At 42.2% G+C, this 72089-nt stretch overlaps 5 protein-coding genes across 5 annotated transcripts; 4 read left to right on the plus strand and 1 right to left on the minus strand.

Annotated features, from left to right (window-relative positions):
• Positions 1 to 680: 680 nt before the first annotated feature.
• Positions 681 to 1631, plus strand: LOC311584780 (olfactory receptor 10H28; the record flags this gene model as incomplete). The annotated part of the gene is made up of 1 exon (XM_084759416.1): positions 681 to 1631. The coding sequence occupies one exon, from the start codon at positions 681 to 683 to the stop codon at positions 1629 to 1631; it is 951 nt and encodes a 316-aa protein (XP_084615542.1).
• Positions 1632 to 10427: 8796 nt separating this feature from the next.
• Positions 10428 to 11375, plus strand: LOC311584783 (olfactory receptor 10H1-like; the record flags this gene model as incomplete). The annotated part of the gene is made up of 1 exon (XM_084759419.1): positions 10428 to 11375. The coding sequence occupies one exon, from the start codon at positions 10428 to 10430 to the stop codon at positions 11373 to 11375; it is 948 nt and encodes a 315-aa protein (XP_084615545.1).
• Positions 11376 to 32955: 21580 nt separating this feature from the next.
• Positions 32956 to 33912, minus strand: LOC311584779 (olfactory receptor 10H1; the record flags this gene model as incomplete). The annotated part of the gene is made up of 1 exon (XM_084759415.1): positions 32956 to 33912. One exon carries the CDS (start codon positions 33910 to 33912, stop codon positions 32956 to 32958), a length of 957 nt encoding a protein of 318 aa, XP_084615541.1.
• Positions 33913 to 45054: 11142 nt separating this feature from the next.
• LOC311584202 (glyceraldehyde-3-phosphate dehydrogenase-like) lies at positions 45055 to 45672 on the plus strand (the record flags this gene model as incomplete). The annotated part of the gene is made up of 1 exon (XM_084758303.1): positions 45055 to 45672. The coding sequence occupies one exon, from the start codon at positions 45055 to 45057 to the stop codon at positions 45670 to 45672; it is 618 nt and encodes a 205-aa protein (XP_084614429.1).
• Positions 45673 to 64635: 18963 nt separating this feature from the next.
• LOC311584014 (ATPase MORC2B-like) lies at positions 64636 to 68657 on the plus strand. Its single transcript, XM_084758035.1, has one exon. The coding sequence runs from the start codon at positions 65447 to 65449 to the stop codon at positions 68516 to 68518; it is 3072 nt and encodes a 1023-aa protein (XP_084614161.1). The 5' UTR covers positions 64636 to 65446; the 3' UTR covers positions 68519 to 68657.
• Positions 68658 to 72089: the final 3432 nt, after the last annotated feature.

The raw sequence follows: 72089 nt of genomic DNA on the forward strand, positions 1-72089 counted from the left end.
ACTTTTTTCTTTACATAACCATTATTTATTTATTATTATTTATTATTTTAAATTTCGCTCTCAGGGTGTGTGTGTGTGTGTGTGTGTGTGTGTGTGTGTGTGTGTGTATGCAGGTACCTATCATGACCAGAGAGCATGTCAGATTCCTGGATTTGCATGCCGTTGTGAGCTGCCAATGCAGATGCTTAGAAGTCAACTCTGATCCTCTGTAAGAGCAGTGTGTGATCTTAACTTCCCAGCTCACTCTCTTTTGTTTACTGCTTGGTTAGTTTGGTTTGGTTTTCTGAAACAGGGTTCCTCTGTATAGACTTGGCTGTTCTGGAACCTACTCTGTAGACCCGGTGGGCCTCTAGCTCAGAGGTCCACCTGCTTTTGTCTCCTGAGTGCTGGGATTAAACCCAGGCATTCTTACCTGGGTTTAAATGAACCTTTAGTTAGTATGCTAAAATGATGTAGGATGTTTTCTCACCTTTTTATACTTTTGAATAATACTAAGTGATTGATTTTTCAAATATTAGAACTATTCATCGGTAAGCTCACTGGGCTCACAATTTTAGTGGGAAATGAGACCCAGAAACGTTCAGTAAGATTTCCTAACACGAAGCTTTTAAATTGCTTTTGCTCTGTGCCAGAGCTGTGTTTTTCATTGATGTATTTCTGATCCCATCAGCTCAGAAGCCATGCCTGCTCAGAACCACAGCATCATGTCTGAATTTATCCTCTTTGGCTTCTCAGCATTCCCACACCAGATGCTGCCTGCTCTCTTTCTGCTGTACCTGCTGATGTATCTGTTCACACTCCTGGGGAACTTGCTTATCATGGCTGCTATCTGGACGGAACGCAGACTCCACACACCCATGTACCTCTTCCTGTGCGCCCTCTCCATCTCTGAGATTCTCTTCACTGTGGTCATCACCCCCCGCATGTTGGCTGACCTGCTGTCTACCCGTCGATCCATCACATTTATAGCTTGTGCTAACCAGTTGTTTTTCTCCTTCACATTTGGCTACACTCACTCCTTCTTGCTCATGGTCATGGGTTATGACCGCTATGTGGCCATCTGCCGCCCCCTGCATTACCACGTGCTTATGAGCCTCCGAGGCTGCGCTCGTCTTGTGGCCTGGTCTTGGGCCGGTGGTTCCCTCATTGGGATTACAGTGACGTCCATAATTTTCCGGCTCGCCTTCTGCGACTCTAATGTGATCCATCACTTTCTCTGTCACGTGTTTTCCCTCTTGAAGTTGACCTGTGGAGAAAGCACCGCTTTTGCCTCTATTGTTGTGATACTGGTGTGTGTCACACCCCTCATAGGGTGCCTGGTCCTCATTGTCCTCTCCTATATATTCATTGTGGCCGCCATCTTGAGAATCACCTCCACTGAGGGCCGGCACAAGACATTCTCCACGTGCGTGTCCCATCTCACTGTGGTGATTGTGCACTATGGCTTTGCCTCCATAATTTACCTCAAGGCCAGGGGACCCCATTCTCTGTACGTCGACACCCTCATGTCCACCACATATACGGTCTTTACCCCCTTCCTTAGTCCCATTATTTTCAGCCTCAGGAATAAAGAGCTGAAGAATGCTATCAACAAAAGCTTCTCCAGGAATTTCTGTCAGCAAAGTTCCTAAGGGTCAGTTCTGTCGCTGTGAAATAAGATAGAAGGGTGCAGATTTCCCTAGAACTCTTGATGTGATTAACTCGTGTAAGGCTGTGTTTGGTTCATGCTTGTGATTTATTTTCCACACTTATTCCTTAGTCTCAGGAAGCTGTGGTCCCTTGTTTGTGATCTGGTGTGATCATATCCTCTGCCTTCATCCATGGTATTGCCATGCGTGCATGTTGTTTTTAAAAAATACTTTTATGTCATTTTTGATATATTGTGCAGTTCTAGTTACTTAATTTTTAGCAGATATTTTTCAAAGTGCAATATACCCACCCCTCTGTGTCTGTGGCCCTGAATTCGAAATTCTTTAATTACAAGTAAAGATATATTTTTATATTATACTTCAGGTAAACAAACTGGCAATGGCGAATGAATAGCAGTTCTTGTGGGAGGGACTTCTATCTGATACTTAAGCCAGTGATATATAAATTTACAGAGACAAGGAAATATGACCTCCATACATGTGGTCATGTACGTGGTTCAGATTAAACGAACAAATGAAAATATAATTTATGGCTGCCCCAGTAACATAGCAATAGTAGAAACAGACTTCAAAGCTCCCATATTAGTTCTTCCCAGCTCTCATAATAGAAACATAGTAAAGTAGGTAGCGTTTGATTTTAGTTGAAATGGTTAGCACATGAAAGACTATAAAGACAGCTGATTAAAGAGGACTTTCTTGGTTTATACCCAGTGCCTTCTCGTTCTGCCCTCGCTTTAAAAAGCAGGTAAATAATCTTTCTTTCACTTGTTGAAATTTATTTGTGTGTGCACATGATGTGCGGAGGGGTCCATATGCCAAAGCACTCTTGTGGATAAAAACTGTGTAGGGTAAGTTTTTCCTTCGACTTTGGCATGCAATCCAACAAACAGAATAAAACCATCTGGCTTGTTCAGCAAGCTCCTTTACCTGCTCCTCTTAATCACCAGGCCAGTTTTCCTAAATGATAAATAAATAAATAAATAAATAAATAAATAAATTTATTAGCTAAGTTTGTTTTTTTTTGACATTTTCATATATGTATAAAATGTGTTTTAATTACTCATAACTCAAACCTCTGTAAATTCCACCTGCTTCCTATAAATCCTTTTCCCACGTGTATGTCTTTGCTTTCTGACCCACTGAGTTTAACCAAGGCCATCTGTGTTACCACAGGTTTGGAAGCATTCACTGGAGCTTGGTGGGTTTACTAGTGAGTGCACAACTAAAAAGAAAAAGTGATTCTTCCTTTCCCAGAATCGTCCAGTAGCTGATAGTTGATCAGGAAGGAATAAGGTCCCATAAACCCCTCCCCAATTCACCAAGCCAACCTTGTGCAGGCCCAGTGTTGCTGCAGTGGCTGTGTCATGCCATTATTAGTTTGCAGATAACATTAAAAAAGATGAGCCTTAGAGAGAATACATGTTTGACAATATCAAAATACTATATATATATTTTCAGATTTATCAGTCATGTCCACACTCAGGAGGCAGGAAATTGAGCATTGTCCCTATTGTCTTGGTTATATAATGAGACATTTTCTTAAAAGAAAAAGAAAAAAAAAAGAAGTTCCTTGATTTCAACACTGCACGAAGACTGTATGTATCAAAACACCACTTTTTGGCTGGTAAACTGCCTCAGTAGGTAAAAATGCTTGCCACCTAACCCAATGTCCTGAGTTTTGTCCCTGGTAGTACCTAGTGAAAAGAAAGGATTCCTTCTTGCTAGAGGTTCTATGGTAAACATGCTCGCTCCCTCCCTCCCTCCTCTCTGTCTCTGTCTCTGTCTCTGTCTCTGTCTCTGTCTCTGTCTCTGTTTCTCTGTCTCTGTCTCTCTCTGTCTCTCTGTCTGTCTCTCTGTCTCTCTGTCTCTCTCTCTGTCTCTCTCTCTGTCTCTCTCTCTCTCTCTCTCTCTCTCTCTCTCTCTCTCTCTCTCACACACACACACACACACACACACACACACACGCATGGAAAATTCTAAAATATCATACTATACTCCTAAAAGCAGACAATTGCAATATAGCCAACAAGATTCATGAAAAAATGAATAAAAGGGAAACCACAAAACATCCAACTACCCATGGAACTTGTATTATTGTCAAGAACTTGCTCAGAGGCTAGAGAGACTGCTCAGTGGTTACGAGCATTTGCTGCTCTTGCAGAGGACCCAGGTTGGATTCCAGCTGGTCTACAGCTTCAGGGTATCCAATGCCCTCTGTGGACTTTCTCAGGCAACCTCACATGTGTGGCATACACTCACACAGACTCACTAGCCACCCCCCAAAGGTATAAGAAATAAAAATGCATCTTAAAATAAAGAAAATCACAAAGGCAGGTATTGGAATGATTTGGATGAAACATCTGATTCAAATCTCTAAACATCCAATTTCTCAAAGTGCTTAGATGGTAAAAGGTTTAGTCTATCCTGGATACCCAGGACAGATGGGATGAGGTAAGGAAATGCTATAGGAGTTTTTGTTTTCTTTCTTTCTGTGTGAGCACATGAGTGTGTGAATGCAAGTGTGTATGCATGCATATGCACAAGCATGTGTGTGTGTGTGTGTGTGTGTGTGTGTGTGTGTGTGTGTGTGTGTGCTATAGATGTGTTTGTGTGGGTGCACTACAGAATGACTTTGGGTATCCTATCTAATCCTTTATTTAACAAACCAAGTTCAATTAAACACCCTGGCACAAAAGAATAACTGAACCTGGCATTATGCCTGTGGCCTGTGTGCCTCCTCAATTTTCATGTCTCTGCTCCTTATAATTCTGGGACCACCGGCATGCACAACTACATCCATATTTTTATGTGGGGACAGGGTATTTGAACTCAGGTCATCGTAATCACATGGCCATGTTCTTTTCCACTGAGTCATCTCTCTAGGTTTCTGATAAGATTTTCTTGAAAGATGGAAATCCAAGTTGAGATCTAAAGGAAGAACTGACAAAGAAAGATTAGAAGAAGTGTGGGAAGAAGAGGTGTCCCAAATAAAATAAGGAGAGAGGAGACAAGGAAAGGGGGGCTAAAGTATGCAAAAAAGAGGAAAGGAGACAGGTATATAGAAAGGGAGAAGAAAAGAAAATAATAGTTATTAATAGGTAGAGAAGATAGATAGATAGATAGATAGATAGATAGATAGATAGATAGAAAGAAAGAAAGAAAAATAATCTATGCATAGGAAGGAGGGTGGTGCATTTCAAGCTCCCTAGGACTCTGGACTTATGGGACCATGAATCCCTCATCACCAGGCAGGTTCAGTGGAGAGGCACATCTGGGAACCTGCCACTGGGGAAGGCACCTGCACAGATAAAGCTCTTGTCCTCCGTTACAGCTCTAGTGTTCTATAAACTGGTCTCTGCATGCTGCACTATAGACCACACCCAAACGTCTCCACTAAGGTAAGTAGAGCCTTTTCTTTCCAGGATAAATTAGCCAAGTGCTGTGAGGACTGGAAAGGAGAAGACAAAGTAAATAGAGCACAGAGAGGGCTTGAATTCCGGGACAGAAAAGGAAGGCAGAAGAATGTAAAGTGTAAAGAAACACAGGAGCCTGTTTCTACCGTCAGGGCCTGTTCTGGTTCTCAGTGGCCCACTGAATCTATTTGTTTTCCAGAACTTCCCCTTCCTATAGTAGTCACAGCTTCCAGGGCCCATTCTGTGATGAGGAATATCTTTATGCTGGGTGGAAGAGAGAACATTTCTGAGCCAGGGCAATAAAAAGTATCTGTCCTATATGCTGTGTCACCTGTGCTGTATGCATGTATGCATGTATGTATGTATGTATGTATGTATGCATGCATGCATGCATGCACATAGGTATGTGTGTGTTGGACCTGTATTAGAATAGCATCAATGCCATAGCAAATTATTACAAACAAGAGAAATTAAGTCTCATAGCTCTGAAGACTAGCAGCCTAATACAAACGTGTCAACAGGGCCACCCATCTTCTGAAGGCACTGTGAGAGACCCTTTCCTTGTGTTCTGTAGCTTCTAGGGGCAGCATCATTCCAATCTTTGCCTTTATCTTCACAGCTTCTTTCTACTTGACTTCTACTATTTAAAAAAAATTTTTTAAAGCTATTCATGTATTTACTGTGATTGTATGAATGCAGGCACGCAGGTACCATAGTGCGCAGAAGTCACAGGACACCGCGAGAGTCAGTTCTTTCCTACCTTGTGGGCACTAGGGGTCAAACTCAGACCATCAAGTAGGCAGTCAGCACATTTATCTACTGAGATATCTTCCTGGCGCCTACTTTTCTTATAAGGATGCCAGTATCTGTGTAGAGATCATGTTGTGATCTAAGATGCGCTTGTGGTTAAAATCCACAAAGATCTTATTTCAAAATAAGGTCACAGTGAAGGTTACAGGTAGACACCCACCTCCGGAAGACCTAGTTCAAGAACAACAACATCAACATCAAAACTCCCAAACCCTTGGATGTGTTGCTGCTGTTCGTCCCTAGTTTACTGAGCTCTCAGATAAGCACCAGGTGCCTGGTAAGTTCTCAGTGGGCGTGTCCAGGGTGGATGGATGATTGTCTCCACTTGTGCCTGTCTGCGGGGTATAACCAACAGTGTACCATTCAGAAGCAGGGTGTGCTCGACTGCTTTACTTTTCCTGCTTTGTACCACATGTTCACAGTTTTAGGTCGCTAACACAAATATGTAGGCAGACAGAGCTACATAGGTTTTGTGATGTTTCTCTTGAAAAGGGAGGGCACTGGGACAGGATTGGGGGGCTTTGCCTAGGTTTTGTGTCTGTGAAATGCCCTTTCTATTCTCACAGATCCAGTTTTCTGTAGGTGACTTGATGAGCTCTCTTGGAGAGTTTTGCAAAGAAGGTGCTCTGAGAATTTGTAGAATGGAGCTTATAGCGGAAAGAAAGGGATCCGGGAGAGCCTGTTCATATTTTCAGTAACATTTGTACATTTAGGAGAAGGGCTCCTAGAGCTTGTGAGTGCTGAGGGTTCAGACGTAGGCAGAAACGGGAGTAATTATCCTGGAGTGCAGCTGAGATCCTGGAATGACATGTGCCCTTATGGATCAGCTGGCATGTGGATGACAGTCAGCTTATAGACATCAGTTGGGGGCTACGTAATGGTGAGTCTAACAGTGACAGCTGGTGGGCTTTATGCTGAGTAGCTGGCAAGGCATATCCTCAGCGGTTCAATGAATTCAGGTAGTTGGTTATCAAACTAATTAAAACCTGTGACTGGAACCATAGATCTGCAGGATTCCACATCCTATAATCAACTCAGAGAATTACCTCTACTGTGAGAAAAGACAGGGAAGAAAAGTAGAGAAAATCGAAAGGTACGGTGGGTCAACAGATGGGGTGCAAGGCCAATGCTGAGGCGCGGTCCATGCAGGTAGTGAGGTTCAGAAATGGTGGCTAGCAGATGGGAAGGATAGAGAAGCAAAAGTTGTCTCTAGTGCTAGGTATGAGCTCAGCTTGCAGGGTTTCCTGTAGCCTATAAGCGCTTCTTTCATGTGTGGCATGACCCTTCCTTGAGGAAAGCTAAACTGTTCATTTTCTAGTATTCTAATTTTGCCACAGACATCACAGTTAGCAAAAGTCCTCTGCCTGGTAAAGTCAAGTTTGTAATATTGGAGTGAGTCTCATTGCATAGTGAGCATTTGGAAATTTGTTTCCAAAACAGTAGCTTAATTAGCCAATGACAGAGATACACAGGTACATGCATGAAAATATCTACACGCAAAATCTTGTGAAACTCAAAATGCAGGCTTTTGAGTTCATTGTATTCTACCATATGACATTAAAAAACTTTTCTAAGTTTGTGTGTGTGTGTGTGTGTGTGTGTGTGTGTGTGTGTGTGTGTGTGTGTCCGGGTGTGTGCCTGTCTGTGTGTGCACACATGAACCAGTGTGTTATCTGCATGTGTGGGTGTGCAGCCACAAGTGTGCAAATGCATGTGCCTGTACATGTGTGCAGGAGTATGTGGAGGTCAGAGAACAACTTGCAAACATCAGTTCTCTCCTTTTACCAGGATCAAACACAGGTTGGAAGGCTCAGGGGCACCATGACCACATGGGCTTCTGTTTTCCAATGTATAGCTTTAAAAGAAATCTTTTTTTATATATATCAAACATGAAGATCACCCAATATTTCTTTGAGTAGCTATGCTTTTATCTTTCACATTGACATTTAAAGTTTTATTACATTTATTTATTTATATTCTGTGTGTGTGTGTGTGTGCGTGCGCGCGTGCATGTGTGTGTTTTGTTCAAATGTGCCAGGGCGTGCATTTGGACAGCAGAGGACAACTTGTGAGAGTTGGTTCCCTTCTTCTACCTTGTAGGTTCTCAGGGACTGAACTCAAATCCTAAGTCTTGGAAGCAAATACCTTTACCTACCAAGCCATCTTGATAGCTCTTTCAATGTTTCCGTTCTCCTTTGATTGTGATCTCACATGGAGGCCGGCTTTGGCATCATCTCTATAGAAAGATACTTTCATCAGCAGCATCCCCTAAACAATTCCTTATTGGTCTCTGAGTTTGTGCTGTAAGAAAAGCCATCTTTGTACTTCTCTGTAGCTGATGCCTCATTCTGAAGGGTCGGTCTTTTTGGTCTTGCTCCAAATCTTTGTGCTTTATTTGAAACATTTACTCACATGGATCAGTGTCCTAGAGGGGACTTTCTGCTTGCCCCTTCTCTTCATGATTTTCAAGGTTAACTTAGTTATTTGTGGATCTCTGCTCTGTTGTGTTTTTTTTTTTTTGTTTTTTTTTTTGGTGTTCTTGTTAATTTTCACTTTGTTAAAAAAAAATCCAACTGTAGATTTGAGAGCATTTTTTTTTTTTTTTTAGCTCACTTTAGCCAGAATTAACATCTTTCTACTATTGTATTTCAATTTCATCAGTTTATTTAAATTACCTGTTCTCTGCTCCTGGGAGGTGTAATTGATTTCCATGGAGGACTTTTATTACCCTGGTTAAACTAATCCTTATGTATTTGATCAATTTTTCTGCTACTTTGAATAGAGACTGATTTTAGATTTTTGTTTGTTTGTTTGTTTTGTTTTGTTTTTTCGAGACAGGGTTTCTCTGTGTAGCCTTTGCTGTCCTGCACTTGGTAGACCATGCTGGCCTCGAACTCACAGCGATCTGCCTGCCTCTGCCTCTGGAGTACTGGTATTGAAGGCATGCGCCACCACATCCATGTTGGGTGGCCCACAATTGCTTATGACTCTAGTTCTACGATCCCCACTGGATTCCTCAGACACTTGCATGTGTATATACATGTACGTGTTCGTGTTCGTGTGTGTGTGTGTGTGTGTGTGTGTGTGTGTGTGTGTGTGTGTGTGTGTGTGTTTCTCCTCTTGATTTGCTTGCTTGGCTTAGATTTTTCATTCACTGTGTTTTCTCAGGAGTGGGTATCGTCTTTACGTTAGAGTTTTCCTTCTAGTGTCTTCTGTAGGGCTGGATTTGCAGATAAATAGTGCTTAAGCTTTGTTTTATCATGGTATGTGTGTTTTCTCCATCTATTGTGATTGAAAGTTTTACTTGGTGTAGAAACACAGATGTGTGCACGTGGGCACACACACACCAATATGCACTCATGTTTACACAAATATTTTAAATAGTCATTTTATTTATGTGCCCATGTATGTGTTTGAGTGTGTATATGTGTACTATATGTATGCAGGCACTTATGGAGGTCAGAGAAAGTGTCACGTGCCCTGGAACTGGCATCATGGACACCTTGGGCCACCCAATATGAATGCTAGGAACCAAACACAATTCTTATGCAAAAGTAGCAGTTGCTTTTCATGGATAAGCCTTTCTCCAGGCCCCAAATAAATCATTCAGGAAACAATGGTAATAATACTTGTGGGTTATTTTCTAAAAATAAATATTACTATTTAGTGAGTTCTAATTCCCATGCACTTAGCATATACATGGTTTTGTTTGACCATGAAAATGTTATTACAGTCTGTCTTCAGTATCCATGAGTTTTATTTGTGCCCAAAATGTAGTTATGTAGTTAGGCCTGGAATTTATGTATTTGCTTTGAAATTAAACTACCTTTTTTTCTTTTCAATATTTGTGTGTGTGTGTGTGTGTGTGTGTGTGTTTGTGTGTGTGTTTATGTTTCTGTGCTTGCACATCATTCTTCAGATAACATCCACTTTATTTTATGAGACAGGGTCTGGGCTTGACTGAAGCTTACTGACATGGTTATACTACATGACTAGTGATACCCAGGAATCGTCCTTTCTCTATCTTTGCAGTGCTTATCCCAGACATTGTAAGTGTAACCCATCACACAGCTCTTTAAAAATGGGCTATGGAAATAAACTCAGATCCATATGCTATAGCACCAGCCCCTTGTCATTCATTGAATAATTCAGTATAACAACTACTTATGTGAGATACACGTTGTATTATATATTCTAAGTTATATAGATACGATTCAAAGTCTGGAGAGAATCTGCAAAGACTATGAAATTATAACCTCATTTTACATAATGCTGATGAGTAGGCAAAAGTTTTGGTGCATGGTAGGGAGTCTGGGAAATCCTTCCCTGTGAATGCCAATGGCCAACTGTATTTTTACCTATTTTCCAAGAAGGTATACTAATCATGTTTTGGACATATAAAGAAGCTTCTTAGATATTTTTAAGAAGAGTGTACACACACACACACACACACACACACACACACACACGCGCGCGCGCACACACACACACACACACACACACACCAGTGATATTAATTGCTTCATCATCTTCACCCCTTTCAGGTGTGGCTGCCATGTTGGAACTAAATTACACCTTTGTGTCAGAGTTCATCCTTATCGGCTTCTCTACCTTCCCTCATCTTCAGCTGATGTTCTTCCTGCTGGTCCTGCTCATGTACCTCTTCACACTGCTGGGAAACCTGCTCATCATGGCCACCATCTGGAGCGAACACAGTCTCCACACACCCATGTACCTCTTCCTGTGTGCTCTCTCCATCTCTGAGATTTTCTACACCTTCGCCATCATCCCACGCATGCTGGCTGACCTGCTCTCCACCCTTCACTCCATCGCCTTCCTGGCCTGTGCCAGCCAGATGTTCTTCTCCTTCACGTTCGGCTTCACCCACTCTTTTCTACTCACAGTCATGGGCTATGACCGCTACGTGGCCATCTGTCACCCACTGCGCTACAATGTGCTCATGAGCCCCCGTGGCTGTGCCTGCTTGGTTGCCTGGTCCTGGGTTGGTGGTTCATTCATGGGGACAGTGGTGACTACAGCCATTTTCAGTCTCACATTCTGTGGACCCAATGAGATCCACCATTTCTTTTGCCATGTTCCACCTCTATTGAAGTTGGCATGTGGAGAGAATGTGCTTGTGGTAGCCAGAGGTGTGGGGATGGTGTGCATCACAGCCCTCCTGGGATGCTTCCTCCTCATCCTCCTCTCATATGCCTTCATCGTGGCTGCCATCTTGAAGATACCATCCGCTGAAGGTCGGCACAAGGCTTTCTCCACCTGTGCGTCCCACCTCACAGTGGTGATTGTGCACTATGGCTTTGCTTCTGTCATCTACCTCAAGCCCAAGGGCCCCAAGTCTCTGGAAGGGGATACTCTGATGGGTATCACCTACACAGTCCTCACCCCCTTCCTTAGCCCCATCATCTTCAGTCTCAGGAACAAGGAGCTGAAAGTATCTATGAAAAAAGCTTTCCTCAACAAGTTATCTCTTCAGAACTCCTGAAGACACTGGCTTTCTTGTGGGAATGTGGTAGGGGAAAAATCTCCTGTCTTCCCTCTGTCCTTGCATATTCTCTCTCTCTCTCTCTCTCTCTCTCTCTCTCTCTCTCTCTCTCTCTCTCTCTCTCTCTCTCTCCCTCCCTCCCCTCCTCACTCCCCTTCTCCTCTTCTTCCATCTTCCTTCTTAATAACCCTGAGTTATATGTGTCTCCCTTCCAAACTTAACATGCAACATAATTTACCATTTAAACCTTTATGCAATCAGTATCTGCCACTTTACAACCTTTAAAAACCTTATCTAGGAGGCCGGAGAGATGGCTCAGTGGTTAAGGGCACTGACTACTTTCCCGGAGGTCCCAGGTTCAAATCCCAGCATCCACATGGCAGCTCACAACTGTCTGTAACTCCAAGATCTGACCCATTCACACAGACATGCATACAGGCAAAACACCAAGGCACATAAAATAAAAAAATTCCTCATCTAACCCCTCTTCTGAGTTCTAGCTGGGTTCAGTGTTGTGCAAACGTGATCTCAGTACTTGGCTATAGAAGGATATTAAGAACAAAACCAGCCTGAATTATGCTGTGAGTTAAAGGCATGCCTGGTCTACATGGGGGATGGGCAGAAGTTGTTAGTGTTTCCGTATGTGCTGGTGTGCATGTATGTATAAAGACAGAGGACAACCTCAGGTGTTATGAGAAACACTATCTACTTTTCTTTTTCTTTTTTTGGTTTTTTGAGACAGGATTTCTCTGTGTAATCCTGGCTGTCCTGGAACTCACTCTGTGAACCAGGCTATCCTCGAGTTCAGAGATCTGTCTGCCTCTGCCAGCAGAGTCCTAGCACTAGAAGAGTGTGCCACCATTACTTGGCATAACTGTCTACTTTTCATTTTTAATACATGGTTTGTCATGGGACCTGGGACTCTCCATGTAGGGTAGGCTGGCTGGCCAGCAAGCTCCAGGGATTCTCCTGCCTCTGCCTCACCAAGGTTAGAATTACAAGTCATGATGAATACGGCGGATCAAACTCAGTCTTCAGATTTGTGAGGCTGAACCACTTCTCCAACCTGGAAGAAACCCTTAAACATCAACCACTAGTCTCTTTTCCTCAGTCTATCCTAAGCACTAATATACTGCATGTGGATTTGTTTCTTCAGGTGTGTTAAATAGATAAAACCACACAATATGGAAAACATGATGGATCTTTCTACACAGCATCATGTCCTCAAGAAACATCCACATTGGAGTCTGGAATGTATTGCTTTTCATGGGTGCATGCTGTTACTCCATTGACTGGGCAGTCTACATCCACCCAACAATTGATGGACACTTGCATTAGCATCACCTTTCGGGATAATATGAATTGTGCTGCTATAAATGTTTATGTACAGGTTTTTGTGTGGATGTATACCTTCATAATTTTTACTATATATATTAGGATGAAATTTATGGGTGATAAAGTAAACTTATCCTTAATTATTTTAGGAACTGCCATAATGTTTTCTAAAATAACTACCTCATTTCATATTTCTGCTACCTGAGTATGAGGCTTCATATTTTTCTACACCCCTGACATTATTTCCTGACTGTCTGATTATACTTATTCTGGCATATCCTAATGGATTTTATTTTATTAAAAAGTTTTAATTTTCTGTTACTTATTATGTGTATGTATATAGATGCACTGTGGAGTTAAGGTCAGAGGAAAACTTGGTAGAGTCAGTTGTCTCTTCCACTTTCTTGTGTTCAAACTTAAGAGTCTCCTTTACTTGCATGGCTAGCACCTTTACCCATTGAGACCTTGTGCTGGCACCTTTATTTTAATTAAAAATTGCAATGCTGGTACTCAAATCAAGAGGACAGTGTATGCTAGGCAGGTATTCTACTACTGAGCAAAATCCCTTATTGGGGGCTTTGATTTCTATTTCCCTGAAAAGTAATGAGATGTCTTAAGTTTAAAAAAGTATATATATAATGTTTTTTTTCACTTCACCCTTCACAGAGGAGGTGGGGCAACTGGTCCAGTTTTGAAGATGAGGAAACTAAGGTATAAAAACTCAGTTAGCTAAAGTCCTGCCCTGTAAGCTGCAAAACCAAACTGGAACTTACTCTTAGAGCAAGCATGTTTTACATGGGCTCTGGTTCCGAGAAGCTAGTCTTTTCTAGAATGGGATAGAAAGTTCATGGGGAACAAGGGACAACATCTGGAGAGCATCAACCAAACAAGTCAAAAGTGAGGGCACATACTCGTATTGTGGGTTGGAAAGAGACATTCAGTGTGCAAGACTTGGGAGAAGGTACATTGTAAATTCAGACAAACTGGCTATCATATTTTAAGGGGAAGGTTGTGGATGCATTAATATAGAAAAGGACATCACAAACAAATATAGGAAAATTTTCCATTATTTAAAATGTCTAGAACAGCAGTGCTTAAAGCCATTTTTTAAGATCTTAGCGTATGCCCATATATATATCTTGGGTATAGGCTCCAAATGTAGACTCAAAGTTTATTTATATTTCATAAGCATCATGTGAACAAGTTTAACACAACTTCCTGCAATAGTTTAGTGTAACTGCATTTGGTCTGTGTGATCCACCACACACAAATGAGAAATTTTCTACTTATGGAATTACGGGGCATTTCAGATTTTGAACTTTCAAATTGGAGATGCTTAAGCTGTACCAAATTATTTATCCTAAATTGGCCATGCTCTCTTCTGAAGGAAGATTTGTGGCCAGTGACATGGATTAGAAGTAAAATGTCCTTTGGCTACTGAGCCTATTTTGTCCTCACATGGAAGCAGAAGAGAACCTACTGCCACAAACTGTTCTCCGACCTCCACATGTGTATCATGGCATGTGTGCACATACGCACCTCTCCTCACCCTCTGACCATTAAAATAGTAAGCACATGCTTTTAAAACTAAGGGCAAGTTCTTTGGTTATATTAGAAATTGTAGGGTTGTAAGTCACTATACTGGGAGGGGGCTTTTTTTTGCTTCCTATAAAGCATGAAGGTGTTCAGGTGCTAAGCTCTCCCACTCAGCAATGCCTGGAATTGTCACAGATGAGGAAAGTCCTCAAGTACAGTTAATATTCTTCTGTAGCAACAAAAAGGGCTTATTAGTTTTACCTTAGAATTTTTTTTGGGGGGGGGAGTTGGTTTGGTTAGTTGTTTGTTTGTTTCTTTGTTTTTGAGATAACGTTTCTCCATACATGCCTGGATGTCCTGCAACTCATTCTACAGATGAAGCTAGCCTCAAATTCAGAGACATTCCTTCCCCTGCCTCTCCAGATCTGAGATTAAACGTGCGCACCACCACGCATGGCTGGTATCCTAGAAACTTCACCATAGTTTCCCTTCGTAAGAGAAAAATACAACTAATTGTTTTAACTAGCTAAATATCAAATAATATGAAGGGAAAACAAACCTTGGGCCATCAAGATGGATCAACTAATAAAGGCACTCGATGCCAAGCCTGATGAGCTGAGTTCTAGCCCTGGAGCACATGGGGAGGAAGGAGAAAATCAGCATCTGCAAATTGTCTTCTGACCTGTATACACATAGCTATGCAGACACACACACACTCACACACACAAACACACTCACTCACACTCACCCACACTCACTCACCCCCCTACACTCACATACACACTCACTCTCACACTCACTCACACACACACTCACTCACACACACACACACTCACTCACACACACTCACTCACACACACTCACTCACACACACACTCACTCACAAACACACACTCACTCACACACACACACTTAGGCACATACACACACTTATTTTTTAATTAAAACAAACCATATTCTTTGCTTTAGTTAGCATTAGTTGTATAGGTAACAGTGAGGGAGACGAGAGGAAAGCATGCTATTCCCTCTTCGTTTAAAATGTTGATATACCTGTTTAAAATTTTTCAAAAATATTTTTATTTTTAACATTTAATATTCATAATTTAAAAAGTTCTTTTTGAACTGGATACAGTGGCACATGCTTGTAATCTCAGCATTTGGGAAGTGGAGGCAGGGAGTTAATAAGTTCAAGTATATCATCAACTACATGTCAAGTCTGAAGACAGATGGACATATAAGACTGTCATCAGAAAAAATTAATTTTGATTTTACATGCATCAGATTATCATACTGTACCCTATATATAATACATAATTTAAAAATAAATAAATATTGAGTAAAAAGTATTAAATGACATATTATTTATGTTGGTTACTGAAACTTTTGGTGTCTCTTTAAGTTGAGTGCTCACGGTGGATTGTTTCTCCTGCTAACCTTTTCCCCAAAGACCTCAAAGACTTACATTTCTTTTTTTCTCCACAGACTAAAACTAAAAACCACCTTAAATTTTCTAGTGACAAAATATGAGTAAATGCAAAGAGGACTGTAAATGCAGAAGTCCTAGGACGATGACAAACCACATACTGTATGAGAGGACACAGCCTCCAACTCAGACCACTAACACTGGTCATTCCCACCAGAACCCAAAAGCCCTGTTCTCATTTCTCTGTTAATCAGGTTCTAGTTTTTTGAAGTCCCACACGCCCTGCGTTCTTTATTGTTTGCTCTTCCTTCTTAATGGTTCCCTCAGTGGATTCTTTGGTCTCCCCGAGGCAGAGCCCATAGAAGCAATTAAAGGGCAGGTGCACACAGAGAGGTCTGTTGACGTGGAAGTCCCCAGGCTTTCAGACACCCCTTTCCCAAACTAATTGGAGCCAAGTGTTCTGACACTAATCACTAGAGAACAAGGCCAGCGTGGGACAGGAGATGTGCTACCTTCGATCCACTATTCTTCTTCCCACATGCACCCAATGCCCTTGCTTGCAGATGAAACTCTAAGCTCTTACTCAAGAATAGATCTTCTCTTCTCTTCCCACAATCTTACCAGGATGTTTCTACCCAGTGGCCAAGTGGAACTTCCTAAAGGGAAACTGAAAACGCTTACTTGTTAAACCCTCTTATTCTAGGTATACGGTGAGAACTGTGATGTGCACCCAGAGCCACTTTGTATCCCCATTTAAGCCCTGGCTTTTTCAGCTTTCCAGCTAGAGTGTCCTCCTGTGGAAAACCAAGTGAGCTCACACCTCAGGGCCCTTGCATTTGTTCCAGCATCTGTCTGGAGTTCCATTTCCTCTATGTCTATATGTATTAAGGTTTGACCTCTTTAGGAATGTTTTCATTGAATTCCTCCCAATGGCTCACCTCCTCTACTAAAATAAACTTTTAGTAGCTCATTTATTTACCTCAACATTTTGTCACATTTTATTATACATATTAATCAGTACATTAACTTGTGGCTATCTATGAGACCTGGCTCTAGGATACCACTGCCCAATAGAAAATTCTGACAATATTAAAGTTCTTCATATAGAATACTATAATATGCAATAGAAACCCAAAAAATCCATGTACTTTATGTAATATGTAGATGATTTGAAAAGGGTAATTAAATATAAAGTACATATATGTATACACACATGTGTACATATATGGTTATTATCCTACACTGTTTGGGCAATAACCAGAAAACAGTACATATGTCATATACAGGGCCAGTGAGATGATTCAGTGGGTGAAAGTGGTAGCCACTCAACCTGACGACCTGAATTTAATCCCTCAATCCATCATGATGGTAGGAGAGAACTGATTCCTGCAAGATGTCCCTCCACATGTTCACAGAGATACAGCACATATATCACACATGCATAAATAAATACATGCATGCATATGTTCAACTTGGATTTGGTTAAATCTGAGAATGTATATAAATGTTACATTCATAGTGTTTGGCTATTTGTATTTTGGTAGCCTTGAAGAAAAAACGTCTTTCCCATCTTGATGTGTCTAAAATTCTGAATGTAAGTCAATATTTATCATATCTCGTCATTATCAACTTAAAACATCTATCTAGACCTAAAAACATCTTAACCCTTAAACAACTAAGCTTAGTTGTAAAACTAAACTATCTGATCTTCAACCCCATCAGAGACTTAAGAAGGAATAAAATTTATAGAGTTCCTGATTGTTTCATGATTCTTCTTGCTGTAGGTAGTTTATTGTATATACATGTCATAATATAAATGTATGTGTAAACAAAAAAAATTTAAAAATTTAAAAATAAATAAAACATACAGGGAAAAAGTCTAAGGATGTGGAACCCATATAAGTAGAATTCTGGCCTCACAGTTGTTTATACATACATACATACACATACATGTATACATATATGACCTATATGTTACATATATGTCATACAAACATTTATATGGTGTATGTAGCACATATATAACTTATATTTAGTATATCTGAATATGTAATGCATGTATAATATGTGTGTATATCACACACACACACACACACACACACACACACACACACACACCCTGTCAAATGTAACCACTGAGCCTGATGTTCTTGTCTAAATGGATCACAATTTTATTTATTTCTAAGAGTTTATGTTCATGTTTAATTGTATGTGCATGTCTGTGTGTGCATGCATGTATGCATGTGCAGGTTTGTACATATAAATTAGTGCCTACAGAGGCTGGAAGAGGGTTCCTGGGAGCTAGAGTTAGAGTTGGTTGTGAGCTGCCTGGTGTAGATGCTGAAAATTGAACTTGCGTCCTCTGCAAGAACGTGTGCTCTTATCCACTGACCTCTCTCTCCACCCCTGACTCGGTGTCTTAAACTTAGCAGTGGGAAATTGTCTGATACACCGCAGGATCTCAGTTTATTTTGTTGAATAAATATAGCAGGGCTTGCCATCTGCTATATTTGCCACATGTCCTTTTTCATGTTTGTGTACATGCCAAGTGGAGAGAGGGGCCTCTTCTGTGTATTGTAGGACACCAAACAACATTCCTGTCTTTGTTCTGTGAGTTGCTGTGTCACAAACTTCTTGCCTTCCATCATAGCAATCACAATAACTACTGACATTTCCAAATGCCCCAAAGGAGTGGAAAAAACACAGTGATAAGAAACTGGGGTACAGGAGTGAGTGCATCTCAAACCAGAGCATTTAGGGGGGCATGTTAGAGACAGGGTTTTCTGTGCAGCCTTGGCTGCTCTAGACTCTCTTTGTTGACCAGCCTGGCCTCGAACTCACAGATATCCACTTGCCTCTGCCTCCCTGAGTGCTGGGATTACAAGTGTGCACCACCATGTCTCGTTCTCCATGGCATTTAAAATTTATTTATTTATACACTTTACATCCTGATCATAGCCCCCAGCCTCCTTTCCTCCTGGTCACACCCTCCTTCTCTTCTCTCATTCCCTATCTTCTGTTCCTCAGAGAAGGGGGGCCCTGCCACCATCAATCTACCCCAGCTTATCAAGTCACATCAGTACTGAGCTCATCCTCATCCCCTGTGGCCTGTCAAGGCAGGGCCGCCAGAGGGGAAGTGTTCAATAGCAGGCAACAGACTCCATGTCAGAGAAAGCCCACACTCTGCTTACTAATGGACCCACATGAAGCCTGAGCTACCCATTGGCTGCATCTGTGTAGGGAGCCTAGGTTCAGTCCAGCCATGGTCCTTGGTTGTTGTTCAGACTCTGCAAGCCCCTCTGGGCCCTGATCAGTGAGATGGCTCTGTTGGTCTTCTTGTGGTATCCTATCACCTCCTGGTCCTTCTATTCTTCCCCCTACTTTTCCACAAGACTTCCTGAGCTTGACTCAATGTTTGGCTTTGGGTCTCAGCATCTGTTTTGATGGTTGCTTCAAGAGACTGGATAGAGCCTCTCAGAGGACAACTATGGTAGAAGAGCCTATCAGAATATTGTTAATAGTGTCAGTGGTTGACTCTTTGGCATGGGGTGGGTCTCAGGTTAGGCCAGGCATTGGTTGGGCATTCCCTTAATCTTGGCTCCATCTTTATCCTTGCATATATTGTAAGCAGGGTAAAATTTGGGTCAAAGTCCTTGTGGATGTTTGGTGTTCCCCTTCCTCCACTAGGAGTTCTGTCTAGTGAGAGGGTGTCCTCTTCAGTGTCCATGACCTCTGCTACAAGGAGTCTCAGCTACAGTCATCCCTATATACTCCCAGAAACCCACCCTGTCTCCAGCTTGTCACAGAGATGCCCCAGTCCACAGTTTCTCTTCTCTCTGAATCTATGTACCACATATTTATCATGTTGTTATATCTCCTTGATTCCTGGTTCTTATCATGGTTGGAGCCTTAATACATCTTTGTGTGTCTACTGAACTCCAGAGGAATATCTCAAATACAACGGTCCATCTCTTGTACTCCTTAACTGAACACAGGTATTGAAACATGAAGTTAGCAGATGATTGTTAAAGCTGGTCATTCTTCGCCTTTTACTTTTAAAAACAATCTATATTTATTTATTGTGTAATATATATGTTTCATAGAGTGCATGACAACTTGTGGGCATTGGTTCTCTCCTATCATGTGGATCACAGGGATCAAAGTCAAGTCATCAGACATGATGGCAAGTGTCTTTACCCTTCAAACTGTCTTGTGGACGCCTTCGTGAATGCTTTCTGTGTATCATGAGATGTGCTACTTAATCCTAGGAGCCACCATAAAACTCATACACATTATTATTACACCAAAATTAGTCCTGGGAAACCAAGACTGATAAAGGACAATTAACCCAAGATGATTTTATAATTATCATTTAACCAGTGCACAGGCGTCCCTACAGGTCATCACTTTCTTTGAAATTAAGGTGCCACATTTGTAACTTTCCATAAAATGCTGCCGTATGATGAGTAATGGGCACCATTCTTGGAGGCTGGGCACCATGGAGAGTAGGCAGTTCCTGGCAAAAGGGACTGTGGAGGAAGAGACTATGACTCTCAGCTGGAGGTGTGTTAATACTTATCCCAATGCCTCTTCTTAGTAGACTGCAAGCTTTTATCTAGGGTCCTGTAGACTCCCCCACACTAAGCGCCATTAAAGTTTCTGGTCTTCAAGTGGACGGTTTCTTGTCTCACATTGGTCTAAAGCAAAATTGAAGTAAAACTTACAGTATGATACAAATATGCTATATTCGAGTGTGTGTACTAAGCACTATGCTGTGACATTCACAGACCTTGCTATAACAGTCTTAGAAGGCAGGCACTTCTTTCTTATAGAGCAGGCTCATACACAGGATAAAAATAGCTCATTTCTTCACATTCACTACACAGTTATAATAATCCTGGAGAATGTTTACAATTGAATAGACAAAGAAACCTATCCTATTCTCATGGATAGGTTTACTTGTTGGCTCCAATTCCTTAACAATTCTACTTTACTGGGGATTCATTAAAGGCATGCACCTCCCTTACAACCCGACTACCCTAATTAGGAGGGAAAGGAAATTAGGGGGAACAAGAATGAAGCCTTCTGGGTATCAGTTATGTGGGGCAAATCCCGTGGTGCATTTCTCAGGAGTCTAGTGATCATCTATCCTACAGAAGAAGCCACACCATCCATGGACTGAACTTGGAGGTATCCACTGAGATCATAGCAGCTGTCAATCTTGAAATTCCAAGCGTCTTGGGCAGGAACCTCTCTGATCTCCCTCTCCAGTTCCCTTATCTTCCTCTTTCCTCTCTCCCCCATGTCTTCCTCTAAATCAATGGTCATTTTTGCTTTTGTTGTTGTTGTTGTTTGTTTTTGGTTTTTTTTTTTGAGACAGGGTTTCCTGAGTGTACCTTTGGCTGTCCTACACTCATTTTGTAGACCAAGTTGGCCTAGAACTCATAGCGGTCTGCCTGCCTCTGCCTCCCGAAGATGGTCATTTTTGGGATACAATACCCTGGCCAGAATTGCCAACCCCTGTCTTTTGTCTTGGGCTAATACTTCCTTCCTCTGAATCTATACTAATATGTTTATCAGTTTGTGGAAACAAAGTCTCAGTGGGGTCAAGCATCCCAAGACTATTTTCATCTTGGACCCAGAGTTCGGTAAGATTACATTCTCTTCACACATCCCCCTTTTTTATAAAAAAAAATAAACGAAAAAATAAAAATAAGCCAAAAAAACAAGAACCATATACATAAATATCCATATATACAGAATTATCAGGTACAATTTACATGTACATAACCCAGTCATTTTGTATTTGACAATCTTGGAGAAAGTATTCTATCCTCTCATAGTGAGTCCTTTCCTAGTGTCCAAAGTTTTCTAAAATCTCTTTATTAGAAACTACATTTATCAACCTATAAACATGTTTCTAATTCTTAAACTAAAGCTTATAGTAACACCGTGCCTACCTAGTCTTCAACCCTATCAGAGATTTAAGAAAGAAGTATTATCTAATATGAAGGAAGTACAGGCAAGCAACTTCCAAAAGCAAGACAAGACAGAGAGAGTTAACTGCCTGGACAGTCACAGGTTGGGGCATCCCTCTGGCCCAGTATATCTGACAGACATAATTGTGAATCAGGAGTTTTGAAGAATTGGACCAATCAGTCTCCACAAAGCTGCGCAGCCAGTTACCCTGTGCTCGGCTATGATCAGTAGGGGTGTCAGTCTGCCGTCACCAGTAGGGACAAGGACAGTACCTCGGTCCTGTGGTCGTTCTGCCACATTTATTTCTTCTATGCCCATCATCTCCCTCGAAGTAGATTGGAGGTGTTGTCAGGAGCAGGTGTGTCTCTCTGTCAGAAAAGCCCTTTATTATTAAATGCCATATTCTATGGATCTCTGAAGTGTTTGAAGACCATCTTTCTAAATACTATTATGCATATTCATATCTATTTGTTTAGTTATATATTTATTTATCATTTGCTTAACTCATCTACCTATCCTAATGCATCTAGATAAACAAACATTCCTCATTTTTGGCTATTTACTATTTGTTTAACATATATATGAGAGACTAGATAAATCTTAGTCCGTAATTAGCTAATCTAGTACCTAGTAAGATTTATAGGTGACTAACTACCAACTTTTATCTCCGACTATCCTGAACAGGTTATGACAGCTTTCATAAAACTAGAACTGTATTGAGTTGCACATGTACAATACATTAAGTAGATGTTGAACAAAATAATCTTAAATTTCTACCAACATACAATATACAGTTTAAATTTTTATCAACATACAATATACAATTCATAAAGCAAAAGTTGAATGAAATAGTCTTAAATTTCCATCAATCTACAATACCAATGTAAAATATTTGAGGCTAGTAGATTCAATAATCTACCTTTTATCCTATAATTCTATATCCTCCCCTTTTAACCTTCCCCCCTTTCCCCTCCTTTCCCCTAACATTAGATAGGATAGAAAGATAAGAGAGAAACAAGGATAGAAGGGAGAAAGAAAGAAATCTCTAAATGTAACCTTTACTAACTTATAACCAACCCCCATAGGCAATAACAAACACTGATCACCTACCAAAAACACCCACCCCACCTATTAGGAATGGGTATGTGGTGTTCCCAAAATTACTTTTTTGCTGTATTCAGGTAAAAACATCTTTTGGGTACCCTTAGAAAAACAACATACTGGCCAGGCACTGGAAAAGCTAGCTATATCTGTTTCTGTCCAGTCTTTTTGGGCTCGATCCTTTGGGCTAGCCCTGTTAATGTTGATATACGTGCAATTTCTTCAGGAAACAGTAGCTGAAGCAGTCTTCAAGGCTGAATCATCTGGGCTACCTGCTTTGTCTTCATTATTATCTGTTTCTTTTCTCTTAAAATAAGCAAACTTTTAAAAAGTATTAGGATAGGTACGTTTTTACATATATTTGGAATATGCAAGGTGTACAAATCATCTAAAGATAATTTTTGAGCAGGTGTAAGGCATTGACTTTATACATCTGTTTGAGTTGTAATATCTATGCTGTATGAAAGAATGGCATGTCATAAGGATCAGGTTGTCATTATGATTCCCTTGCTGTATGAACACATTTATGTTTCAGGTAGTAGGAGGTCTTCCCTGGTAGGTTCTAATCTTTATAATTTTTATTGGCAACCATATTTTTAAACTTCCTGTAGATATATAAGCATAACCATGTCTGCATCTCAAAACTATTGCAGGTTTCCAGTCCATTGTCAATAGATCTTTATTGTCCTAGTTCCTCAGTTTTTCTATAACCCAATGTCTCTATAACCCATTGTTGTCCCTTTTTCAATGACATTGAGAACATTTAAGGCCAACAAAGCATTATTTAATCTGTCTCTGGGGGTCTTTATCCTTCCTTTTTGTTTAATAAGCATCTCTTTTAGGGTATGTTTGGCTCTCTCTACAACTGCTTGTCCTGTAGGGTTCTGTTGTATACCAATAATGTGTCTTATATTATAATATGTAAAGAATGTCTTCATCTTATGGGACACATATAGGGGAGCATTGTCAATCTTAATTTGTGTAGGTATTCCCATAATTGCCATTAGTTCCAATAAATGAGTAACTATACAATCAGCCTTTCCAGAGCTTAAGGCAGTTGCCCATTGAAACCCTGAATATGTGTCAATGGTATGTTGTATGTATTTTAGTTTTCCATATTCTACAAAATGAAACACATCCATCTGCCAGATTCCATTCCTTTTGGTACCTCTAGGGTTAATTCCCGCAGACAATGGGATTTGATTATACAAAGAACACATAGGATACCTTTTAATTTTATTACTCTGGCTTGTTGCCAAGTGATAGGGAACCTTTTCTTCAAACTTTTATTGTTAACATGATGTTTTTCATGAAATTTTGAGGCTTCAAACACATTTACTATTAATAATTGATCGATTTCCTCACTTCCTTGTGCCAATAGACCCGGTAAACCTGTATGGGATCAAATATGAGTAATATACAAGGGATAGTTTCTACTTCTGATGACCTGTTGCAGTTCCATAAATAATGTAGTTAATTCTGAGTTATCACGGGTAAATTCAGGAGGCTCTATATGCAAAACAGTAATTATATTAAGAAATGGAGGAAAATCTAACAATATCATAAGGATTGCATACAATTCTGATTTTTGAACTGAGGCAAATGGGCTTTGATCACCTTAGTTGTTTTATCAGACTTATAACTAGCCATACTCAATTTATTTGCATTAGTATAAAAGGTGGGTGCCCCTGGAGTCGGTGTCCACTTTTCAATACTTGGAAGGATCCAATTAGTTCTTTTTATTATCTGCATGTGTTTGTTTTTCAGGTATTTGTTATTAATTTCTCCCAAGCAGTTACTACAAGCCCTTTGCCAGTCTTGGTTGATTACCCATAATGACATAATCTCAGTATTAGTAAGAGTCATGGGAAGTTCTGCTGGGTCAGCTCCTGACAGCTGATGTGATCTTATCCTACCCTTTGTAACCAATTCAGAAAATTTTCTATGAATGTCTTCAATTATTTACTTTGTTTATTCACTAAGAAAATCCATTCCATGATTCTATCTTCTTTTTTCATAAGGATCCCAGTAGGAGAATGTGTTGAAGGTAAAATAACCAAAATGCAACCAATTCTATGCATTTTGTAGCTTTTGCTCTACCAGAATGAACTCCTTTTCTGATTCAGCTGTTTAAATCTGAATCTCCCTTTAACATTTGAAACAAACTACTTAACTCATAAGTAGTTAATCCGATTGTAGTCTTTAGCCAGTTAATATCTCCCATTAATTTTTGAAAGTCATTAAGAGTTTGCAACTGATCTCTACAGATCTGTACCTCTTGTGGTCAAATTTTTTGTTCAGTTATTTTATGGCCTGAATAGATAACTGAATCTCCTCTTCGTGTTTTTTCTACAACAGTCTGTAATCCTCAGCATGGCACAATTCTTTGTGTTTCCTTAAACATTTTTCTAAAGTATCAGCATCAGAATCAGCCAACAAAATATCATCCATGTAATGGCAAATTATAGATTGAGGAAACTGCCTACCAATTATCTCTAATGGTTGCTGTACAAAATATTGGCACAAAGTTGGACTATTCAACATTCCCTGTGGAAGTACCTTCCAATGGTTGTCTCTTCACGGGACCATTACTGTTGAACTTAGGTATGGAGAAAGCAAACCTTTCCCTATCCTTTTCATGCAGAGGTGTAATGAAGAAACAATCTTTGAAGTCAATCACGATTACAGGTCATGACCTAGGTAACAAGGAAGGTGAAGAAATTCCAGTCTGCAAAGGCCCCATTGGTTGAATTACTCTACTTAACTGCTCTCAAATCTGTTATCATCCTACATTTGCCTGATTTCTTTTTTACCACAAACACAGGGGAATTCCAAGGGTTGGTAGACCCTGCTATATGCTGAGCCTCCAGCTGCTCTTGTACTAAATGGTGAAGTGCCTGCAATTTTTCTTTTGCTATAGGCCACTGTTTTTGCCACACAGATCTGTTTGAAATCCATTTTAGGGGCAAGGCTGTTGGTATATCAGCAGTGGCCCCTCCTATGAATTTGGAAACTCAGTGCCTGAGAAGTTCTGTATTTGGACAATGGGCATAGCTTGTGGTTGGTCCTGATTACTCATATTAATATCTTCCCCAGAAGCATGTACCATTTCATCCCTAGCTTCACCATTGTTTGTCTCTGTAATTGCAGGAATATTAATCTGATTACACCATTGGCATAAGAGATACTTTCCCCATAGGTTTATGGGTGTGTCAGTCACATAAGGCCTCAGCTTCCATGTTTGCCCTTCTGGTCACACATACTTAATCCACTGTATGCTTCATTTTATTTGAGATAATTTACCAACTCCTATAATTTCTGTATAAACCTTCTGAAGTGGCCAATTTGGATTCCAATGCCTGTAGGAGAGAATTGTGACATCGCCATCAGTGTCTACCAGACCTTGTATTTCAACACCATTCTTTTGTATAATTAATTTAGGTCTCTGATCATTAACCATTGTTTGCCAGAACACACGTTTTCCAGTACTTCCAAATGCACCTGTTCTTTCTACTGGAGCAGCCCTGCCCTTGGTGTAAGGAAACAGTACAGATGAGCAATTCTATGCCCTGCATTAAATTGCATCTCCTCTTTTATACATGCCATGATTTTGATTTCCTCATTACAATCCCCATCTACAATACCGGGATGCACAATAAGACCTTGAGAAGTCAATCCACTTCTTCCCAGAATTATTCTGACAGTTTCTGAAGGCAAAGGACTATAAACACCAGTGTTTAATTTGTAATAGCCAACCTGTGGGGATAGTGTAAGAGATTTATCTGATGCAAAATCCAAGCCTGTGCTGCCTTCCGTAGCATGCATTGGTCATTGATATCTAATCTTCATTTTCCTGCAAGTCCGTTATTTCTGTACTGGCCAGGTAAAACCAGCTTGTATTGTTGGTAGGGCCCCAAGCCGATAGGCCCCCTCCTGCCATTTCCTGTCGGCAAGATACTACCGCACACATCTCTTTTAGATTGACAATCTCTAGGCTGGTTGCTTTTTTTTTTTTTTTTAAAGATTTATTTATTTATTATGTATACAGTGCTCTTCCTGCATGTACACCTATACACCAGAAGAGGGCACCATATCTCATTATAGATGGTTATGAGCCACCACGCGGTTGCTGGGAATTGAACTCAAGACCTTTGGAAGAGTATCCAGTGCCCTTAACCTCTGAGCCATCTTTCCAGTCCATGATTGACAATCTCTAGAGCAATGTTTTCCTTTCCCACAGCGGCAACAGTACCCTGGAAGCCTTGGCACCTCATTACCATCATGGCCAGAAGCTCCTTGCTCTCTCCTATGAGTAATATTTTCTTCTGGGTTATTGTGCTGGTTATTTTGAGGTCTGGAACTTTTACCTCTACAGTTTCTTTGCATATGACCAGTTTTACCACAATTAAAGCACCAGGTGTTATGATATCTAAGACCTCTGGCTATAGTTTTTCCTGTAATATTGTTTTGATGCTCCTAAGAGTTAATATTAACTCTCTCTCTTACCCATTCATCTAATGGAGCTCCTCTTTCCTTTAATGGTCTAATCTCCCTCTTATACTCAGTATTTGCATTCTCATATGCCATGAGCAGTTTCAGTGCCTGTTTGGAGTCAGTATCTGGTATGGATCTATCTGAAGCTGTACCTAACCTCTGCAAAAATTCTGTGAATGCATCCCCAGACCAGTGAAATACCTTAGTAAATAGAATGGTTGTCTTACCAGGTTCCTCTACTATGTCCCAAGCTCTTAAGGCTGTAACATGACATTGTTCAATTACTCTATATTCAGATTGGATTTGTTCTCTTAAGTCAGAATATCGTCCTTCACCAAGCAATTGATCTTTATCAACATTTATCCCCTTTGTCTTATTTTCTTGTTCTATTCTCATGGCCTCATTTTGCCACCATGATAACCATTGTAATTGTTATGCTGCTTCTAATACCACTGAAACCAAACTTTTCCAATCTCGGGAAACAAGTCTATGCTGCATAGCCCAATTATTTAACATTTGCTTAACAAAAATGGAATGCACTCCATACCTGATGATAGATTCCTTAAAATGTTTTAACATATCTATTGGACACCATGCCATTTCATCATACTCCTCAGCACCATTATGAGCAGATATGAGCAGACGGAAAAGCAGATGGTGTCTGTGTGGCTCTGGAGGGTTCCTCTATAAGAACATTTTTCTCCAAAGACCTTTTTGTTTGTCTGCTTTCCTGTTCCTCTAGTTTCCATTTTCTTCACCTCCTTTTACCAAAGGTGCTTTTTGCTTTCCCAGCCCTTCAACATCTTTCCGTACTTTTTCCAGCTGTTCAGTCAAGTCTGCAATTCTTTTCAAAAGGATAGAATTTACTGACACTTCCAGTTTTCCTATCTTATCAGCCTTCCTTCCAATCCTTCTAAGAATTAAATACAATAAACGGACAAAAAAAAAACCCAGAAAATTCCCTCTAATCAGCTGCAATTTTGCTGATACCCTGAAATAGCACTCTATATCCTCGAAGTTTGAATCTTCCTTCATACTATTAGAAATTACAGAACCCATCAAAGCCCACATCAAGTGCCACTTGTTGGCTCTGATTCCTTAATGATTCTACTTTATTAGTGATTTATTAAAGGAATGTACCTCCCTTACAACTCAACTACCCTAATTAGGAGGGAAAGGAGATTAAGGGGAACAAGAATGAAACCTTTTGGGTATCAGTTCTGTGGGGCAGTTCCCCTGGTGTATTTCTCAGGAGTCTAACAATCATCTATCCGACAGAAGATGCCGCACCGTCCATGGATCGAACTTGGAGGTATCCACTGAGATCACAGCAGCTGACAATCTTGAAATTCCAAACATCTTGAGCAGGGACTGCCAATCTCCCTCTCTGGTTCCCCCATCTTCCTCTCTTCTCTCTCCCCTGCTTCTTCCTCCAAATCGATGGTTATTTTGGCAATACCGTGACCCGAATCACTGGCCCCTGTGTTTTCTCTTGGGCTGATCCTTCTTCTGAGTCTATACTAAGATGTTTATCAGTTTGTAGAGACAGAGTCTCAGTGGGGTCAAGCATCCCAAGTCTGTTCTCACCCTGGGCCCAGACTAAGGCCAGGTTACATTCTCTTCACATATACTTCCTCAGTGGTCCAATTCAATTTATTCAACAAATATTTAGCAACCTATCATATGCTGCCATAAAGCAATGGACCAAATTGACAATTCTCCTCAACAGTCCGTTGATGAGAAATAGACAATATCTAACAAACATAGAGATGCTACATGATAATATGAACATAGAGGAAAGTAAACACTGAGAGAAAAAGTAAAGGACAAGAACTGATGCTGACCGGACTGTCTAGGCAAGGGCTCTCACATACACACAAAAGGCTTTAAATAGGAAAGTCAAAAAAAATGGGGACACATTTTGTAAAGAGATATAATCTTGATTTGCAGATGGGTGGGATGTAAGGTAAAGGAAAGAAGTCAGAATTATCCAAAAATTTGAATTGTATTTGTTTCAGGTGTGATGAGGAATGTGGACAATAATAAGAATATTCAAAGGTCTAAGCAGACAGCTTAAAATCAGTTAAAACATAAGGACTGCAGCTTGAACTCCAGAAACCCAAATACAATTTTAATTAGAGTCCCAGCCTAAATTAACCCTAGCACTAGAACATTGAGACAAGGGCTCCCCAGAGAAAGATGGCAGGTGAGACTCACTTTATCTGGGAGCTCTAAGTTTGAACGGACACCCTTTCCTTAGCAAATAAGTTAGGAGGGTGATTGACAATGTTTCTCAGCACCAACTTTGCACCTATGCATGCACTCACACATAAATGTACCCACGCAAAATGTGCAGATGTGCAAGCATGCCTCACACATGAAAGAACATTTAAAACAATCTTCTAGCAATGGATGATATGGAGCCTGTACCAGTCATCTCCTGTAACTAGGCAAGACTTTCAGTGGAAAGACTGGGACACCAACCTAGGCACAAAATCTTCAACGTACAATTTGTCTTGCCTAAAAGATGTGCTAGCGTAAAGGTGGCACAAAAATTGTGGTAGTGGACAACAAATGACTGCCCCATCTTGAGACACATGCCACGAGAAGGAGCCCACCTATAACACTGCCTGGAAGGCCACGAAACAGAGGCTGGATAGCCCAGAGATCTAGGATGGAAGCAAGCATGATTGACAGGAAAAAAAAGTCAATGAAATGATCCCTAATAATATTCTGCCACTTGTAGATTGATGTCTATCACAAATATCATTTGACCCTGAGGCTGATGGAAACAGATACAGAGATACACATCCAAGCATTAGGTGGAGCTTGGGGAATTCTGTTGGAAGAGGGGAAGGAAGATACACAAAGTTACACAGTAAAAAAAAAAATTTTTTTTAAAAAGGAATATATGAAAGTTAATCATTAGGTTCAAGATACTAAAAAGGAAGTTGACAAGGGTAAGAATTCAGGAATTATCCCTGTGTAGATGAAGTATAAAGCTTTACCTGATGAGAAAAGCAGGGAGAGAAGAATACCAGCGAGGTGCGAGATGGTAATGTTTTCATGGTTACTCTATAAACTGAACCAATATGTGACAATCAGTCCTTTGTTACATAATTAATACCAGTACTGTGAACAATCTATTTTTACACAGATGTGGGATGTAAGGTACAGATTGAATTGGATGGGCAATCTCACCCATAAGCAGTATTTGAAGACAGATTAGCCTGGCTCCAGCATGGATTTGCCATGTTTTTGAAGGGCAATGCGGTCTCTCACAGTAAATACAGAAGCCAACACTCCGGATTGTTCAGTGTTATGGGACAGTTAATCATGTATTATGAGTATCATGTTGGTGCTGTTTGAAGGAGGGGAAATTTGGGGGTAGGTGATATTGAGATACATTATACACATGAATGAAATAGTCAAGCAATAAAATAAAAAACAAAATGTAAAAAGGAGAAGAGAATAAAAGGAAAAGAAGACTCTGACCTTCATTCCTGCCCATATTGGCTTTGTTCCTGGGAAAGTGCAACATCTTGCCTTGGTGTGGAGGAATTACTGACAAATTCCTAAGAAATAAAACCTTACTTAAAATCACGCATGACTTTCCTTTGAAATATTCCAAGGATGCATGTGCCAGTGCATGGTGGGCTACAAATGCCCACCCGTGCTGTAAAACACTCCGAGGTGTTGGACTACAGAATGTGGAGAATAGCAAGTTTCTCTGAAATTAGTTCCCATAAGACCTGTAAGAACATTGCATTATATACACTGAATAAAAATGATGTGTAGTCAGAAAAGACTCATGTTGGAAACTGGGGACTGATGCTTTGTGATCTTTGACAAATCATGCATCTTTGGAGCAACAGTTTCACCTTCTCCCATGGCAAAGGCAGATTCTATTAGTATCATTCCTGCCTTAAAGTCCATACTGATGAGGTGCCTGATTAGTAGATAGAATGAAAAATCAGAAACATGACGGGCAGAACATGTTCTGCAAAGGGATTTGTTTGGGCTTCCAGGTTTTAAGTGACACTGTTGCACTTGCCTTCAGTGTCGTTCCACTGCCGAATATTTCCATTACTTAGATGGTAGAGAAAGACTGAGTTCATACTTCATAAGTAGTGATATATAGTTTTTTTATTCTCCTTATGTATGAAAATGTTTATTTTTACCAAATTAAAATACCATTTTGAAGTCCCTCTTCATGGAGAAATTAGTAAGCACTTAGGCTTTTGAACCATGATGTAAACTTCCATTTGGGCCTCACAATCAGTCTTTGTTCATTAAAGACACTTTCCGTACTTTTAACAGACAGAATCTCTCAATGGGAGTTTTTACTTGCATTAACAATGAAGAAATAGATCTATGTCCGCCTATAGGTATTCAAGATTCACACAAGGTTTTTCTCAGTGTATTCTGATAATCTACTTATTACTCTTGATTTCTCTTCCTCTACTTCTACCTACCTGGTCTTCTCCCTCCCTCCTTCCCTCCCTCCCTCCCTCCCTCCCTCCCTCCCTCCCTCCCTCCTTCCCTCCCTCCCTCCCTCCCCGTCCTTCTGTGTATTTCTCTTTCTACAGTCTCTCACTGAACCCACAGACCCATGCTTTAGCTAGCTATTAAACTCAGGCCCTCATGCTTGTACAGCAAGTTCTTACCAACTGAGCCATTTCCCTAGCCCCATCCCCCCCACTCTCTCTCTGTGTTTGTGTAAAGATACAAATATAAATATGGAGGCCAAAATTCAACATTGGATGCGTTCATAAATCACCACTCCACCTTAATTTATATTGGAAAGGTATATTGCTGAACATAGTCTTCACTAATTGAGCTAGACTGCCTAGTCATTAAGCCTCCTGCTCCACTGCCCTTCACTAGGCATGGGGCTGCTCTGCCACACCTGGTTCTTTTTTTAACGTGGATATTAGGATCCAAATTCAAGTCCTGTGCTTGCATATAGCAAGCACTTTACCCACTGAGTCAATTCCCTAGTCCTTGCTTATTGCTATTTCTAATATCTTTTGTATACATATTGGCAATTCTGAAACGGGATAAGACAAGAGATACTTTTCTCTGTTACAATCAAAGGTAGTCATTAGTAAACACATTTTTTTTGAGACAGGGTTTCTCTGTATAAGCCTGGCTGTCCTGGAACTCACATTGCAGGCCTCTGGCCTTGAACTCAGAGATTCACTTGCCTTTGCCTCCTGAGTTCTGGGATTAAAGGCATTCACCACCACCGCTTGGCTCATCTTTAATAAATTTAAAGATTATGCCTACCTAGTACCACAAGACAAAATTACATCATGAAGCAGTCTATTTCTTGTTGGATTGTGGGTATGTGTTGTTGGATGACTGGATTTTGGGGAGGAAAGGGGCAATACATGTTCTCAAAATAAATGCACAAGCCACCATTCTGGTTTGTTTAGTTTAATGAGGGTTATATTAGTCCAGCTGAGAAATACGTAAGACAAGTTGGGTACTAATGTGTCCTGTAGCGGATTAGAATGGTAAAATGTCCTCTAATTATTTCTATTCCCCAATAAATCCCAGATTTAATTCTTTCATGTACACTTACATATGACTGCAAAACTTTCACACATATGAAAGTATCATAAGTAAGCACATAGTGATGAAGTATTGTCTCAAAAGTAAAATATGGTAAATCAATTTTATTATCCTTAAGAATTTTCTTATTGGTCATTAAATTTTCTCTGGATACAGTTTGCTTAGAAAGGCCTTCTTCATGGCACTCTTCAGCTCCTTGTTCCTGAGACTGAAGATGATGGGGCTAAGGAAGGGGGTGAGGACTGTGTAGGTGATACCCATCAGAGTATCCCCTTCCAGAGACTTGGGGCCCTTGGGCTTGAGGTAGATGACAGAAGCAAAGCCATAGTGCACAATCACCACTGTGAGGTGGGACGCACAGGTGGAGAAAGCCTTGTGCCGACCTTCAGCGGATGGTATCTTCAAGATGGCAGCCACGATGAAGGCATATGAGAGGAGGATGAGGAGGAAGCATCCCAGGAGGGCTGTGATGCACACCATCCCCACACCTCTGGCTACCACAAGCACATTCTCTCCACATGCCAACTTCAATAGAGGTGGAACGTGACAAGCGAAATGGTGGATCTCATTGGGTCCACAGAATGTGAGGTTGAAAATGGCTGTAGTCACCACTGTCCCCATGAATGAACCACCAACCCAGGACCAGGCAACCAAGCAGGCACAGCCACGGGGGCTCATGAGCACATTGTAGCGCAGTGGGTGACAGATGGCCACGTAGCGGTCATAGCCCATGACTGTGAGTAGAAAAGAGTGGGTGAAGCCGAACGTGAAGGAGAAGAACATCTGGCTGGCACAGGCCAGGAAGGCGATGGAGTGAAGGGTGGAGAGCAGGTCAGCCAGCATGCGTGGGATGATGGCGAAGGTGTAGAAAATCTCAGAGATGGAGAGAGCACACAGGAAGAGGTACATGGGTGTGTGGAGACTGTGTTCGCTCCAGATGGTGGCCATGATGAGCAGGTTTCCCAGCAGTGTGAAGAGGTACATGAGCAGGAACAGCAGGAAGAACATCAGCTGAAGATGAGGGAAGGTAGAGAAGCCAATGAGGATGAACTCAGTCACTCCTGAGTGATTAACTCCCTGCATGGAGGCCATGCCTGAGGTGAGGTAGGGAGAGGTCATCTACTAGATGGAGAAAAGTTATCAGTGTCACCCTACCTGGACACACCCAAGAGGCTCAGCCTGAATGACTACAGGTGCCATTAATCCAGTTCCTACTGTTACAGCATGTAACCTAATTCTGTCATTTGATTAATAGAGATGATATTGTTTTCATCTCCGTTTTGAGTATCTTTGACATAGTCACTGAGAATATTGAAGTGTGGAAACGGTGAGCAAATATGGTCAAAGTAAAGCTGTTGAAATGGCAGATCCAAGATTCAAACCCAGAACTGAACTGACTTCATAGACATGAAACTAGTCCTTTTCTGGAGCTTCCAACCACTGCTTCCCTGCCATTATTATTCCTTATGGCACATCCTGGTTATTTTCCCAGTTTCAGGTACTGCAGTGTATACTCATGACAATAAGTCCTTTGATCATGTTCATCTCCTACTTAATTTACATCAATCTAATGATTCATCTTGGGTTGTCCACATGAGAAATACAATGCAATAGGCCATGTTGCTCATTGTATCAGAGATAGCATGCTATTGTTTTCCACGTCCCATAAGAATTATCTGTATGCTTTGAGGTAATCAGCCCAACAGAGGAAAAATAGAAGACAGTAGAGCCAGTTTCAATCCCTATTCTGCTGACTGTGAATTTCAGTAAATTTCTTAAGCCTTTTTTCCCCCTTTCTGTCTCTTCCCAGACCGCAAAAGTGTGGAGAAATGCTGTTTTCACTCAGTAAATAATCTGAATTTAATGAGGTTTCATGTTTCTATATGAAGCACTTAATTATACTTCTATTACCTTCTGTAATAATTAGGCAATGTGAAGTTTGAAAGAGTAGATCATTCCTCTGTTTTCTGGTCCCATGGCTTTGCCTGCTGTACATGGAATTCTGTGTTTGACATCTGTTGATAAGCATCAAGGCTCAACTACACAACTACACTGTAACATTACGCATGCTTGTATATGAAAGTGTGTGTGTGTGTGTGTGTGTGTGTGTGTGTGTGTGTGTGTGTGTGCAAGTGTGGGGGTGGGCTGCATTGCTTGTTGTTCATACTCGGTGGCCAGAAGAGGGCACAAAGTGTCCTTGATTGTCACTCTCTACTTCCTCCTTTGAGGCAGGATCACTCCCTGAACCTGGAGCTCAAACTCTGTTGGCCAGTAGGGGAGCCAGCAATTTCCTTTCTGTGCTACAAGCTACAGGGGTGCACAGGATCCCTGACTTGTTATGTGAGGGTGAGGATCCAAACACTGGTTCTTAAGTTTATACACTAAGTGCTCTTAAATACTAAGATGTCTCTCCAGGCACATAACTTCATGTTTTATGGCCAAACAGTCCACTTCCCCTGTTGGTGGATGTTTGAGTTGTTTTGTCTCTTTTGCCTCTATGAATAGTGTGTAAGTGTATATATTCATAGAAGTATAAAACAGATGAAAAGTTGCCATGGTCCTGGGCAAAAAGACAATAAGACCTGACTGATAATGGGTACAGAATTTATTTGTGAGGTAATAAAAAATGTATGTCACAGAGCTCCACAAGGAGACCAACAGAGCCAATTAATCAGGGCCCAGGGGAGCCTGCTAAGACTGAAGCACCAACCAAGGACAATACATGGACTGGGCATAGGCCCCATGCAGAGGTGTTGCCAAAGGGCAGCTCAGGCTTCATGTGGATCCAGTAGTAAGGGGAGCAGGGTCTGTCTGTGACATGGGCTTTGATGCCAGCTTTTGGATCACTTTCCCTTGGTGGAACTGCCTTGCAAGGTCACAAGGGAAGAGGACGTGGTGAGTTCTGATGGGACTTGATGAGCAGGGGCAGATGGGAAGGGAGGAAATTCCATTTTCTGAGGAATAGAGGAAGAGGGGACAGGGAAAGAGAGGAGCAAGAGGAAGGATGGGGCTATAATCAGGATGTAAAGTGAGTAAAAAAAATAAAATTTAAAAATAAAAGTCAGTCACTAAACAAAAGCATTGAGTTGTATGATATCACGATTACACTTACTACCATTGAGTTTTACACAGTCTTCATATTTCTGATAGCTTGTTTTAAAATGAAAAATTAACATTATTTCTCTATTTTAAAAGTTCCCATACAAAGTAGCAAGTATCCTTATAGCATTCTCATGCACACTTGGTTTTGGGTGACCAGTCACCACTTCTCTGCCCCACATCACCACTAAACCCTTCCACCTCTAGCATTTCCACTTTCACTTTGACATCACTTGTGTTCTATTATCTTCCCTGCTCCTTTCCCTTAAAGTTCTCCTTTTTCCTTCTCATGAGCTCCTTTGTAGTGTTCTGGCACCCACCAACACTTATACCCATATGAAGATACACAGTTCCATACATTTTCCTGAAGCTTTCAAAACTTTATTTTTTTAATGACTGAATAAAACCCCATTGCCTGTATGTACTTCATTTATATTATCCATTGGTCTGTTGATGGTTATCTAAGCTAATTGCATTTTCTTGTCATTGCCAATACAATAATCAGAATTAGGGGCTGGAGAGATGGCTCAGAGGTTAAGAGCAGTGACTGTTCTTCCAGAAGTCCTGAGTTTAATTCCCAGCAACCACATGGTGGCTCACAACCATCTAAAATGCGATCTAATCTCCTCTTCTGGCCTGCAGGTGTACATGTAGACAGAGCACCATATACATAATAAATAAAACAAATCTTTAAAAAACAATAATGAGAATTATTAACATTATTCTTGGTTGAGTAATCAAAATTGCATAATTTATGGGACACATGATGTGTGAATGTTTATGTGTGTGTGAAACACAATATGATTAAATTAGTTCATGGCCATACCATTACCAGTATAATTTATTATTTGTGTGAGTGTGCATTTGTGTGGTATTGTATGAGGGTACTTGGTGTGGTGTGTGCAGAAGTATGTGAGAGTGTATGTGTCTATGAACATGTGTGAAGGCCCCCCAAAAAATATCAGCTGTCTTCCTTTCTCAATAAACCACTCAATTCCCTTGAGACAGGGTATTTCTCTGAACCTCGAGCTTGCCATTTTTCTAGTAGGTTGTCTGACCAGCAAGCCAAGCTGTCTTCTTGTCTCCACATCCCAGGCCCAGAAATGAGTCATATCTGTGCACAGCCTGGCTTTTTATCTGGGTTCTAAGAAGTAAAATTCAGGTCCAACAGAAATTCTACATTCTCAGCCAACTTTTTAAATTTTTTAACTTGTTTTGTTTTTTATTTTTATTTTGTGCAGTGCCAGAGATAATCTCAGAACCTTATATATGCTGAGTAAGTGCTATATTACTAGGCAACATCCTGCCTTCTCTTTATTTTAGGGAGAGACTTTTAAAATTTGCCTTTTAGTGATGTTGAACTATATAATAAATTATTTTTAAACACAATCACCCTGCTCTGCATTAGATCTTTATACCTATTCTTTTCTCTATGTGAACCACTTTTTGCCCATTGACCAACAAATATCTATTCCCTCATTACTTCACCTAAGTGGCAAATGTTCTTATATTTAATTTGCCACACCAAGAAATCCATTTTATGATCGAAGGTCATATGGTAGATCAATGATAGAAAAGTGTAAGGTCTCAAATTCAGTCCTCAGTTCTGAAAACCATATATATTAGAAAAATGGGCTTGGGGTGCATGTAGAATGATGGTTCAGTGGTTAAGAGCATTTGCTGCTCTTCCAGAGAGCTGTATTCAATTTCCAGCACTCAAAGTAGGTGGCTCACAATTACCGGTGACGCAAGACTATTGAATTTGGAACCAAATAATCTATTCTGTGATGGGCCTTTCCGTGCCTTGTGTGGTGTTTAACAACATCCCTAGTCTCTTCCACATAGAAGTCAGAGGATGCTGACCAACTGTGAGAAGGAAGACATCTCCAGACGGGGAAACATTTACCCTGGTTAAAATCCCTGACCTGTAAAGGATACAGTTGCTTCATTGGTACCCTTCCCGTGCACAAGTTGCCCGTGTTCCCCTTCTCCATTCAGCCAATACATGTTTCTCTCTAAGGCATAGCTTCAATGTCATGTCCTCGGTAGAGTTTCCTTGGACATTTTCTTCCCGAAGCAGATTTAGTTACTTCCTTTCCTAAATGATTATAATACTCTAGGCTTATGAACTTCTCGTGGGTCCATCAATCTGCACCGTGATGTCATCACATCTGTTCCTGGAACTGGACTGAGTTCTTGTACCAGTGACCATTGTAACAGTCCCACCAATAGTAAACGAGACTGATTGCCACACGAATATCTGTCCTTTTCTGGGTTTGTCCTGTGCACACCTGTGCACACCTGCCGCCAGGTTCAGCACCACTCATGTGGTTCTCGAATCTTTCCCCACGGCATTGGAGAGTATCTGCTGCGCTCCCAGTTACGCAGATGAGAAGGGCTATTCCCACAAAGGACTGGCCACTTTCCCAGGGCAGGACAATTGTGAGCAGAGGAGCCAGGGTTTGAGCCAGGGTCCTAGTGTTCACAGAGCTTGTCCTCTGCTGTCCTCTCCTTAATACTACTCATCACTTGCTAGTGACTGTTAAAGAAAGCCAGAGGCTGCTTTCAAGACAGTGAGATCCTTTTCTCTGTGGGTGACCATGCCCACCTTTATTCCTTATATCACCAATGACCCAAGGAATCCTCAGAAAAGAAGAACTCCGTGATGAGAGCTGATTACACCTGGTCGGGGGTGGGGGATGAGACTGAGATGGCCTATGCCTCCCACTGGCTGGATCTATTCATTCCGAACAAAATTCAAAATCTGGGAGAGAGAGAGTAAGAGATCTGTGTATCCCAGTGTATTGTGAGGACAAGGAAGGAGGAAGAGGAAAAGTGCAGAGGATTTTTTAAGGTATATTTTATTTTTAAAGGTATATAGAGCCTGCTGTATACTGTCATGGTGGACACATGGTACTGCACAATTGTCAGAGCTTAGGAATGGACAACACCAAGAGTGATGCAGTCTAATATAAACATGGCTTTCAGGAAGAGTAACACACACACACACACACACACACACACACACACACACACACACACACACATACACACACACACACAAGCAGAGGGGAGGCGAAAAGGGAAAGAGAAGGTGGAGTGGGGGAGAGAGAGCTGTCTTAATGGTGCCACTTTGACATCTAGATGCTTGCAGGCTAAGCCTGGCATGGATAATCCTAGCCATAAGTGTCCATAGTGTTTCTCAAATTAAGCATTAGGGACATTTAGGAAAGTATCATTTATTTTTAAATTGATAATATATTTGATTGCCTAATCATTATTATATAAACTTATGCAGAGCAATAAGTATTTTGGTGCATACATACATATTAATATAATGTGTCATGTTTATGTCAAATCACCTCCGTTGCTTATCAATTTTTGTGTTGCAGCACATGAAATTTGCTCCTTGACATGTGCGATAGATTTTTATTGACTACGTTACTTTGCTGTGTAATACATCATAAAATACAACCCTCTCAACTTATTTGTTGTCTTTGGTCAGCAATTCTGCATGCATTCCCTTAAAAAAAACCAACAAGCTTCTGGCAACCACTCACACAAGGCACAAACAGGAAAAAAAAAATCTACATGACTCCGGTGATGTGAAATATAATAAAGTAGAACTCAAAAACACAATGAGTGGGATGACATGGCCAAGCTGTGTTTTTAATGATGAGACCTGTGCCCCTAATTCTGTCACATTGGTTTTCACATACTGTCAAATATTCCCTGAGGAACTGTCCCTGTTTGAGAACCAACAGTTGGCCCTGCCTTCTCGCTATGATCCTGACCCATTTCCTTGTCATGGACAGCTCTTAGTGAAACCGCTCTCCTCTTCCTTGCATCTCAGCTGTCTTCTCTCTCCTTTTTTTTTCATTTGTCACCCCACCTTTCCCAGCGAAGTCCTTATTCTTGACACCCCATGAAACTGGCCTCGCAGGTCTCAGTGTACTCTGTCCCTAGTTTGCTACTAGACTCTGGCTGCATGGGGCAATATATGTTGAAATACAAAGACATCCTGGGCAAGAAAGTCTGCTCTTCTCTTTCTGCAAGCCAGTTTTCTCACCTGTCCAAACAACCTACCTTTTGAAGTAGGAGATCCCCCAAAGATTCATAGGGTCTTGACGACCCCTGCCTCACAATGCCTAAATTTCTTGAAGAGCGCGTAAGCAGGTGGCTTGCCTGAATCAGTAGCTGGTGCTTTCTTCCCAGGTCTCTCCTGGTGAGGTAAGCGGAGAGGGCATGGTGACCAGCCTGAGAGTCCGGGCTCTTCACCTGATTCCCATAACGGAATTTTCCGATTGAAGATGACTGTGCATATGGCGACTGCACTGGTACGGCTGGGGCCAGCTTGACAGAGGGCTTGAAGAAGCCTGCTCACCATTTTTTATCCGATGCTGCCTGCCCACGGCTTGCTCTGGCTGGCTGCGGTCCTGCGGCATCTGCCTCTGCTACAGGGAGCACAAGGCCCCTAGGGTTCTGCCAGGGATGAGGCAACCTCAGGGAATCTGTGTTCTTGTTTTCCCCTCTCCCTGCTTTCCAGGGGTGAGTCAATTACCTGAGCTTCTCTGCGTCTTGAGAAGAGACTTGATTCCCAGCAATCTGGAAATTTGGGCACTAGCTATTAGAATTAATAACAAAACCACCCTACAACTGCCCATAGCTCCAGAGGCTGCCTAGTCTGCTTCTTCTACTTTCCTACCTTTGCAACTTGTTAAGCCTAGAGGTATTTTTAAATGTTCATTTTAATTCAAAGAAGCCAAATACTTGGGGGTTTGGGGTTTTGTTTGTTTGTTTTTGCTTTGTTTTGTTTTTGAGCAATCCAAATGCCACAAATAGTGCATCAAATCACAATATGGCATTTTGTGGGAATTCTTTACAATCTCTTTATTAAACATTACTTTACATATTTACTTCTTTAGTGTGTGTGTGTGTGTGTGTGTGTGTGCGCGCGCGCGCATGAGCGCACGCACATGCAAGCCATGCATAACACACTTGTGGAGGTCACCTTGTTGGCCACATTCAGAGCTTTACATGTACATACACGTGAACCCATGTAAGCCCTTAAAATAAGATTTCTCTGGACACCATAATTTAATTTTTGAGATGTTATATACGTCACATAATAGATCTCAGCATATATGTCCATGGGAGTTGAGCTATTTCTAATGTTCAACTAACACTTCCATCTAGATCAAAACATTTTCAACAGGGCTGAAGATGCCACTCAGTGGTTAAGAGTACCAATTACTCTTGCAGAGGACCCAACTAAGTTCCCAGCATCTCTGTCAGACAGCTTACAGCTGCCTTTAACTTCAGCTCAGGATATCAAATACCATTTTTTTTCGGGCCCCAGTGGGGATAGACACACATGGAGTATACACTTGGACACATAAATATAAATATAAAGAATACTTTTTTTTCCAGTATCCCCAAATGAAACTTCATCCCCACAAGCAGCCACTCTTCTCCTCAGCCTCTGGAAATCTCCAGGTTTGTCTCAACTCATGGGATTGCTTATTTTAGGACGTTTCACTTAAAGGGGATTGTAAGGGTTGTGAGGTTTGATGCCTTTTCCCCCCACTCAGTACAGTACTTTTAAAGTTCTTTCACAGTGAGTCATATATTAGTATTTCATTCCATTCTGTAGCTGGATAATACCTGCCGCAGGGATCTAGAAATTTCTGTATACCACTTAAGTCCTTCCTATATTTTGACTTGTGAATAATGCTTTTTGTAACCACGCGCCACAGAATATGCATGGAAGTCAAAGGACAACTCCTTCTACTATGTGGGTTCCAGAAACCAAAGTTAGGCCACAGGATTGTGATTAAGAGCCTTTACCTGCTGAGCCCCCGAAATTTGTTTGAATTGGTTTAAGTTCCTTTTTTAACAGAATTTTTAAATTCCTTTTTGTTGAAAACTGCACTGAATGCTGAGTGCCAACTTTTACAATAAACAAATACAGTACCTGTAACTCACACTAAAACAAAACATACTGCTAAGAGCCATTATTTTTCGGTTTGGGACAGTTTAAGGTTTTTGTTTTGTCACAAAAACAGGAACAAACCTATACAAATGCTCAAAATAGGTCATCTTTAAAAACAAACAAACAAAAAAAGGCAACAATTCGCAAAGGACTCTGAGTAGAACATGTAACTAGCTGATACAACTCTAACAGGATTTGTCAATATCTGTCACATCTAATAGCACACCTGAAGTGTTCTTGTAAAGGAAGGAACTTATCAATGCCTAAAAATGTGGTGATGGGAGAAGGGGGAGGCTAGGACTAGGGAGAGAGGAGGAATGGGGCTACGATCAGGATCTGAAGTGAATAAATACATAAATAAAAATTTAAAAAAGAATGATTAAACTCCACTGTAGACTCTATTTAAAAAGTGGGTTGTTCGTAGGCAATCTGATAAGTTAACCACAAAAAGTGTTACCTGCGACATAAGGAAATGTAACATTTTTCTTCTTGAACGATTTTTGTCCAAGACTTTCCATTCAATAAAATAGCTGAGGATCTGAAACTAAGAAAATATATTTCAGTACCAACAGCTTGCGAAACTTAACACTTTCTTCTTTTTTTCCATTTCTTTTTGTTTTGTTTTTGTTGTTGTTTTTGTTTTTGCATCATGGGAGGGTTTACTGAACTCACAACCAACCTTGCTGCTTAGATGTGAGATCCTTCTGTACGGGAGCTTTTATTTCTTCAGTCCTGCATGTGTAGATGTCCACACAGGCACACAACGGCCTCCCATCTTGTCTCAGTGTAGTCTTCCCATCAGCAAAGAAGGCAACCAGCCCTGGAGACCAAAGGAGACTGGGGGTTTCCTCTCAGTGTTTTATTGCTATTCAGAGCTTTTGATTCAACATTCTCGACCAAGTTGCTCAGGACCTGCTGTGCCAAGGGTACTGATAAAGGAGAAGCTCTGTTTATTCTTTGTGATTTCATGCACAGAGGAAAAACATAACACACAATAACAGAAGTTGGTTGTTAATAAACCATGCTCAAGTTTTTCCACACTGCTGGAAGCAGACACCATCCTCAGTTTTCTAGCTCTTGTAGTTTTTTGTTGTTATTGTTGTTGTGTTTTTTCTCTCTTTTTTTACATATACATTTGTGTTATTACACATATATACAGGAAACCACCTACAGCAAGAAGAACCACAAAACTGTCAGGAACTGTATAAATGTTACATTCATAGTGTTTTGGCTATTTGCATTTGTATTTGGCAACCTTGAAGAAAACATCTTTCCTATCTTGGTGAGTCTAAAATTCTGAATGTAGATCAATATCTATCATGTCTCATCTCTACCAGCTTAAAACATCTATCTAGACCTAAAAACATCTTAACCCCTAAGCTTAATTGTAAAACTAAACTGTCTGATCTTCAACCCCATCAGAGACTTGAGAAAGAATAAAATTAATTACCTGAGTAAACCAGAAGTGGAGGTTCTCAGCTCCCAAAATGAAAAAACCAGAGAGACAGTTTGCTGATGGATAGCCACCCCAAAACTCTCTATAATGGTGAGGCATCATCTTCAGCCTTTGGCCCAGTATATCCTGTGAGGTAGGAACTACTGAGGACTTGCTTACCCTGTTTTGGCAGAGTTTGGTGGTCAACTCTGCCTGCATCCCAGCTTGACCATTTTTAGACAGAATTCTGTCTGTGGCAGAAAGGAGGATGCTTTTCCCAGAGCCTGGTTTGCCACATTTGAAGCCATCTCCCTAAGGAGCTTCTCTGAGGCTCATAGCCATGTTGCATTAACACTGCAATATTGGTGATGTCCAGGGTCAGTTTAAAGGACTGTCAAATTCCTTTTCTTAGTTCATCCGTTTTCTACTGTTTCATGGTCCCACGTTTATTTGAATGATTGCCTTCTAGCATTTGCTGCTATTGCTGGTTGGCGTGCTCTGGGTTGTCCCCCTGTTTTGTGGGCTGGGAGGAGGATGAAGCTTGGAAAGGGCATGCCATTGTGGGGAGGCTATGAGTCACTGGGATGCCTCCAGGGATGAAGATCCCTTCCAAAGCTGGAGCCACACATTTCCAAGATGACTAAGGACATTGAGCATTTCTTTAAGTGTTTCTCAGCTATTTGATGTTCCTCTGTTGAGAATTCTCTATTTAGCGCTGTACCCCATTTCTTAATTGGGTTATTTGGCTTGGTGGTGTTTAATTTCATGAGTTTTTAATAGATTTTGGATATTAGCCATTTGTCAGATGGTGATCTTCTCCAAGTCTGTAGGCTGTCATTTTGTTCTGTTAACAGTATCACGTGCCTTACAGAAGCTTTTCAGTTTCATGAGGTCACATTTATTAATTATTGATATTAGAGCCAGAGCTGTTGGTATTCTGTTCAGGAAGTTGTCTCCTGTGCCAATGAGTTCAAGGCTCTTCCCAACTTTCTCTTCTAACAGATTTAGTTGTCTGGTTTTATGTTGAAGTCATGAAGTCTCCTCTTAACCACTAGAAATAACCACAGATCATATGGTAGTCTATGGTAAATGACTACAAAGCTATTTTTAATATTAATTTATTTATTCCCTTTATATCCTAATCTTAGCACCCTCCCTCCTCTCTTCCTGGTTCCACCTTCCTTTCATAACCCAGAGAACAACCAAAACCTTCACTCCTGCCTTTTGGGAAATGGGTTATGTTCTCTTAAAATTTCTTCCTGCTGGTTCTCTGCTCCTCCTTGTTCCAGAGACAGCCACATCTTTGCGTGCAGTGCCAGCCTGTTCCCTGGACACAATGGTGAAGGTCTGTGCAAACAAATATGGTCATATTGGGTGCCTGGTTACCAGGGCTTGCTCCTCATTTGGCAAAGTGAAGATTGTTGCCATCAATGAACTCTTTTTGTCCTCAACTACATGGTCTACATGTTGTAGTATGATTCTACTCATGTCTAGTTCAACAGCACAGTCAAGGCTGAGAACGAGTCATCAATAGTAAGTCCATCACCCTCTTCCAGGAGTGAGATACCACTAACATCAAATGGGGTGATGTTGGTGCCGAGGTTGTTGTGGAGTCTACTGGTGTCTTCAGCACCATGGAGAAGGCTGGGGACCACTTGAAGGGTGGGGCCAAAAGGTCATCATCTCCACCCCTTCTGCTGATGCCCCCATGTTTGTGCTGGATGTTAACTGGGAGAAGTATGACAATTCACTCAAATTTGTCAGCAATGCTTCCTACACCACTAACTGCTTAGCCACACTGGCCAAGGTCATCCATGACAATTTTGGTACAGTGGGAGGACTTATGACTACAGTCCATGCCATCACTGCTACCCAGAAGACTGTGGATGGCCCCTCTAGAAAGCTGTGGAGTGATGGCCGTGGGGCTGCCCAGAACATCCCTGCATCCACTGGTGCTGCCAAGGCTGTGGACAAGGTCGTCCCAGAGCTGAACAGGAAGCTCACTGGCATGGACTTCTGTGTTCCTCACCACAGTATGTCTGTCAGGGATCTGACATGCTGCCTGGAGAAACCTGCCAAGTATGATGGCATCAAAAAGATGGTAAAGCAGGCATCTGAGAGCCCAATAAAGGTCATCCTGGGCTACACTGAAGAACAAGTTGTCTCCTGTGACTTTAACAGCAACTCCTACTCTTCCACCATTGATGCTGGGGATGGCACTGCTCTCAATGACAACTTTGTAAAGATTATTTCCTGGAATGACAATGAATTTGGCTACAGCAACAGGGTGGTGGCCCTCATGGCCTACATAGCCTCCAAGGAGTAAGAAGCCCTGGACCACTCACACATAAGAGCAAGAGAGAGGGGCCTTTGCCTGCTGAGGAATCCTGCTTCAACTCAGCCCCTGACACTGAGCATCTCCTCTCACAATTTCCTCCTTAGAGGACCAGAATAATGGGAGGGGCCCAGGGAGCCCTACTGTCTTGAATACCATCAATAAAATTCACTGTACCTAAATTGTTTTTGCTTCCTGCTGATTGAGAACACTGTTTTCCTTTGTAAGGTCCCAAGAAAACTGGGAAAACAGTTAAGAAAGCCAGATATAAGATTTGTTGTCCAGTCTCAAAATGCTGTGAAGATACAGGCTTAAATGAAGTCTTTGCTGGAACAATCTGTGATGCTGGACAGTTTTGCTAGGTGCTTTGAAGTTGTCCTGGAGGCAAGTTTGGGTGAAACAGCAACAGAAGCAGCTGGAGCGTGGGTCATACAGGATTCTGAAAAAATTGTCTTTCAGCGTCCTGGAGGAGGAGCCTTGTCAAGGCCATCTCCATCCCTTTGGTGTTTGGTCCTTTTGTTCTATAAACATGTAAGCTCTTGCAAGAAATATACAGTTCTAGAATAACTGTATATTTCTTGTTTGGAGTATGCATGGATCAATTAAAGATTTTTTTCTCTTTGTTTGAGCAGATGTCTTTCTTATGGGTCAGTTTGGACTGTAACCAAACTGTAGTATGAATTTTTATCCATGCCATGTAAAAGAATGGCATGATAAGCCCTGAGGACTTTGTAGCCAACAAAATTCATTGGATATACGTCAACTTTCATGACTTAGCCAGTCCCAGGGTTATTCCCATATAGAAGGGTCAGCATATATATTACGTATCTTGGTCTTTTCAATTTACAACTTTCAGTTTGTAGCCAAGACCTCTGGTGAGGGGTGTCTCTCTTTGTCAAATCTGACTTACATCAGTTTTAATGGAATCCAGAATTTCTCTTTTCCTGTAAAACATGTACAAAGCCTCTTCCCCCAGCATAACACATTACCTGCTTTTTTTTCCCCTGTGGGATTAGGACTTTTATAGGCTTATTTAATTCAGCAGTCCTTTCTAAAATCCAGTGTCTTTTAAGAGATGTTCTGCCTCTTGGATTCAGTTTGCTAGCATTTGATTGGATATTTTTATATCAATGTTCATAAGGGAAATTGATCTGAATTTTTCTACTTGGTTGGGTCTTTGTATGGTTTAGGTATCAAAGTGACTGTGGCCTCATAGAATGAGGTTGATAATGTTCCTTCTAATTATATTTCGTGGAATTGTTTGAAGAGTGTTGGTATTAGCTATTCTTTGAAGATCTGGTAGAATTCTGCACTGAAACCATCTAGCCCTGAGCTTGAGCTTGCTTTGTTGTTGTTGTTGTTGTTGTTGTTGTTGTTGTTGTTGGGAAACTTTTTATGACTACTTCTATTTCCTTAGGGGATATAGGAGTATTTAATTTGTTTATCTGATTGGGATTCAACTTTGGCAAGTGGAATATATCAAGAAAACTGTCCATTTCAATTAGTTTTTCAAATTTTGTGGCATATAGGCTTTTGAAGTAAGACCTAGTGATTTTTTTGGTGTCTTTTGTTATGTCCCCCCTTTCATTTATTTATTTTTTGATTTTGATAGTATCTTTTTGTCATTTAGTTAGTTTACATAAGAGTTTGTCTATTTTGTTGATTTTCTCAAAGAACTGGCTCTTGGTTCAGTTGACTCTTTGAATTGTTTTTATTTGTTCCTAATTTATTGATTTCAGCCCCGAGTTTGATTATTTCCCACCTTCTACATCTCTTGAGTTTGTGTGCTTCTTTTTTTCCCCTAGGGCTTTCATGTATGCCATTAAATTGCTAATTTCTTCTTGAAGGCACTTAGTGCTATGAACTTTCCTCTTAGCACTCTTTCACTGTGTCCCATAGGATTGGGTATGTTTTGCCTTCATTTTCATTGAATTCTGACAGTCTTTAATTCCTTTCCTTTTTCCTCCATGACCCAGTTGTCACTGAGTGGAGAGTTGTTTAATTTCCACGTGTGTGTAGGCTTTTTGCTATTTCTGTTGCCATTAAGGTCCAGCTTTAGTCCATAGTGGTCTAATAAGATATGAGGGATTCTTTCAGTTGTCTTGTATTTGTTGAGGCTCTTTTTGGTGATCAAGTGTGGAGATGGTAACATGAGATGCTGAGAAGATTACATTCATTTATGTTTGGGTAAGAACATTGTGCTTACTGGATGCAGCCATTTTCAAGTACCTGTGAGCCCAGAGGATGGCTTGAGCTTTGCAGTGTTGGCTGGGGTTGTTTCTATGGGGGTCAGGAGAGTAGGGAGGCCCAAGGTTGGAGCTGCATGGCTGAGATTGTGAGAATGTGTGCCTGAGTTTGGAGTCCTGTGCTGCCCCACACCCCTGTGACTGCACGGGCACGTATCCACTCCACAGAACAGTCTGAAGTAGGAGACCTGGGGTGCCAGTACTGCGAAGGTATCCATATGGCAGTGAGAGTGAGCACCTAAGGTTGGAGCACCGAGTTCTCAGTACCTGGAGGTTATCCACAGACATTGGGAGTGGGCATGTGGCCTGAAGCTGAGGCCATGTGGGCAGGAGCCCAGGAGTTTCTTCTGGTTTTAGCACAGTCACTTTAGGTTGACCCTATGAGTTTCCCTCTCATCTGGGAAACACAGACATTGGGATTTTTGGGTCTACAGCACAGCCTGCCAGTCACTCTGCTCTCACTGTTGCCCTGCTGTTCATATACCATGTACACTTGGGGCTGCCATCTTGGAATCCCCACTGGATGCAGTTTTAAAAGCAGGAATCAACTTAATTATCACAGTAATTACAGAAGGCTCATAAAGAAACACTAACACAGATATGTAGACATCAGAAAAGAGAGTGTAACACAATAAGAAATAGAAGGTATCCATAGACCTCTCGTGCATTTCAGTGGGTGAGAAATCTTGACTTTAAAATGCAATGAAATGTTTTTTGAAAATATTTGTATATTGCCACTCTTTGAGTTGCTGACATGTCAACATAGTTGTAAACTTAACCTCCAATACAATCATGCGGAGTAGGCTACAGTAATTATATGATTGTAAATGTTACATCTCTGAGAGGAAAGTTATCCTAGCAGTGGAGAGCCAAGAAATACCATAAAGTCAAACTGCAAAACCAACATCACCCAAGAGGTTTATTGGGAGGTAGGAACACAGGAGGGTGGGGTTTTAAGTTCTGAGTTTGGGATTTTTACTCTTTAAGTTGGGCACTGAATCTGGCCATTAGGGTACTTAGAGTGTTCTTTTGGGGGAACCTGGCTGTTGGAGGTCCTCATGAGAGAGGCCTCGTCACTTGTCCGCTTCAAGGAGCTTACATCACCCCCTTTTGTTTATTACTGATAATCAGTATTCAGGGAAGGGATAACATTATCATTACACTGCTTCCTGCTGAGTGAGGGCATCAAAGATTTTTGTGATAACTTGTTCTTCACCATCAGGGAATAATCTGAAGTCCCATGCCTCTGGGACTCCAGAGCCACTGGCTGGTCATTCTGTAGTAGTAACTAAAAGTTTACTTGGAAATCTTTTGGATCTGTTGTGGAAGTAATCTACAGACAAGAAGTTTACAAAGTAGGATGTGACTGGTATGATTAAGAAGATGAGAAGGCAGTTAAGACGTCTAGTAACCAATTCCATATTTGACTGTCTATGATCCACTGCCCACAGGGATCAAACTGTCTTTCTTATTTCTGGAGCTCTGTCTGGAGTTGTCAAATCTTGTCTTTTTCCATAGTTGACAGGTTGATGTAGAAGTAACATTACTCTCTGAGGAAGAGACAGTGACCACCTCTCTCTGCTGTTAGTCTAATCTGCACCGATTTGGTAAGACTACAGTGGCCCATGAGTCTATTGACACTGGAGGGTATGGATAGTCTGAGCCACTCTTTGACGATCCAAGATGAACTAAAATGAAAACTTATGGTAGTGACAGGTGAGGTGAGAGAGTCTAAATAGTCCAATGTGTGAGGCTACAAATGGTCGTTGAGACACAGAAGGAACACACAAACAACACTCTCCAAAGCATCCAGACAGAGTATTATTCAGTGGCTGATTTGAAATTAGGATGGCCCAGATTTGTCCCATGCTATGTGAAGGACCAATATGAGTAGCCTCTTTAAGTTTCTGGCCTCTCTTTGCAGTAATCTTATTTTTTTTTTTTTTTTGGTCATGGAGAAAACAGATGTCAGGGTAAGCCGTGGTGAAGAAGAGATGGACAAGAGAGTTGTAGGGGTTTTTGATTTGGTTTTTGAAAGCCTGATATAGAGCCGTTTCCTGACTCGTCTAGGACAGGCTGTGGGTTAGAGGTAGAAGTCTCTTGGACGTTAAACATCTTTATGTCAGAGCTATCCCAGGCAGATGTAGACAGAAAGAGATAGAGGAGAGAGCATCTTTAGGTATAAAAGACTTTCAGATAGTTTCTTTGTGTGGTAGCAGAAGTTGTCCTCATTTGAAAAGTGAGCATGTCTAGAATTTGGAACTAAATGTGATGGGTAACATAAGCCAGCAGGGACACATGATCCTTACACACAAGAGAGTCAAATCAGCAACTTGAGGTAGTTTGAAATGTTGAGATATGGGAGTGACGGAAAGGTAAGTGTGGCATCTCCTACCAATGCTACCTGAAAACGAAGAGCTTGGGAAGAGAGTAATGTTTTGCAGACCCTCGTACGTGAAAAGGTTTGATAGTTGTTTAGGAGAGAAGACTTTCATATATGACCCAAAGGTTAACTTTTTGATTCACATATAAGAAGTTCAGCTGGAGCCAGAGGTACATTCTTTGTATGTGAACGTGAGAAGGTACAGCTTTAATACCTTATCAGATGAGCATTGTTTGCAAATCCTATCTTTTGTAAACTGATTCCAGAAAGCCTAGAGATAAATTCTGAGCTCTGGCCCTAGTAAGCAGTATTAGCAATGGTGTCTGGCAGATGGCAGTGGCAGAGAAAGGAAAAATAAAACAGAACACAGGAAGCTAACATACTCAAAGAAGGCCAATCAGAAACAAAACATACAGTGGCCCCCATCAGTTATATATTCACTTGAGCCTGAACGATTTCTCTGTTGGCTTCCATCTTTACAATGAAACTTATGGACTCAGCAGAAAGGACAGACCTATCTGCACAAAGAAACTAACTCAGGTGAGCAGGATTCATCTTGCCTTTTGCTCCTCATCTGAGTGAAAAGATTTTGTAATTGGGATGATGTTTGGCTATAGAAGGGTTGGGTATGTCCTATACCCTGGGGATTCACCTGTGAAGCTGTTGTGGACAAAGGTGTGTCTGACTGTGCAGTTTTGAGGAGATGCAGAAGGATGTTTGGTAAGCCCAAGTTTATTTACTCCAAGGTTAAGCTGATTGGGTGAGCAAAACAAATAGAGGCTACCACTTTAGCTGAGAGGTCTCTTCCAACCAAGGAGACAGGACTGGTTGATATTCTTTTCCACTAAGAAAGAATGAGTAAGGTGAATACCTTAAAAATACATCTTAGTGGTAAGTTTTGGTGAAGTGTGTGAGGCTGTCCCCTTACTTTGACAACAGTGGAATAAGGAGAGGTGGGTGGTGAAATTTCAATCAGGACTGAAAACGTGATCAACCCAAGCCCTAAAATATTACTCACAAATAAGGTTATTTTTAATTCATTGGTATAGAATTTTGTGTATTGATGCAAAATAAATTTAATTTTGATACATTGGTATAAAATTCAAATTTAAGATTGCTCTTCACATACATTATATATATTTCTACTTTAATATGCAATATTGTACCCACTCAACTCAATTATAATACAAGGAATACTTCCAATACCTTGAAAGTATTATTGCAGCCTGTTTAGGACAATTTAACTTTTAAAACTATTTGGATCAAATCAGGAATCCCGTAATCAGGGATTAATTAATCTGAACAAAAGTACATCCTCAACAAGATCTTATAGGAAGTTTGCTCAATCAGAGCAGGTCAATACCCAGAAAGTGACAGTCCACACCAATGACATGTGTATTTTTTTCTTTTTGGTTTTTTAAGACCGGGTTTCTTTGTGTAACCTTGGCTGTCCTGGACTCACTTTTTAGACAAGGCTAGCCTTGAATGTAGCCTTGGCTGTCCTGGACTTGCTTTGTAGACCTGGCTGGCCTCGAACTCACAACAATTCACCTGCCTCTGCCACCCTGAGTGCTGGGATTAAAAGCATGCACCACCATGCCTGGCTCCAATGCCAGATTTTAGAAAGATGGAGCGGTGCAAAATTGACGGGGTTGTCAGAAGGTGGAAACAATTCTGGGGTGCATCATGGTACAGGCCTTTTAAAATACTGGATCTCTTCCAAAGATCTCTCAGTCCTACTGAATTTCTCCCAAGTCAATGAGTCTTGACATTGTGTCAAGTAAGTACACATATAAAAAGCTCCAGTTTTCTTTTTCTTATGAGAAATCTCTGTTCTGACATCTTAAAGTATATTTATCTGTGACTTCTCATAGCACACATGTTCTGTGTATAACCTGATTGTTGTTCATGGAAAGGAGAGGCATGTGCATGTTTCTATGTAAATACTAGTTCGTCTGCGAGCCATGTGTTAAGATAGATTGTGATTTCTGCCACTGTTGTACAATGACTCCTTTTTCTTGTGAATTGTGAATGACTTTCCTGTTTATACGGGGATGTATTGAAAACTGTTTTCCTTTCCTGTGACTTGCTGCTGTTGTTAATCTATATGTGGCATTTGGTTGTTATTTTTAGTCTACCTGTTGACAGTATAATATAGTGTGTGTGTGTGTTTGTGTGTGTATACACATGCAAGTGTGCGTGTGTGTGTGTGTGTGTGTGTGCAGTTGCATGTAATACATGGAATCCATTGGCCAAAGACTAATTGAAGTGCCTGCCAGTTACTTCCCCACCTTACTGTTTTGAGCCTAGGTCTCTTTACTGATCCTCAAGCGCTACTGCCTGTCCAGCAAGCCCCTGAGACTCACCTGTACCTACCCCTCCCCCAGCCCAGAAGTTACAAATATTTGCACTTACACTCAGCTTTTGCCTGGGTGTTGGAGGGATCTGATCTCAAGTCCTCATGCTTGCATGGCAAGCATGTCACTCACCAAACCATCTCCCCCACGCAAGTATATCCTTCTGTTACTGTGACTACAACATGGAGGGTGCTCCTCTTGAGAGCTTAGGGGAAGACAAAAGCTGTAGAGAAATACTGAATCAGCGGTGGTCAACCTTCCTAATGCTGCGACTCTTTAACCAGTTCTTCATTTTGTGGCGAATCCAACCATAAAATTATTTTCATTGATACTTCATAACTATAATTTTGGTACTCCTATAAATTGTATTGTAAATAACCATGTTTCCCAATGGTCTTAGGCGACCCCTGTAAAAGGACCATTTGGCCCCCTCCCAAAAGTGCTGTGACCCACAAGTTGAGAACCACTGACCTGAATCCTGTCAGATTGTAGGAAGATGAGTGACAAAAGTCATTCTGATTAGGTCTTTGAAAAAGGTAAGATCTTATCTGAAACTAGAAAATAACCATTCTTATGAGAGAATGGTAAAGAGTTTGGCTTTATTTTTGCCATGTCTTACATAAGTGAAGAAGTCCAAAGCATGAACAAGGTTGTTTGCATACCTAAGTGGCAAGGGTCTGCTGGTACTATGGTTCCCATTGTGTTTGAATGAAACATATATCCCTGTTGGCTCGTATATTTGGTTACTCAAGCTGCAGTTGGTGGCACTGTTTAGGAAGGCTGTGGAATCCTTGAAAAGCAGAGCCAAAACAAAACAATAGAACAAAAATAAAAAGGTAATATCACTGAAGGAAGAGACTGAGCAGGAGAGAAAGACCAGCCTGGATTGCATAGTGAGTTTGAGTCCAGCCCAGACTACTTAGCAAGACTCTCTTCCAAGAGTAAATAAAGAGGGGACAGAGAGATGGCTTAGTGATTAACACTTGCTGCTTGACCATGATAGCCGGAACTTAGATTACAGCACCCACAGGTGGTGGCTCGCGCACATCTGTGGCCCCAAGTTCAAGGGACCCAGCGTCCTCTTCTTGCCTCCTCTGGTACCCACCTACACATGTGCGCATACACACGCGTAGAAAATATGTAAAATAAACAAATCAATAAATATAGAAACAGAACATACTACCAACTAAGTTCGTGACTGACCTTCGATACTTGATTCACGTCAGTATGTACTTTTAGGAGTGTAATTAAAAATACGTTGTCCAGCCCATTCTCCATGGCTGTGGGGAGACTGGGGACTGCCTTTGACATGAACTCTGGTACTCCCCATTGGATTGTTTCCTCTTGGTAAGGAGGCCAAGCCTGGTAGCACACAGGAAGGGGAAGCAAGCTATCTGGATGAGACCTGATAGGCTGTGGTCATATGGTGGGGGAGGAAGTCCCCTTCTGTCAAAGGTCTAGGGGAGGGGACTAGGGCAGAAGAGGGAGGGAGCATGGGAACAGGAAGATACAAGCAAGAGGATAACATTCGGGATGTAATATGAATATAATAAATTAAAATGCACATATTAATAAAAATACATTGTCCAGAGATCTACTTTTATGAGTCATAAAGCTAGGCAGTGGTGGCGCACACTTTTAATGCCAGCATTTGTGAGGCAGAGGCAGGCAGATAGATTTCTGAGTCTGAGGCCAGCCTGCTTTACAGAGTGAGTTCCAGGACAGATAGGGCTACAGAAAATAATCCTGTTTCAAGCCAACCAACCAACCAACCAACAAAAGAATGTGCCCCTAAACTTATAAAATTACACTTATTTATTTCATGTGTTTACGTATACGTACCTTGGTGTCACAGTATTAGAATGGAAGCAAGGGGACAGCTTTCAGGAATTGTTTCTTCCTTTTACCACGTGAGTCATGGGGATCCAACTCAGGTCACTGGGCAGCAAGGGTCTTTACCCACTAAGCCACTTCACTAGCCTTACAGTTCTTTTGTTTTTAGGGGCACGGTGCTTAAAATTCTTTGCTGCTTTTCCAATGAGCCAGGACTATCAATTCTTAGCATCCGCATGGTGGCTCAGAACCATCTGGTAGCCAGCTGCAGGAGAACTTGTGCCCTCCACAGGCGCTGCCAGCATGTGGTGCACAGACATACGTGGAGACAAAGCACTATACATGTATTATTTTTGTTGTTGTTGTTTTAAAAATTAAATAATAAATAAATGGAAGTCAACACTCAGCAATTGATTAACATATTTATAACTCTCAGAACATTTCCATCATTTGTTATAATTTCAGGAGAATTCTACCCTAATTATTTTGCATCACACTTTTCATACTGCTCATTTCGTGAAGTGGACTGCATGAAGGAACTTCACAGGGTTTTGAAGCTGTTTATTATAACTGAATTTTCTTTTTTTCTCATTCCCAAAGGAGTTTGACCCAGCATGTATTCCAACATGTGGACTAGTAGGAGATTTCTGTACATTATACTAATGAACGTTTCCAATCACGATGTGGTAGTATACTTTTTAACTTACTACATTTATGTACTTATTTTTATGCATGGAAGGGGGTGAATGCACATGCCACAGTGTACGCATGAAAGTCAGAGAAGAAACTCTCAAGAGTTTCTTTCCTTCGACCATATGGATCCTGGGAATCAAGTCACGTCATCAGGCTTGGCAGCAAGCACCTTTACTCAGTGACCCATCCCACCAGCCCTGTTCGTTTACATTTCTGAATTGAGATACTAGAGTTGTTCCTCCACAGGTTGGGCTGAAACCGTTTTCCTCATTAACCACTGCAAGAATGGATGTGTGATCATTGGAGCTTCCCATGCTCTATACTGAAAGATACCTTCAAGTGTGGCTGCTTATACCCTCTTGAAAGGAATCACAGGAAGACAGATATGCCACGCTTGCTTATGCCTGGACTAGTTTTTCTCCAGTGTGAGTTTAATCAAACAGTCAAGATTCAATGGCTAGAAGGCTGTCTCAAATAGTTTTCAGAATAAAGGAGATTTCTTTCTCTCATGAACAAATCACTTCATGATGAAGGAAAACGTGAGTAGGAACAGTCTACCTACACTGATGGCATTCACAGGGTGTAGACATTACTTGTTTGATGCTGAGACAAAAATGCGAGAAAAACCAACTTTAACAAATGCTTATTTTATCTTGGTTTAAGAAACACAGTTCGTGGTAGCAGGGAAGGCACAGTGCTGGGCTGGGAGACAGGGCTGGTGCTCGGCTGCTTTATCCTTTCTCAGTCTTTATTCAGTCTGGGCCCAAACCCGGAAATGGCACAATGAAACCCAAAGTAGGCCTTCCCTCATCAGTGACCTCTCTCTCTGGATACACCTCAGAGATTTTCTCATAATTTTTTTTTAGGTGATTACAAACCTTGACAATGAAAATTAGTCATCACCAAGTCTACCTCTTGTCAAGATGATGCCCAGAAGCGTCTTTTTAATCTTTTTTTTTTTTAAGGTTTATTTATTTTACATATGAGTGTTCTATCTGCAGGTCACCTGCTGCCAGAAGAGAGCATCAGATCACATTATAGATGGTTGTGAGCCACCTTGTGGTTGCTGGGAATTGAACTCAGGACCTTAGGAAGAGCAGACAGTGCTCTTAACTGCTGAGCCATCTCTCCAGCCCCGTCTTTTTAATCTTAATGTTCTATGCCTGGCCCTAAAATGTCGTGGCCATCTCATAAAACAAAAATGATCCATTACAACTTCAAAAGCCCTTACTGTCTTAGTACTTTAAATACCGTTTAAAAAGTCCAATTCCAAAGTCTCTTCCGAGACTGAAGGCAATACTGGAATTGTGAGCCCTTAGGAAAACAAAGTTACAAAACTCAGTATACAATGATCTATATTAAACATGTACATTCCAAGCTGGGAAACTGGGAATGCAGCATGGAAAGTCTGCACCAAAAGCAAGGTCAAAACCCAGAAACACAATCACCAAATCCTTAAGATCTGTGTCAGCACTTGGTGGCTTTTGGTGATAGCATCGGAACTTCATGAGCCTTGTATAAACCTGCTCCTCCATTTCTGTCACCTGCAGCCCTGAGAGCACTAGACTAGCTCTATGGTCTGCCTCCTCAGCAGACCAGCCAAGGCCCTGGCATCTTTTAAAGAGTCTCTCCTGCAACACAGGGCTCACCTTCACAGCAGCAAGGAAGTGGTCTCCTTTCGGGGAATTTGAATGCGCTACACCTTGCTTTCTTTGCAAGGAATTAAAATGTGATGCATTATCACCTGGCCTGAGTGGGCTTGGGGCAAGCCTCCTTAACTCAGAACTTGCATTTTACATACATGCCAAAACAACGCCATGTGAAGGATAATTTCAAGTTCTGGTGCTAGCTTAAGATGTAGACTGGCCCCTTCTGGTAGAACTGTAATAGCAATTGTGCCTTGGTTAAACCAGGAAAAATACTAAGCAATTGTTTCAAGCAAGAGATCACTTGAGCTTTTCCTTTCAACTAACTTTATATACTTACAAGTTGGAGACTTCAGTGGGTGGGCTGTGTGCTCAATGTATCCTTCCTGCTGCACCCGTGCAGAAGGAATGGTTTATTCTTAGTTGCACTAATCTTTTCTAACGATGACATGCATTTCTTTTCTCCAACATTCAACTTGCTTACATGATTTTCTCAACTAGACATTTTTTTTTCAATCTCTGTATGTGTGCGTGCGTCTTTCTGGCTGCCTCCCTCTCTCCTTTGTCTCAGTCTCTCTAAAAGCCCGGGTAAGATAACCTGGACACACTGAATAGTTCAGTCTTCAAATTTCCTTGGTCTAATAAAATATCTCTTTTAATTCAACCTCATACACCTTCTTCGAACAGGAACAGTCATTCCTTTCTGAAACCTAATGATCAGTCTTTATTTTATAGATTTCTCTTGGCATTTTGACCTTCCACAGTTACCAAAATGGCCAGATAAACTGCTTACAGCATTCTAGGGTCCCTCTCCCTCACCGAGTCACCCTCTTCTTCTCAGGGTTCCACTCCAGAGTGAATCCGTTCGTGTCTTTGCAAGGAACTGCACAGCAAGAATGCTTTTCCGCATTCTTTACATCTGTAAGGTTTCTCTCCACTGTGAATCTTTCCATGGTACCAAAGCAAACTGTGGTAAGTGAAGGCTTTACCACACTGCTTGCATTCACACGGTTTCTCTCCACTATGGACTTTCTCATGGTCCCGAAGAGAACTGTGGAGAGTAAAGGATTTGCCACACTGAGTACATACAAAAGGTTTAGCTGTACTGTGAGTTTGCTCATGTCTCTGGACCCGATTCATAGAAGGAAAGGCTTTCCCAGACTGCCTGCATACGTAGGGTTTCTCTCCACTGTGAACCCTTGCATGACGTTGAAGGGAACTGGAAAAAGTAAACGCTTTCCCACATGGCTCACACACATAAGGTTTCTCTCCATTGTGAGTTCTTTCATGACGCTGAAGAGAACTGTAAAGAGTGAATACTTTCCCATACTGATTACAAACACAAGGCTTCTCTCCACTATGAATCTTTTCATAGTCCTGAAGGTAACTGTTTTTAGAGAAAGTTTTCCCACCTTGTTTACATACACATACACACATTCATACATATACACATATACACACACATGCATACATATACACACATACACATATACACACATACACACATATACACGCATATGCAGACTCGAGTAAATAATGTAAAAATAATTTTTATTCAAAAGGAGGGTCCAGATGAAAAACTTCAAGTAGATTTCAATTCAGCCCTCACTAATGAACTACCAGACTCCTGTCATGCATGGGTTGATGGGTTACCTGTAGTGGGTCTGCCGTAGTCATGCATGGGTTGATGGGTTACCTGTAGTGGGTCTGCCGTAGAAGCTAGTGTGACCAAGCCTCTCCTGAACTCCAAGGTTTTGTTGTTGTTGTTTTGTTTTTTTAGTAGTTCACAGAGTGGTGGGCATTCTGACATTTTCATATACCTCTTGTTGTGGTTGACCAGTAGTCCCTTTTCCACTTTCTATGATCCACTTCACTTGCTTTCCTCACCCCAACCTGCCATGGGCTGCTTTTCTAGCTTTATGCCCTGTACCCATGCTCACTCCAACACACAAAAACATTTACAACAACCTGCAGTTTGAATCTGCATATGAGAGAGAAAACATGCGATATTTGCTGGAGTCTAGGATGCCTCAATATAATAATTTCTGGATTCATCCATTTGTCCTGAAATTTTCAAATTTTCATTTTTCTTTATGGCTGGATAAAATTACATTATACAACGAAATGTATGCAGCATTTTTTAACCCATTTAATCTGTTGATACTTAGGCCGACTCCACTTCCTTGCTATTGTGAATAAAGCAGGCATAAACAGAGACGTGAAAGTAACTCTGCTATAGAATATAGCTATATTCCCAGGAGCGGTATGACTGTTCTATCTTTATTCTTTTGAGAAACATCTTTATAGCAACCTGGATTTTATTTATTTATTTATTTATTTATTTATTTATGGCAGTGCTAGGGTCTGTCCGTCTGAGGACTGTTAGTAATAAGGCCATAAGTAGATGGCACTCCTCACCTTGACCTACAATCTTCGGGCCAGAAGGAAATAGACCGAACTTTCACGCTGTAAACAGGATTCGCTGTTTTATGTATTAAATGACTTCTGTACAATTCCATCTCCTCTGGGCAGAACGCTGAGAGTGCAGGGGCCTGGGGTCCTTCCGTGCAGAATCTACACAGCAGTAGGGAGTCTCCCTCCGCCCTCCAGGCTACTGAGAAATCTAAGGGACAAGGACTTGTAGTGAGCTGAGCTCAGTCCGGCTCCAGCGGCACCGAGGAGAGGCGGGGAGCAAAGGCCGCTGGTGATCCCTTCATCAGGGGATCCAGCACCTACGACTTCTGGCTTCCATGTTGTTGGTGGGGGAGGGGGAGTGTGTGGGGTCCTCCAGAGAGTACCAATGACAGGAGCAGGTCACAGCGCGGCAGAGGTTTTGTTCCCTGGAGTTTCTGACCTGTATTCACTGGGTCAGGATAATGGCAATGTAAAAAAATGAAAATAAAAAAGGCCCACATCTCTGCTTAAGGCGGGGCTCCTCTCGTACAGACGCAGGGTTGGATGATTTACACTGCTCCAGCGCCTTTAATTCGCTAATGATTCAAGACCCGCCCACTGAACCCTGGGGGCGGGGGATGGGGGGGACGGAGAAGAACCTTTAACTAGCTGGAGACTGGGTACAAATAACGGATCAGAGCATCTGCACCTTAGCAAGCTGTTCAAGCCTTTTCGCCTGGTGCAGACCTGTCTCAGACTGAGATTTAAAAGAACTTAAGCAGATCCGGCCTCTGGCTCTCCAAAGAGGACGCTGAGTTCCTTATCTTTATTTGGCCTTTCTTTTGTGCTTCCCCAGATGTGATCTATAGCGTGTGTCAGGCTATTGTGTTAGGGTTGGCCTGTCCTACAAAAGTTCTGGAAAAAGACTGTCCTGTTAATACTTAGCATGTGCTTACTGACATTTATCTACATTTTTTTTCCTGAACTCAAAACAACCTCCCAAGAATAATCACTGCTTCCTTTGCTACATTCATCTATAAAAGTGCACTGAAACAGAAATAAAATTGTCTACAGCATTAGATAGTACTCTGCCCCACTCTTCTAGGTCCTTAGATGCTGGGTCCAGTAGACAAGGTCTGCACAGGTCAGCCGAAAAGTCAACAGAAATTAATAAGCATTATGTCGCAAGTGAAAGAGACAGTGCATTTCCACTAGAAACAAAGACAGAACATGGAAAATACACACATCATGTGCAGAACCTGCCCCTGAAGCCAGTAACAAAGTCTCAGCAAACAGCAGTTTTAATTTTAAGCAAAGAATCATTTTGAAAATATACACTGATTAAGTTAACTACATATTTAAATCCCATTTCATGCACCCACGAACCTAACTCACTTAAGTGAGATTAAAAGCCTGTAATGCCAGCCCACAGAAACAGAGCTGGCATTTCAGATAGGCAGGCATTTTTTTTTTAATCTGGAGCAAACATTATGAGTTTTATTCTTTTTTTCCCTTTATTAATTTATTCTTGTTACATCTCAATGGTTATCCCATCCCTTGTATCCTCCCATTCTTCCCTCCCTCCCCTTTTCCCCTTATTCCCCTCCCCTATGACTGTTCCTGAGGGGGATTACCTCCCCCTGTATATGCTCATAGGTATCAAGTCTCTTCTTGGTAACCTGCTGTCCTTCCTCTGAGTGCCACCAGGTCTCCCCCTCCAGGGGACATGGTCAAAGGTGAGGCACCAGAGTATGTGAGAAAGTAATATCCCTCTCTCCACTCTACTGTGGAGAATGTTCTGTCCATTGGCTAGATCTGGGTAGGGGTTTAAGGTTTACCGCCTGTATTGTCCTTGGCTGGTGCCTTAGTTTGAGCGGGACCCCTGGGCCCAAATCTAGGCAGGCATTTCTTGGAGAGACGCAACACACATGCCTCCTCATCCCAGATAAGGAGCCCAGAAGAAGTCCAACTTGGTGCACCAGTGAGTTTAATTGGGATTGTTCACAGAAGTGTGAGAAAGGGGTTACTTAGCAGAGCAGAAATGACTCAAAGGTAGCTCACACCAGTGTGGGTGACATCCCACACAACTGGGAGCCTGGGAGAGCCTGTAGGCAGCTCAACAGGCTGGAGAATATCTTGGAGGAAATTGCTACACAACAAGAGGAAAGACAATGGTGAGTTTGAGGCTGTTCAGTTGGCATCTCTGGTTGCCCTTCCCTATCTCACCCAGTCTGGTAAATCCCACTCCTACCTCCAACCCTGCCCCCCTCCATATTCCTGGCATTCCTGAGGACTGCCCCAACCTCCTTACCTGGAGCCACCAGCTCTCCAAGCCCAGCAGGTGACAGACATGTCCTCTTCATCTGCAATCCTTAAAACCAGCCATAGTCGAGGTGTGACTTCTCCTGGCCTCCTCCCCTGAGGCTGCTGAACTCGCCCAAGATCCCCAGTTCCCAATCAATCAGCCCTTTTTATATTTTTTTTTTAATTCTGGCTTTAGTCGGTGGAGATAACCCATCAGATGCCACCTAGGCCACAGAGCAAGCATCACGCTACCCTCTTCAGCTTCAGCTTTGTAGCAAAACTCTTTAAAACAAAGCAAAACAAAAAACCAAAATGGCTAGGCGTGTTGGCACATGCCTGAAATCCCAGCCCCTGAATGAGGAGACAGAGAATCAAGATTTCAAGGTCCTCCTCAGTTTGAGTCCAGTTCAGGATGTAAAGGACACCCCCACACACACCTCAAAACAAACAAACAACACAAAACAAAAAAGGAACGGGAACAATTTTACCCCAAAGTACTGTTATTACAGTCATGCCCTAGCTGGTAATGTGGTCCTGCAGTCCCAGAGTTCAGGAGACAGAGACAAAAAGATCAAGAGAACCAGGAAATTTTCCTGTCCAGCATCAGCATCATAACAGAGTCTTCTCTCTAGGGCCTGGTGAGATGGCTCTGCAGGTACATGGCCCAAGATGCTCTCCATTTGCTTTAGCATGTTCTCAAGATCTGATATCCCCACCCCCTTCCATGGCTTTTACTTTATTGGTACGGCTTGCCTCTGAGGTCTTTTTTTGATAGCTTGAGGTTTTCGTTCCGAGCTTTATTTCTGCTTGAGTTTTCCTTAGTGATTCTATTTATTAAATTCTACTTTTGTGATTCATAGTGTTGTAATTATTTCATTCAATTATTTGTGTTTTCACAGTCTTCATTAAGATATTTATTCATGCCCTCTTTAAGAGCTTTGAACATATTGGTAGTCTTGTGCTCAGGTAAATTGCTTTTCTTGGGGCCTAGCACAGTAGGATTGCTGAATTTTGGAGGGGGCACATTTCTTGGTTTTTATTGTTGCTGTTGTTTGTGTTCATGTGCAATGATCTAAACATCTGGAGTTATGTTTGACACGTTTCTTGTAGATGTCTGCTCTCCTCTCTGTTGGATGGATATTCTATTCTTTGGTTGCTATTGAGGATCTCTGTGAGTTCAAGGCCAGCCTAGCCTACATAATAAGTTCCAGAACAACCAAGGCTACACAAAGAAATGCTGTTTAAGAAGCAAACAAATAAACAAACAGAATAGAACTAGGAGGTGCCTAGGTGCACATCAAGAGGTTGAGTCCCTAGGCAATGGTGATGGGCTGCCTTGTCTTTAATTTCCTGATTTTTAATTAGCATATAAGGGGACTGAAGAAATGACTCAGTGGTTGAGGGCATTCCAATTTTCTTCCTAGTACCCACATGGTAGCTCATAACACAATTTGTTATGTCTGGTTCCATGGACTCTGATACCCTTTGGGCATCAAGCTTGCACATGCACACACACACACACACACACACACACACACACACGCAGGCAAAATACTCATACACATAAACTAAAAATAAAAAAATAATTAATTAGCATGCAAGGTATTAGATATCATTTAAAACAATTTATGTGCCTGGTGGTTTGCATGCATGTATGTGTAGCACATGTGTGCTGTGCCTATGGAGGGCAGGAGGCGGAAGTCTCTGGATCAGGAATTACAGATGCTTGCGACCCACCACACAGGTGCTGAAACTTGAGCCTAGGTCCTCTGACACAGCATCCAATGTTCTTAATCACTGAGGCATCTCTTCACTCCCTTGTTATAGCATTTTTTAAACAAAATGTTTTAATCATTTTCTTTCTACCTTATCCCCAAGTCTACTTTTCAACGTGTCCTGTGTGTCCTTTTGGGCCTCCTCATCGAAAAACTGCATGGTGTGTGTCATATGCAGTTCTCAGAATGTAATAGGTGGGTTTTGTTGTTGTTGTTGTTGTTGTTTGTTTTTATTTTTGTTTTTGTTTTTGCCCCGACAGGTCCTCCTTGTGTGGCTGTGGCTGTCTTTGTACTCATTATGCTGGCCTTTAACTCACGGAGATCCACTTTCTTGTGCCTCTTGAAATGTTATATTAAAAGCATGTGCCACCATTCCTGGCCTTATAATGGCTTTATACCACTGTTTCTAGTTCAGGTTTCTGGAGGCCAAACCACAAGTGCTACGACCCACACCGTCACCAGACAAACAAACAACAATCTCCCAGAGGGCTGGAGAGATGATGGCTCAGTGGTTAAGAGCACACACTGACTGCTCTTCCAAAGGTCCTGAGTTCAATTCCCAGCAACCACATGGTGGCTCACAACCATCTATAATGAGATCTGGTGTCTTCTCACATGCAGGTGTACATGCATGCAGAGCATTGTATACATAATTAGTAAATAAATAAATCTTTAAAAAAAAAAAAACCAATCTCCCGGACAACCAGCACTGCGAGTGACCCGTATTAATTAAAAATTGGCTAATTGAAAAAAAAACATGGGGACACTCTCATCTCCAAAAACAGCAAAAATAGATTCCTTGGTTGCACTGTTACTGGTGGCCATCTGTGCTAGTCTAACCATGTTCTTGGCACCTTGTTCAAAGAATTTAATAAAGGCCTGGGGAGGTGGCTCAGCGGTTAAGAGGGCTTACTGCTCTCTTTGATTCCCAGAACCTAAGGTTTGGAGGCCTGAGACTCTAGCTACAGAGGATCCGCCAGCTTCTGCAGGCATCCATACACAAGTGGCACATAGTGATATGGATAACATAAAAAGGTGTTTAATAAAAGAAGACCCAGGGATGTGAGCATTAAACAACACAAAAGCACACAGTGAGATAACTTTAGTGATGACACAGCAGCAAACTCTGAATTTGTGCTGTTTCTTCCATCTAGCTCCCAGTGTTAACAATCCAGTCTCGCTCTGGACTTTTTAGCACGGTAGTGTCCTAGTCCAGCAGACAGGTAGCGCTCCACGGAGGAGGAGGAGGCAGCCAGTGGGTCCCAGCGCGCTGCGGCCGTTGAATTTCAGTTCTAAACTGGGAGAGCAAAGGCTTCTGGGAGCTGCCGGCAGCGGGCAGGGCTCGCGTGAACTGGCTAGTGGTGAGCCTGCCACTGTCATACACCTGAGTCCCGGCCTCGAAAGCTGAGGCTCACTTCTCCCCCACGAGGAGGGAGGAAGTGGCCAGAGTACCTAGGGGAGTGGAGGAGGGCCACAGCGCGCCACAGGAGATTTGGGTCGGTCTGTTGACCACTGTGAGGTCATTTCCCACATCACCCTGTGGTAATTGTGGCGTAACATCAAACTGGGTAGTCTGGGTTTGGATTTGATAGTCTGGTAAGGAACCGCAAGGACCTCTTTCAGTTGTCAAGGAGGAGCCCTCCGCTACAGCGTCTTTTTAAGGATTGTTCGGTCTCTGGTGGTGAGGAAGTAAGTGAAAGTTAACTTTCCTGATGGAATTAGATTTCCACATTGGTAAGCCTTCTCATTAGAAAATTTAGAACCGGAAATGGCTCGAAGAATGTAAAGATAAAGCAACCAGAGGGTGGTTGAGGACCATCGACTTTTGACCCAGGTGTTTCAAACGAACTAAGGAAACTTAACAGTCAAATTTCCTTAGAAATGCAGGTTTAGGCTGTTTTCTCCCCTCCCCTCCCCCCAAATAATTACATCATAGTCGTTTAAAAGGTAGAAAGAAAAGAGAAAGAAAGAAACTAGTCTTAGTTTCAAATATCTCTGTATTTTGGATAGTTACTACATAACCTATCAGTTAGAAGCTGGACTTTACTACCCTTTACTGAGCAAACCCCAAGAAAATCTGCCCTATACGTAGATTTCTCATTTAGTGGGTAACGCTGAAGGCTTCACTAGAGTTATGGCCTACACCAATTACAGCAGTCTCAATCGGGCTCAACTCACCTTTGAATATCTACACACAAATTCAACCACCCATGAATTTTTGTTTGGTGCTCTTGCTGAACTGGTTGATAACGCAAGAGACGCTGATGCTACCCGAATAGATATTTATGCTGAAAAACGAGAAGACTTTCGAGGGGGATTTATGCTCTGTTTTCTGGATAATGGAATAGGAATGGACCCAAACGACGCCATCAGCGTGATCCAGTTTGGGAAATCAGCCAAACGAACCCCAGAGTCTACACAGATTGGGCGGTACGGGAACGGGCTGAAATCAGGCTCAATGCGTATTGGGAAGGATTTTATCCTCTTCACCAAGAAGGAACAGACCATGAGCTGCCTCTTTCTGTCTCGAACCTTTCACGAGGAGGAAGGCATTGATGAAGTGATAGTGCCGTTGCCCACTTGGAATATCCAGACACAAGAGCCAGTCACAGACAATGTGGAGAAGTTTGCCATCGAGACTGAGCTCATCTACAAGTATTCGCCTTTCCACACCGAGGAAGAAGTGATGGCCCAGTTCATGAAGATTTCTGGGACTAGTGGAACCTTAGTCATCATTTTTAATCTCAAACTCATGGACAATGGAGAACCGGAACTGGACATAACCTCAAACCCAAAAGATATTCGGATGGCAGAGGTATCCCATGAGGCCATGAGGCCAGAGTGGTATTCCTTCAGTGCCTACGCTGCTGTGCTTTATATCGATCCTCGGATGAGGATTTTCATTCATGGGCACAAGGTGCAGACCAAAAAGCTCTCCTGCTGCTTGTACAAGCCCAGGAAGTACACGTTCACATCCAGCCGTTTTAAGACCCGGGCAGAACAAGAGGTAAAGAAGGCAGACCAGGTAGCTCGGCTTGCTGAAGAGAAGGCTCGGGAAGCAGAGAGCAAAGCCCGCACATTAGAAATGCACATAGGCGGAGACATGGCGCGGGACTCCAGGGTGATGTTGCGTCACGTCCAGAATACAGCCATCACCCTCCGAAGAGAAGCCGATGTCAAGAAAAGGATCAGAGATGCCAAGAAGCGAGCACTCAAAGAACCTAAGGAACTGAATTTCGTGTTTGGTGTCAATATTGCACACCGTGACCATGACGGCATGTACATCTACAACTGTAGCCGCCTGATCAAGATGCATGAGAAAGTGGGCCCCCAGCTGGAAAAGGGCAAAGTGTGTGGCGGGGTTGTTGGAGTCATCAATGTGCCCTACCTAGTCCTGGAGCCTACACACAACAAGCAAGACTTTGCTGATGCCAAGGAGTACCGCCACCTCCTGCGGGCAATGGGCGAGCACCTGGCACAGTATTGGAAGGATATAGCCATTGCTCAGCGTGGAATCACTAAGTTCTGGGATGAATTTGGCTACCTCTCAACCAACTGGAAGCAACCACCATCTGATGAGCTACACTTCAAACGCAAGAGGGCCATGCAAGTCCCGACCACCATACAGTGTGACTTGTGTCTGAAGTGGAGAACCCTGCCCTTTCAGTTAAGTGCTGTGGAAAAAGGTTACCCTGAAACTTGGTTTTGTGCCATGAACCCTGATCCTGAACAGGACCAGTGCGAGGCTTCTGAACTGAGTCCAAAGATTCCTCTGGGGATATTAAAAAAGACCCCAAAGACACAAGAAGAAAGGCGGAAGCAACTGACAGAGAAAATTCGCCGGCAGCAGAAGAAGCTGATGGCCCTAAAGAAAACCAAGCCCATCCGTTCCCGAAGCGACCTGAAACAGCTACCCTTGGAAGTGACCACCAGACCTTCCATCAAACGTCCTGCTCAGAGACTTCAAGGCCCTCGATCACCTTCCCGTGCAGTGAAAAAGAATGCCCGAAGACGAACCCAGGCTGTGCACGCCCCTAGACCACTCAGACAGCTCCAAAAGGCCTCTTTCTTTGACACCAAACCAGAATCTCCTCCTTTCACAGCCCAAACAGAGGCCATGCTGCCTCAGCCACCTGAGATACCTCAAAACCCAGTGAGCACCCTGGTCCAAACTGTACCGGAGCCCATTCCTCTGGTACAACCCCTGTCACCATCTGTAGTCCCCAAATCCGACAGCCTTTGGGAGGTTGAAACCCCCAAAGCCATGAAGACTCCAGTGGCTAAGAAGCCAGACCCATCAGTTAACTCCTCACTGGTGCCTTACGATCGTAAGCGGGGTCTTGAGGTCTCAGATGAGGAAGAGGCTGGGGAGAGAAGGGAGGGGGTGTGCAAACGGGCCAGGTTTGCTGTGAAGGAAGAAAAGATTCAAGTGAGTGAGCTCTTAGACAGCGATGAGGAGAGTGCAGCTGACCTGAGCACTGCTGCCAAAGATAAAGGGCTCTATGTGGAGGTCCGTGTGAATCAAGATTGCTACAAGGGCCATGTCACAACCGTGGAGATGGGTGAGAATGCGGTATGGTGGAAGGTCAGGTTTGAGGATGTGCCCACGGATACCACACCAAGAGACTGCTGGGTGGAAAAAGGCAGTGACAATGTATGGATGATGCAGCCAGCTTCAGAGTTTGAGAGCACTGACAGGCAGCAAGAGGACAGTAAGGAAGAGGAGGACATCCAGGTCCAACAGGTGATGGCACTGCAGGCCTCCTCCACCACTGAATGCTTTTGCAGTGAACCTGACACCACCGACGCCAAGACCAGCAATAAGACCGTTGACCTCCTGGTCCAGATCCTTTGGAATTGCTTACACTATTTCATGCCTCTGAATTTTCCCATCTCAAAGAGGGAGCTGGGGGCTATGAATTCTGAAGAACTGCTGTCCCTCCCTCTAAAAGAGTGCTTCAAGCAATATGAAGTGGGCCTCCAGGATCTGTGCCGCTCCTACGGAAGCTGTTCTAACTCACAAGCCAAGGCCTCTGAGGAGAGCCTGCTAATCTCCCAGAAAAAACTTCAGGAAACAGAGGAAAAACTCCAAAAGCTGCGGACCAATATTCGGGCACTCCTGCAAAAGGCTCAGGAGGACATAAACATCAGCACAGACGACGAGCTCGATGCCTACATTGAGAGTCTCCTCAGCAGTGAAGACTGAAGGCCTGGAGGCCTGGGAGGCAGCTGAGCTCCTGTCAACACAATAGCTTCTGGGCAGGGAGGTCTGATCCAAATTTGAGTCATGTGCTTTGGGAGAGAAACAGATGCTGAGTCTTTGAATCTTCCTCCCTGAATTTATAAAGATTTTTTAAAGATTCATTTTGGTTTTCGTCTGTGTGTGTATGTGTGTGCATGTTTGTCCTTACAGCACTGGCCTCGTGGGGCCTAAAGAGCTAAAGTCATAAGAAGTTGTGAGCCAGCTGATGTGGGTGCAGGAAACTGAACTCAGGTCCTCCCGTGATAGAAACAAGCATTCTTCACTACTGAACCATTTCTCCTGCTCCCAGGTTTGTTGTTTGTTTGCTTGCTTTTTAAGAGACACTACTTATTTAATGTGACCTAAGCAAACGTCAAAACCTTTGCACTCTTTTTAGATGAGGAATCTGAACCATTTAGTTCACAAAGGGAAACAGGAGCCACACTGAAGTTGGAAAGACTGTAGAGCAGGAGTGGTTCTTCTCCTAGAGAGTCAACAGTGGGGTGTTTGGGGGACGGAAGTGATGAGGAGGGGCTTAGGCCTGTCTGGTCCTAGGGGCTCAGACCTGGTGGTGGTGGTGGTGGTGGTGGTGGTGGTGGTGGTGATCGAAGGGCATCAGAGCAGGCAGAAAGGCTCTTCCTGACGTCCTGGTCTTTTGTAAGGACTGTGAGCATCTGCAGACTACCCAGGTAGCTGCCAGGGTCGTCCTTTCTGTGATGTCCCACTTCGTGAATGGATGATCCTTGGCGGTTCTCTCCCGTATCACTTAGTTTCCTGTTGAAGGAGCAATTTTCTGAGGCTGTCATGGAGTCTAGGGTCCAAAGTAGACATCTGTGACTGTCCAGATCACTGGCCTTGGTAGCACTGCCAAGGGTCTCCCAGAAAAGGTTCAAGTAGGAAGGAGGCCTGTAGGAGGGCGAGGCTACAATCAAGGGAGCCTCGGTGATGCTGCCTCCCACTGAAAGCATTGCTGCTGCCTTTCTCTAGCTTTCTCTGCTGGGCCCTACAGGGCTCTAACACACACACACACACACACACACACACACACACACACACACACACACACACGCCCCCCCCCCCCAACTCCGCCCCCTGCTCGGCAGCAGTGAGAAGGAAAGGCCTAAGAAACACGTCAAGGCCTCCAATCCCTGCCCAAGTACAACTCAACTAACCAATCAGGGTCAAAAACAAAGGCGAATGCTGCTGAGTTTTAACTACTGCCTCTAGTTGGCTCAGCTTTTCTCGTTCCTATCCAAAGCTACTAGCGACAGCAGCAGGACTTGAAGTTGGGGGCGTCGCGGTGAGGGACCCTGACCCCAGAATCTTATGCCTTTCCCTACTTGTGCACACATGGCTTTAAAAGGCTTATTGAGTTCTGGGCTTCCGCTGTGTGGAGTAGTTATGGAGAGAAGGAGGGAGAACACAGATGTAGGGCTTTTTGAGGAGGCTGCCATTCAGAAGTGGTCTTTTCGGAAGCCTTTTCTGAGAGAAGGGCTTTCCTGAGCGGATGGCTATGTTCTCTGCAAATTCATCTCTTTTTGATCCCATATAGGCAGAGTGTGGTCCAGTTTTTGTCCCCAGACAAACATTTTAAGGATTTGTGTGTGTGTGTGTGTGTGTGTGTGTGTGTGTGTGTGTGTGTGTGTGTGTGTGTGTGTGTGTTTGCCTGTAGGGGCTACAAGAGTGCACTGGATCCATCCCCTGGGGCTGGAATTACAGAATGTTGTGAGCTGTCTCACATGGGTGCTGGAAACTGAACTTGGATCCTCCGGAAGAGCGGTGGGTACTTATAACCACTGAAGCCATCCATCTTTCCAGCCTCTCATTAATGCTTTCTTATATTCTTGCTCCACATACCCCTGCGGCCAATGGCAACCTTTTCCACCCATCTTTAAGGACCGACTCTCCTCTTCATCAGCCCATGAAGCCAAAAAGGCTGTAGGTCGAAGTGAGGGAAAAGAATGGGGAAAACAGACAAAGTAAGTAGACTCTGCTGAAGACCGACAAAAATTGGCCAGGATACGGAAGTGAGATGTATTCAGACCTTTCTCCTGCCCTGACACACATGATGAGAAATGAGACTCCTGACCAAAACGGGAACATTGGTATTGCCTGGGACCACCTTAGCCACAGTGCTGGAGGTAGAGGTCTGAGTCTGGGGAGTACCTACTGAGATACCCAGGGTCTTGTGTCCTAGGCCAAAGAACTGTATGAGAGACATATTCAGCAACAGCAAAACAAACAACAAACAAAACAAAACCAACAGCTTTTAAAGAAATACAAAGGGCCCCCGATGAGATGGCTCAGCAGGTGGAGGCACTTCTGCCATGCAAGCCTGGTGACCTGAGTTTCATCCCCAGAGCCCACACTAAGGGGGTTAGAGAGAACTGACTCTGCCAGAGCTGTCCTCTGGCTCCCACTCATTCATCGCGGCACATGTGCCCACCCCTCCAACATCGCGCATGCACATCCATAAACACGTAAATCTCCCGTAATTTCTTCCATGCCATATTCCTGGATTAAGAGCAATCACGGCTGTCTTTTCCTGCCTTCCCCAAAGCTGGAGAGAAAGCTTTGGATTCCTGTAGTTTGCTTGAATCCCTGTCATTGGAGTTGGGTTTGAGAATACCAATCTGGAGAAAAGAGGTAGGCTAGGGAGCTAGGGGAAAGATATATACTCAAAAGCATTGGGTCATGAGGCTCATGACCAGTTATCTGGACCAGGTCATCTATTTCCTCTCCCATATACACATACTGCAAGCTCTTATTGGGCAAGCTCTATTGGTTGTATGTTGGCAGCATGGGGAATGGCTTCTAATCTTTTTCCGTCAATTGACTTCTCATTTGCTTGATGCCCAATGTTCCTGCTCAATGTGCCCCCCGCCGCCCACCCCTGGCTGTGGTCCCAGTAATCTTTGTGATGGGCAGAAGGCTGATAATTAATAAATCTTCCATAATTTGTTCCATGCTATCTATATTCCTGGTCTAAGTGACTGTTAGGGTCCAGAACGCGCTGAAGAAAAGACCCCAGACTCACATAGTACGTAAACTGTTAGGGCTCTGCTTCAGTCCGCCTACCTGTGATGTCATTGTTTACCTGCCACAGGGGCGTGGCCCTGCCCTGAGCCCTATAAAAGAACTGACCCTCCACGAGGTGTCTCTCTCTACTCTCTCTTCTTACTCTTCCTGTCTCTGTCTCTGTCTCTCTGTCTTTCTCTGGGGTACCCCTCCCCCTTTTCCTTCTCCCTCCCCTCCCCCCCCACACTCATCCAGTAAACTCCTCTACAACATAGTATCTGGGCATCTGGTACCTTATTACCTTATTATAACTTATTACCTTATATCTTACTGCCTTAATTATTAAACATAAAACAACAAGAAGCATTTATTCCACAGGATCCAACAGGTTGGCGTCTCCTTTCAGACATGATGGTGACCCTGGTGAGTTTGTAGGCTCTTTTTAAAGGCTTTTAGGGGAATTCCTAAGGGGGGGGGTGGGTGTCTTGGTAATCATTAGCATGTTGGGATCCCACTC

This window comes from Acomys minous (assembly GCF_964271855.1).
Source record: "Acomys minous genome assembly, chromosome: 15".
NCBI lineage: Eukaryota > Metazoa > Chordata > Mammalia > Rodentia > Muridae > Acomys > Acomys minous.

What these genes read in the sequence shown, in the direction of transcription:
- LOC311584014 (XM_084758035.1), top strand. Translation starts at nt 65,447, where the DNA reads ATGGCCTACACCAATTACAGCAGTCTCAATCGGGCTCAACTCACCTTT.